The sequence below is a fragment of the Nelumbo lutea genome, chromosome 1, assembly GCF_056320005.1.
Source record: "Nelumbo lutea isolate HS-2025 chromosome 1, American lotus-T2T, whole genome shotgun sequence".
NCBI classification, from domain to species: domain Eukaryota; kingdom Viridiplantae; phylum Streptophyta; class Magnoliopsida; order Proteales; family Nelumbonaceae; genus Nelumbo; species Nelumbo lutea.
Window position 1 is genome coordinate 64,976,972 of NC_142684.1, and position 72,089 is coordinate 65,049,060.

Below are 72,089 nucleotides of genomic sequence, written 5' to 3' on the forward strand. Positions count from 1 at the left end.
GGCTCAACGCACAAGGTAGACGTGCCTTTTGAAAAAAGGTGCAAATTTCTAAAAAATTAAAAAAAAAACTTAAAAACTATAATCTTAAATTTTAAAAGAAATTAAGTGTTAAAATCCCATTGACTCAAATTAAAATAAATAAAAACATATTTAAAGTGGAAATTTGGAAGTGAGAGCAAACATATGTGGATTGTAGAAAAGTGCTTTAAGTACTAAAAAATTCAAGCATGTGAAACTTACAATCTATTTAATTATTTCTTAATTGCATTATTTCAAGTAGATGATTCTTTGAGGCAAGGCCAAACAAGTCCAAGTGGTGGTTCGGGTAGAGCTACAAATTTACATATTTTTGGCTTGTATATATAAAGAAATTGGTTTTATGATTTTAATTTCAGTTCATTCTATTTTAGATTAGGAATCAAATATTAGTTGTATCTTTGTTTCTTCTTAAATAGAAATTTTGCTATTTCAGATCCTACTTTCAAGAACTAAGGTTTCAGGTATTTGGAAAGTTTTTCTTTTGTTTATTTTAAAAGTTAATAGATCATTACTAGTGTATAAACAACAATAAAAGACAACTTAGAAGTTAATATACTATTATAGAGGTGCAAATCCACAAAAAAAATAGAGAGAAAAGACATTTTGAAGAGGTATATCAGTAAGCTGAGGTGCAAGGCACACACACCTTTTGACAGGGGCTGTGATTGGGTTTAGGCAACACACATTCCTTGAAAGGCACCTTGCCTATGTGTAAATGCCTATTTTAAAACACTGGGGCATAGGTGTAGTTGTAGCTCCATTACTTGATATTCTTTTTATTTTTTGATCAATAACAAATACATTCTATTCAATTAATTAAAGAAGATACAAGAGAAAAAGGGAGGGATAAGCTCTTGTAACCCTCCCCACAATGGTTACTCAAACTTACAACAAAACCCAAAACAAGTTACCCCTTCCCATACCTTATTTAACAAGTAATTAGTAAAGGAGTTCTCTTCACCCACTAAAATCTAACTTCCATATTCTGAGTTAGCTATTTAAACCTCCTCCTTTCATTAACATAATTCCATAGCCTAGTTTCCTCTTTTTGTAGCTAATTAATCACCAATTTAGAGTCACATTCAACAATCAATTTTCTAATATTTAGCTCCTTTTTCCTTTTCACGCCTAATACAGCCATAATCCCAGCTCTAGGTGAATCACCTCTACTTATTGGCCCTAAAAATAACAATTTTTTCTTCATCTCTAAAAACACCTACAATATCTGAAAGACTAGGTTTACCTTCACTACTCCCATCGAAATTCAGCTTAATGAAACCACCAGCTAGCGGAACCAAAGAGGCCTAATTGTAGCCTTAGAAGGGGCTGGATCAGCCACTTCCTTCCAATTTCTAAGCAAGGCATTTGGAGAAATATCCTCAAAAATCCCCAAGGATTTTATCCAATGCACCACTTTGATGGTAATGACTCAAATTAGAGATTCTCTGATTCTCTCCTTTTTAGAAAATATCCTTAGATTTCTTTCTTCCTAAACTGTCTAGCAAACCATTGCTCTAGTGCATCTCCATAATATCCAACCCCTTTTCTTTGGTCACCTGATGGAAGAGGAAGCAAACAAGCTTTGTATATTTAGGGCGGATCCACCTTATAGAGAATGCACCAGTGTGGAGGCGATTAGGTCTTTTTCTTTGAAGTAGGTTACATATGTTGAACCATTCTAGGAAGGCTTCCCAACAAAAAGCTACAATCCATGTGGAATAGGTTTACCATAGACTTACCTAATAGGAAAATTCTGCCCAAGAATATTAGAGGATTGAACTAGACTCTTAAAAAAGGAAGCACAAGTAAAGGAGCTAGAAGAAGACAAGGTCCAAAGATGACTATTTAGTTTCGATTGATCCAAGAATACCCCTTCCCAAATTTGGAGTAGGGCTAATACATTATTTATGTCAGAGTGTCTAATTCCCCTCCTAAAACCCAAGTCCCAATCAAAACCAGACATTGGATTAGAAGGAACAAAAAAAAGTTGACATAAGCTCATCTTTAAAATTTGAGATGCAAAACAAGGAAGGAAATTGTTCTTTTAGTGCCGAGTCCCCCACCAAAATATGTTCCCAAAATTTAACAAGATTGCAAGAGCACAATTGTACCTGATAAAAGGCTCTCAAGAGGGGTGGAAGAATGTCATGTATGGGTTTCTAAGGGGAAGCTCTTGTAGCCTGAGCCAATACCTCATGCCCTAACCATTAGCTGCCAGCCCATGTGTGCTCAAAATCACCTTAACCCATAACTTGTCCCTATCTACTAGAAGTCTCCAAAGACACTTTCCCAATAAAGCTACATTTTTTATCTTAATGTTTCCTATCCCTAAGCCACTAAAATTCTTACTTCTACTAACTACCTCCCAACTAACTCTAGGGTTCTTTTTCTCTTCCCTCCCTTGGCTTCCTTTGAAAATCCCTCATTAGATTTTCCAGCCTTCTACTCACCCCTTTTGGGATTTTGAAAATAGATAAAAAATATACAAGCAAATTAGTGAAGACCTTTTTTAAAGTGATCCCACCTCCGAGAGAGAGAGAGAGAGAGAGAGAGAGAGAGGAGAGTTTTTCTTCCATGAAGCTAATCTTTTAGTGAATTTATTAATCACAAGGTTCTAAAAACTACTATACCTTGAGTTATCTCCCAAAGGTAATCCCAAGTAATTTCATTGGCCATTGAGAAATCGTACATCCCAATATCACTACACATTTTGATATCTCCCTCTCATCCATGTTAACCCCCACCACTCAAAGAGTTGAACCGCTAATTTTAGATTCCCAACCCACTTTAAATCATCACCCTCACAAAAAAGGGTAGTGTCATAAACAAATTGTAAATCTGTGATCGACACCCTATCCCTAGAAACTCTTCATCCTCTCACTAAGTTTCTAGAGTCTGCCCTAGAGATTAGTCTTCTAAGACCTTAACAACTAGAGTAAAAAGAAACAGGGAAAGTGGGTCCCCTTGTCTAATTCCTTTAGTAGTAGGGAAGTGATCCACTATAATTCCATTCACAAAAATAGAGTAATGATGAGTCCTTATCCACATACACCACCTATCTCCAAACCCAAACCTTCTCATCACCTCTTCTAAGAATAACCAATTAACCATGTTATAGGCCTTTTCTAGATCAAGCTCGCAAACTAGGTCTTTTTTCCAATTCTTTTTAGTTCCTCAACATTTTTATTAATAATTAAAATTCGATTAATGATATGCCTATTATTCACAAAAGCCCCTTGATTTGATGAATGATGGAAGGAAGCATTGTTTTGATCCTCCAAGAAAGCACCTTAGTGATTATCTTATACAAGCCATTTGCCATGCTAATCGGTTTGAATTCTTTTGGATGGTTTGCCCCATTTTTCTTTCACCAAGGCAATGAAAGTGGAATTCAATCTTAGATTTATCACCCTCTCCCAAAAAACTCATTAGAGACCCTTTGAATATCACTTTTCAGAACATCCCAATAATCCTGATAAAATGCCATTGAGTGAGTGTTATACCATCTATCAGCACCTTATTTTTGCTCGGTCTACTGTCTGAACCTCCAATTTATTCTAAACACCTGATCAGATCCTCTTAATCTCTTCAAAACATCAAAAAACCCAAAAATCCCAACTTTTAGCCGTAAAGCACCTAAATACACAGTTAAATCCATTCGATACAATCTGATGGCCCTGATCAACCCTCGTCTACACTTTTACCCTCAGGTTAGATACCGCCATCAGACTCAAGACCTCTCAAAATAACTACCCATAACGTTTCAACTCAAGATTCCTCCGTTTACCCCTTCATTAAGCGAAGATTCCATTCCGATGCCTCTCATTAGTCTAAATCCTCGAAACCCAGATTCCCTTGATCTTAACACACCCAAACCGATAAAACCACACCATTAAACTCCATATACATCAAAACACTTTTCCATAAAGTTTCAACCCTAGATCCTCTTGTTTCCCTTTCCATCAAACCAAGATTCCATTTTGAATCATCCCATTGACCCAAATTCTTACGATGTTGACCACCCTAGACCAATCAGATATTACCACAAGATCCCAGATACTCTACCTATAAAATTTCAGCCAAAGATACATTTTTTTGCCCTGCCATTGCACCAAGATTCCTTTTCGAGGCTCCAAATTAACCGAATCAAGCCCTTTCTAGATCTGCTCGATCTGCGCCTATTTGGACCAATATGACCCCACAAATCAACCTAGAATGTTCAAAAAAACCCTACATTACCAAATTTCAACAAAAAAATACCCCTATTTGACCATTCATCCAAAAAGATTCTATTTCGGCCAATGTCACTCTACACACGCAAAACCCCCCTCTCTACGGCCGGGACCCCTCTCAACCCTCCAATCATTGACCCAAACCCACCCCCCCCCCCCATCAAGCTCGGTTGACTCCTTGGACTGGGTTTGACCCGAATTCGTGAAATTGCCGAAAACTACACTCGGACTTCCCAAAATTTACGAGATTGCCACCTGCCTGATATAAAACTACACTCGAAAGGGGAGGACTGTTTATCGTCTTCAAGCGGCGAACCAGCGGCAACTACTTCCTGTCCAGCCTCTCTTCTATCCCATTTCTCTTCCATTCTGTCCTCTCCCTCTTTCTCTCTTTCTCCGCCTCTCTCCTCTTTCTATATCTCTCGCCATACATCATCTTCGACCACCCCTGGGTGTCTTCCTCACCATTGCAACCTGTTGCATCAGCGGGTTTGAACACAACCATCAGTAACCAAATCATTTCCCCTTGTTTCCTTTCCGTTCTCATCCTTCTCTCATCGATTTTCCCTTTGCTCGTCACCTCTCCCTCTCTCCTCCTTTCTCATTTTCCTCGAATCATCGAACGACCCCCTGTCTCCATTTTCATCGCCAGCTGAGCAGCGACTCATAGCACTCCATTGCGGCAATCAATATCAGGCCAAAATCCCAATTAGGTACTCTGTCATCGTTTCTCATTTTTTTCTTCTTTTTTCTGGTTTTCCAGTTTTTCCTTTCCTGTATTTTGTCGAGGAATAGCGGCATCCAAGTGGGGTAGTAAGCAGATCCGTTGATGGAGTTTCTGCTGAACTAGTTCCGGCGAAACCTTCTTCGCCAATTCAATCCAGCAACAATTATTGTTCTCGGAAGTTTTAATCATCATGTGGATCTAGCCCGAAATTGCTAGCTATTTAAGGAATCAACCGTATTTTTTTACTTGTTTCTTCTTTGTTTGATCGATTTTTCTTCTCGAGTGATTACCATTGCTGGCTTGCCGTCCAGTTCATTCTGTTAATTTGTTATTTCTTCTGTCAGTCGTGTTTATGGCCAACATCAATATGCCATTTCGTCTGCTTTGTTAATTGCTGTTTACTCTATATGACACTGTCTTCGTTTTTAGTTATCTGAGTGCGAATTAGGTAATTGTTTGCTTCATTTCATTGAATCAGTTAGCTTTCTTAATTTTTAATTTGTTATTTGTTCTGTCAGTTTGAATTAATTCGTTTGACCTATATGCAACAAAAATGTAAAGAAATAAATGTTATATTAGAGACAAGGAGTATATAAAGGGGGAAAGGAATGGTTAATTGATGGAGAAGAGGTAATGGATCTGGGATGTCCCGATTTGCCGATTCTGAGGAGTAAAAACAAATAAAAAGAAGGGCCTGATAGGTAATTTGTACTTGCCGAGTGTCAATTTAGTACCTGCACGATAATTTAATACTTAAATTTTCAATTTGTGACAATTTAATATCTGGTGTTAAATTTTTGTCAATTAGAAAATAAAAAATCTTAAATACCCTCGGTTATTTTGATTACCGATTAAAATTACGAAAATAACCCATCATCTATTTCGACCAATGCAAGTGGAAATCACTGTTCATACTTGCATCTAGAGAGAATCCGAAAACCAACTCCCTCGTGCCAATGGTGTCAAGCGACTGCGCTGCCGAAGAAGATTAGTTGCCGGCGTCGAAGAGACAACCAGTGCCAACTGGGTAAAAAATTAGAAATAAAAGATGGCGACTGTTTCTTCAGCTCCCTCTGTTTCGCTTTTAACAGTAACTGCCGCCGCAACTTCGGGCCCGCCCGCGTTCCCTCTCTTTCTTCTTTTCACTTCTCCTTTCTTCTTCTTCTTCTTGGAAAACCCTCCTGATTCGCCGTTTCTTCCTTGCGAACGAATAGACGCGACGGCGGCGTTTCATCACCGCTGCAACCTGCAACTCGTCACAGCAGTGCGGGGACCTGAAATCGGTTTTGCCTCCAACTGTCGTGGGTCCGATGTGTACGCCGGATCTGTGTGTTCACTCTCCCCTTCTCACAGTGCTCTTCCGTTACTAAATTTTTCGAAGAAAAAAGACGGCCCTGCGATCGTCGATGATTCGACAACAAAAGATCTGAGGCGTCTACTTCGACTTGACTAATTAACTTGTTCTCACAGGATTAAACAGGTATCTAGACCTGGACCTGGATCTAAGTTCGAGATATGGATCAAGATCAAGATGCTCCTCTTTCTCCGTTTCGTCTCGATCTCGTCTCTCACGTTCTTCAGATTTGTGACTTCTCGTGCTTTCTTTTTTAAACGGGACGAGGATTTGAAATGTGAGGGCAAAAGTCAGAGCAAAGCAGAGATGGTATAATCTACTAAGTTACCTTACCATCTATATATAGCTTAATCTCCTTAAGGAGTGAACATGCAACTCATCACTGCCATTATAACCGCCATGCCACTGTTGTGACGAGTTACAGGTTGCAACGGTGATGAAACGCCGCCGTCGCGTTTATTCGTTCGCAGGGAAGAAACGGCAAATCAGGGGGGTTTTCCAAGAAGAAGAAGAAAGAAGGAGAAACGGAAAGAAGAGAGGGAGCGCGGGTGGTGGTGTGCCCGAAGTTGCAGCGGCGATTACTGTTAAAAGCGGAATAGAGGGAGCTTGAGGAAGAGGAAGAAATACAAGATGGCGTAAATTTTTACCAGTTGGCCCTGGTTTCTTCGGCACCGGCAACAAGTCGTCTTCTCCGACAACGGCTGAGTAAACAGTAGGCGCAATAATGTTCCAGCGACGGGCAACAGGAGTCGTCCTCCAACAACGGTATTGGATTCTTCGACTTCAATTTTTCCAGCATCCTGTACGATCGTCAAAATCAACTTTTCCAGCGGCGCAGTCGCTTGACACCACCGGCTGAGGGAGCTGGTTTTTGGATTATGAAACAGTGGTTCCCACTTGCGTTGAAATAGATGATGGGTTATTTTCGTAATTTTAATCGTTAATGGAAATGACTGGGGGTATTTAGGACTTTTTATCTTCTAGTTGACGAAAATTTAACATTTGCTATCAAATTGTCACAAATTGAAAGTTGTATGATACTAAATTGGCACTCAATATAAAGTATAGGTACCTATGGGGAATTTTCCCTAAAAGAAAATAATCATAATGAAATGAATTCCGTTGTAAGCATCCGTTGGATAGAGAATAGGAGGAAAATAGGCTGCTAAAAGGGAAACAATAATAGAAAAAGTGAAAAAAATATGTAAAGAATAAAAAAAAACACAAGAACATAAAATATAATAAAAAGAATTCCGTAAAATAGATAAAATCAAATCCGTTGGAAAAAATTCTTTCTAGGAGGGTCAAAGTAGTTCTCCTTTCTCTCATTAGCCAAGCACAAAGAGCCTTTGTACCGGATAGACAAATCATAGATCAAATCCTCATTGCAAATGAGAGTGTGGAAGAGATGAGGAGATCTGGCAAAAAATGTTTTGTTTGCAAATTGGATTTGGAAAAGACTTATGATTTAGTGGATTGGAATTTCTTGTGGGAGGTGTTAAGAATACGTGGGTTTGGAGACAAATGGTGTAATTGGATAAGAGGATGTTTAAGTTCTTGTCATTATTCAGTCATGGTGAATGGAGTGGTTAAGGATTTCTTTCCAGTCAACAGATGTTTAAGACAATGTGATCCACTTTCTCCATTCCTTTTTACACTCGTTGTTGATGTTCTTAGTAGAATGATCTCCAAAGCAGATGAGGAGGGCCACCTAAACGGATGGAGAATAGGGAGGAGAGGTTGTTCATTAACCCATCTTTAGTTTGCAGATGATATAGTTATTTTCTGTGAAGGGAGTGATTTGAGAAAGGTGGACAACCTTAAGAAGTTAATAAGAACCTTTGAGTTTGCCTCCAATCAGAGGATAAACTTTGACAAAAGTTGTGTGGCCGGAGTAAATATGGAGGATTGGGAGATTGATTTCATTGCTGAGTGCTTAGGCTGCATTACCTCTCTTGGCCTTTGGCCTACTAGGGCTACCCTTAGGAGCAAATCCTAAAAAAATCAGTTTCTGGGCCCCTATTGCGAAAAAAATTGATAAAAAATTGGCACCTTGGAAAAAGAATTACATCTCAATAGGGGGTAGGGTGACCTTGATTAGGGTTATACTTGCCAACCTTCCAACCTACTACCTATCAGTGTTCAGGATTCCACAAAGGGAGGCTAAGAAATTGGAGAAGATAATGAGGGACATTCTATGGGAACTGGGGGAGGTGAAGAAAGATCATCTGGTTAGATGGGAGATAGTTAATAAACCTAAGGAAGAAGGGGGTCTAGGGATTGGGAATATAGTATTGAAGAATGTAGCCCTCCTAGAGAAGTGGTTATGGAGATGGCCACGAGAGAGAGAGAGAGAGAGGTTATGACATGAGGTGGTGTTTAGCATTGACGGCTGCTCGGGAAATGGTTGGGATGCTAGGATATCTCATCGGGCTACCCTTACAACACCTTGGAAAGCTATAAATGGCATTCTTCCTCGCTTCCTCAGTTTTATCAGGTATGATGCTTGTTTTCGATGATGTTATCAGGTTTCGGGAGGATGTTTGGGTGGGTACTCAACTCCTCAAAGATCGATTCCCATCGCTTTATTCCCTATCCCTTTACAAAAATGAGCCAATTGCAAACTTTCTTCCGAACCCGTTAAGTCCCTTGTCTTTAAATTGGGATTTCGGTTTTTGTAGGGGATTGAGGGATGGTGAGTCAATTTGTATCACTAAGCTTCTTCATTTACTAGAGTCTATTTGTTTGGACCCCACTTCTTCAAATCAAAGAGTCTGGACTCCCCTTCCTAAAGGTATTTTCACTTGCTCTTCTTTTCAAAAATCCCTCAGTTCCAACTCCAACTCCTAAGGGTTCCCTTTCAAAGAGTTTTGGGCCCGACTTATCCCTCCAAAGATTGTTGTATTCTATTGGAAAATCTTCTATTGGAAAATCAATACCTTGGAAAACTTGCAGAAAAAGAGACCCTCTCTTTGTCTCTCCCCGAATTGGTGTTTCTTGTGCAAGGCCTAGAATGATGACTGTTTCCATTTGCTGAATTCCTACTCCTTTGCTAGACTTATGGAGTTGGAGCCTTAGTTTATTTGGAGGTAGGTGGCCTCCGCCAACTAATTTTAGTACATTATTTAACCCTTCTTTTTTTGTTTAGCACATTAGAAGAGGCAAATTCATGTGAAAATGTGTTAGGGCAGCAACCATACGGACACTATGGGAGGAAAGGAATGCAAGAGTTTTCTTAGAGAAGGAAAGAATATTAGAAGAAGTGAAGGACTACATTCTAACAAGAGCAATACATTGGTTGAAAACCTTGGAGATATTCGATGATTTCTCTTTTGATGATTTGTGGAGGAGTTGGTTAGTAATGGCTAATACTTCTACAAAGAAGAATAAATGCTTATTATAATGGGATCCACCGTCAGAAGGTATCATCAAGTTAAATTTTGATGGAAGCAGCCAAGGTAACCCTGGGCCGTCAGGTATTGGGTGTGTCTTGAGGAATAAGGATAAGAAAATCATCTCCTTTTTCTCGGGATCGGTGGGAGTGGGGGACTCTACGAGGGCTGAAATACTATTTGCAGTACAATAAATTCATATCACTAACTAGCTTGGGGTCGAGCATCTCTTAGTTAAAGGGGACTCTCAGGTGGTAACAAGGTGGCTGCTTAACCTAGATGCTACCATTTGGGGTTACAAAGAGCTCATCAAAAAGTAAAATGGTTAACTATGAATATGAGATTTGAGGTAAAATGAGTAACTAGGTCATCTAATACTATGGCTGATTCTTTGGCTAAACAGGGGGTATCCAGGGAGGTCCTTTTCTGTGCTACTTTGTAATAATATAGTGGAAGTTGTACTTAACTAACCAAGAAAGGTTGCATCTCGTGCTTCTCCTTGGGACATTGTACTATTCTCCTATGCTGATTAATAAATTTCATTCATTTATAAAAAAACAAATAAATAAATAAATAAATAATAAAATAAAAAGAGATAATAACAAATAAAACAAATGTAATAATGAAAATATAATAAAAAGTAAAAGAAAATAAAAAATAATAAAAATTGATACAGTAGATTCCCTTTTGTGTTGGCTTGTTTTGGTGCTCTGTTCTTATTACCATAATTATTTATTTGTATTTGTTCTTGTTTTGGATGTCACGTGGGCCCCACCTATTAGACCCGGGAGAGGTGTGCCTATCCCCTTCCCTCTCCCACCCGAGTCTTACTCGGACTGGTTTAGCCAGTGCCTCGGGCTATTGCAGTCACTATTAAAACAAAACGGTTTTGAAAGTCATTCTCGGAGGTCCCATCACCTCCATTTCCGTAACTAATGGGTGACAACTCCAAATCAGCCCAAGTGTGCCCCCAAATATCAACAAAACAAATAAGAAGAAGAGAAGGGAGGAAGGAAGAAAAATTAAAAACTAAAGAGTTCGAAGGAGAAATGTGCGCTCCATGAGAAAGCCAATTTGCCCCTTGGTTTGCTTCCTGGTAAACATGGTGAAATGCAAGGCTTTTAGTAAAAGAATTCCTCATCCTAATGTAGCTTTCAATAGTACTTCTCATCTTCCACAAGAACTCCACCTTTTGATTGAGACATGAGATGACCAGCTTTGAATCGCTTCCTTAATGACCATCTTTCTTCCTTATTTCTTTCCTCTAATACTTGATATTCTTTGTGATGTGTTAGTATTAATTCTATTTTTTTTTTATCAGCAACATAGAATTGATTCATTAAATTAAAAGGTCATGTACAACAAGAAGTTGTGAGTAGATGAAGAGTCCACAAGAAACCCAATAATTACAACACAATCCCAAGCATAACTCAACAAACAAAGCCACTAGATACAACAAGCCCCAAAATAGCCCAAAGGAAACCCACTAACTATAACATGGCCCAAAGCATAGATTGTCTTTGAACTCCTTGCTTACCTAGACCATTAGCATTGTCGTTAGCTGATCTTCTAATCTATCTTATTTGAATTTCCATGTCTTTAGAAGCCTGCATAAAATGCCTAAGCTCATTCCTTATTCTTCGTATTGCCCATTCCCCTTTCTTCAACCATTTTACAACAATTTTGGAGTCCCCTTCAATAATCAATTTGTTAATCCCCAACTCTTGAGCTTTCTCAACACCATATACTATTGCCTTCAATTTTGAACTCAACACATCACCATGCTGAATAGAACCTGAGAACATGGCTATTATATTTCCATCCACTTCCCTAATTACCCCACCAATACCCGATGGGCCAGAGTTTCCCAAACAACTTCATCAAAATTTAGTTTCTGGAGGCAATATTTATAATTGTTCTCCGTGATCTAAAGAAGTCTTTTATCTTAAAATCAGAAAAAAAATTTAACATTTTCACTCAATGTGCCACCCTTAAAGTTGTCAGTTCAATCACAATTTTTCTGTTTCTTCCCTCACCATCAAATCCTTAGATTCCTTTCTTCCCAAATTATCCAAGCCACTGCTGCTCTAGTGCATCTTTTTTTTTTTGAGAAAAAGATAATTGTATTAATGAGTATAGCTGTAAACATAGCAGTTGCTGGTCTAGTGCATCTTCCCATGTGCTAGTATTAATTTGTTGATAGGTAACCATATAAAAGGAGATGCATTCATTAAATAATGTTGCAATACAATCTTCTAACCACCTTGTAGATGAGGGCAAAGATATGAGCTCCCTAGGATGGGGGAAAACTAAAACATGAATGACAAAAAAAAAAACAATGTAAAGCTATGAAGGGGAGAGTTTCCCCAATGCAATCGTACATAACGAGCATTAGGTTTACACTGATTGTAGAGGTCCAAAGTAGAATGACCATCAAGATTGATTTGCATGGTTCAATTAGAGGGTGGATGGTAAGTAGAAATGAATTAATCGTAACCCACCTTGAATTTGCTGATGACATAGTCTTGTTCCGTGAATGTAACAAGCCTGACTTTGTAAGAAACTTGAAGGAGTTGATTGAGACCTTTGAGAATGTTTCAAAGTTAAATGTGAGCTGGGGGAAAACTGGACTGGTAGGGATCAATTTCGAAGAAAGGGAAATCCTTAGGCTTGTAGGAATTTTGGGATGTAAGGTTAAGAATTTGTCTATGGATCATTTAAGCCTTCTTTCAGGAAGGAATCCAAGGGTAAACAACTTTTGGAAATTGGTGGTAGAGAGATTTACCCAAAAATTGGCCCTTTGGAAGGGGAATTGTATTTCTATAAGAGGAAGAATAACCTAAAGCTACTTTGGTGAATCTACCCACTTATCTTCTATCTACCTTTTGTATTCCTTCTAGGATAGCTGATTAGTTTAGAGAAATATGTGAGGACTTCTTGTGGGAGTTGGGAGAGAAAAAAATCACCAAATGAAATGGGAATGGGTTTGTAAACCTTAGGAGAAGGAGACCTAAGAATTGACAATCCAATTCATAGGGATACACCTTTGTCAAGTAAGTGGTTGTGGAGATTTCCTCTTGAAAGATAGAGATTATGGCACAAGATTTGCAATCACCCAACAAAAAGCTTTAACCATGGGAGGAAAACCCACCCAAAACGTCTTAAGCAGAAAAAGGCTAAGAAGATGAGTTTGATATATTCATTTTTTTTTGATAAGCCATGGATAACTTTCAAATAAATATGCACAAGAAAAGGAACCATTTGAGTTAGGACAACAAATTCTCTTATTAACCTTAGATGGGGATAGGAAAACACCTTTTATAGCCTCTCAACCTCAAGTTTTAGGATAAAACCCTATTGCCAAATGAGACTAAGTAAGAAATGATTTTGTTTTTATTTTGGAGAAAGCAACGATTCTATAATTCCCTTTGCTCAAAGGTAATCCCATAATAGGATCATGTCTGATATGCCGTGAAAATGTAGTCGCAATTGAGTTGATTCTCTTCTAAGGGCACAACAAGGTGGCACTTTTAGATGATCCCATGTCCTATCCATTCAAATTGATTTCATATTTTCTCCTGATTATTAAATGCCATAGTGAATTGCCTTAAATAGGAAACTTCAACAACATTTCCATAGAAAATCTATATTTTTATGTATTAATCTCCCAACCGTAATCCTCTTTTTCCTCATTCCTACACACTATTTCCTGATTTGTTAGATGTTCTTTTTTCTCATGGCTTGGTTCCATAAGAAGTCCTTGATGAATTTTCCAATTCTCTTTACTACCTTGGTAGTTGCCTAAAAACTAAGAGAGGAAATAGACAGGAAGGTTGAGGAATGTGGATATGATTAATATGATCATCTTCTCTAAAGAAAAGTACAAGCTTTTATGTTAGACATGGTGGTATTTGACATTGTATGTTTTTTCCCCTAGAACTGAGTATATGGTGATATTCTAGTGTTTGCCTTTGATCTAGAAATTGACTTATATTTTGCTTGTATTTTACTAATTTGAATTGAGTCAATAGGTACCTGAATAAGCAAATTGCTGCCAAACAACGGTCAGATAGTTCCAAAGGGGTGTATGTATTTTCTAATATGAACCCTTAGTCGGCCATCCTAATCCATTGAAAGAAGGCTAGGAGCTGTTTTGTAAAGGCCTCTTAAGTGAAGTTGTTCTTGCATTAGAGGTTGAAGTTATAAAGAACCCTAATAATGTGAAAGGCTGGAGGTTACTTGGAATAACACATGCAAAAAATGATGATGGTCAACATGTTATGTGATTTTCTGGACCTTAAGCTATATCCCAAAAAGCACCTATATCACTATAACATCTTTTTGGATTTGTTTCCTTAGACTCATATAATGATTTTTTGGTTCTACTTCTAGCGTGCTACTTTTCTCTCTTTCTGTTTAGAGTTAGTAGAAAAGGAGAAAAAAATAATCTGATTTGATAATTGTGAAAAAGAAGGAAAGAAAGAGTTCCTAGTGAGAAGAAATGAAGAGAAGGAGAAGAAGAGATGGGGAGAAGCCAATAATTATCTGGCCTCCCCACTCATTATCTTATATACTCATAAAAAAGATTGATTACAAAGACTAGTATGCCCTTAATGGGGTAGCTACTATTCATAACATAAAAACAACTCCAAAAAAATAACATAAACTAATGGACCTTAGGTCCATTAACATTAACTAATGATTATAAATAAGAAAATCATAAGAAATTGCTGAATCTTAACACTCCCCCTAAAGTTGGGAGTAGATGTCATATATTCCCAACTTGCATAGATCATGTTCAAGCTTATCTCTTGCAACTCCTTTTCTGTGAACATTAGTTAGATGTAAATCAGATGCAACATATGATAGGCACACTTCTCCAAATGTCATCATTTCTCTTATTAAATATCTATCCACCTCTCTATATGCTTTGTTCTATCATGCTAAACAGGGTTACAAGCAATGTTAGTTGCTGCTTGATTATCATAGTACAACATCATAAGTGTTTCTGCACCAACTCCAATATCTCCTAATAAAGATTGAACCAAGAGAAACTCTGAAACACCATATGCCATAGCTCTATATTCAACTTCTGCACTTGACCTGACTACAATTGATTGCTTCTTACTCTTCCATGAAATCGGATTGCCTCCAACAAGAATGCATACTCTTGATGTAGATCTCCTATCATCAAGGCATCCTGCCCTATCAACATCTCTTTAAGCTAATATTTTTAAATGTCCATGGTTGGCAAACAATATCCCTCCTCTTGGAAGCCTTTTCAGAAAGACAAGAATCCTGTCATTGGCTTCCTAGTGTTGAATTTGTGGAGTATGCATGTACTGGCTAACCACATTAACTACATAAGAAATATCTAGTCTTGTCATGCACAAGTATAACAACCGGTCCACCATTCTTTGATACTTCTCAACATTCTTTACTAGCTCACCATTTGAACCATTAATTCTATGATTTTGTTTAATGGGTGTATCAACTGGTTTAACCCCAAGTTTTAATATCTCCTGAAATATGGTCAACACATATTTCCTTTAGGAAATGAAAATTCTATGTTTGGACCTTGCTACATCAATGCCCAAAAATACTTCAGCTCCCTAAGATCCTTAATCTAAAACTCCTGGTGTAAGTTTTGTTCAATGCATCAATCTCACTTAGGTAATTTCCTGTGATTATAATGTCATCCACATACACTATAAACACTAACACCAATGGTCCCCTTCTTTTCACAAACAAGTATACTTAGATTAGGTTTAAGTATAACTAAACACAATCTATATATCTTTCCTTTGGTCACATCACTATAAAACTAGTTGGAACGTCCATGTACACCTCTTCCTACAAATCTCAATTAAGAAAATAATTATTCACATCAAGTTGGAAGGACCAACCTCTAACCGATAATGCCAAAGCATAATCAACCTCCCTATGCTATCATAGGCGCTATCATTTAAAAAACTAAGAAGCAGAACGTAATGGAATAGGCAAAGTAGGTGGAATAATTGGACTAGGCAATGAAGTAGGTAAAGGAGTTGGAACAGGAAATAGTGTAGGTTGCTCATTTACTTCCCCAAAACACTTTCCCTTGAGAAAAAATCTCCAAAAAGAATAATGTAGACTAAAAATGGTGAAATCCCTGTTAACATACCGACTCCCTAACATCGGATCATAACAACAATGCCTCTTTTAATTTCCTACATACCCGAGGAATACACACTTCTTTGCCTTATGGTCCAACTTCAAGCATTGAGGACCAAGGATATGGATAAAGCATGCACATCCAAACATCCTCAATGGAAAGTGAAACATCTCCCCCTCAAGAAAAAGAAGATTGAATGGAACAATGTATTTAGGAACATGAGAAGGTATCCGATTAATAAAAAAGGTTGTGAGAATTGCATCACCCTCAGTGTATGTTCTTCCATTTTGCTACACCATTCTATTGTGGAGTATGTGTACAACTATTTTGATGGACTTCTCCATGCTCTAATAAATATAGTGTTTAGAAAATTGAATTGGATTAACTGGTTAAATTGTGACCCGAGGTCTTAGCTAGTTTGGTCACACCCCAATAACTGTATTTACTAAAAACCCAATGAAAACCGATTGATCGATTGGTTTAATAGGAAAACTAGTGGTTTCATGAAACCGATCGAGCCATTAAATACTTAAAATTTTAAAATGAACTTGAGAGATTTGAACCCATGATCTCTTATTTTCATATATTGCTTAATTACTACTAGTCCAACTCTTTATTTATGCAATTTAATGACTATTGCATATATTACTTTATTATGCATGTACTTTCAAGAAAATGTAAATTATGAGACTTGAATCTTGGTCATTTGCTTTAAAAATCAAGGAATTTTCCATCCATCCACCATATTTTAGTTTATTAAAAATTGTAAAATATATTATATATAGTATTTATATAACTTGTAGTATATATACATATGCCACATCATCACGATTCGACCCTGGTTGAACCTTTGACCCTTGAACAATGAACCTCTCCCTTCTCCAGTTATATGCCTGATCCAATTCTCTGAATATTGAATAAATATGATGCCCAGTTTTTCTCAAAATATTCCTTAGCCTTATCTGATTTAAACACCTTCAATCATACTTCAAATTGCATCGATACAATCTGGTGGAACTGTTACACCAAGGTACCTCATCATGAGAACTCATCAAGTATACCTAAGTCATCCACAAACAATAGAAAGTAATGGTAGCCAGCCATAGGAGGAACATGATATGGTCCCCAAATATTAGTTTGAACAATATCAAAAACTGAAGAACATCTTTTATTATTTGCCTTAAATGAATGTCTATAATGTTTTTCAACTTGACATCCTTCACACCTCAAATTAGATAACTTAACAGACTCAAATGGCTTTTAAAACAAAAAAAAAAAAAAAAAAACACAAAGAACCAAATGACAAATGTTTTAAAAGATTATGCCAAAGCATAATCTAACCCACTAACTTTGACTCATTACTCTTGTTGACATGATGACTAGGAAGTAGATTAAGAAGGTAGACTCCATTCACCTCACAACCACTCCCAATTGTCCTCTTTTACTCTAGATCTTGTAAAATACAATGACCATGAGGAAAAAATACTGAACATTTCAACTTTTTGTCAAACTGCTCATAGATAAAAGGTTATTAATCAATCTAGGAACATGCAATATAGAAGGCAGGATAATGGTATCAATTATTTTGACAAACCCCTTTACAACAATGGGAACATGGGAGTGATCAGCTATGGACACTCTATCTTTATTAGAGTAGAGGAAGTGGTATGATGAGAAAATGGTGAAAATATTGGTCATATGTTTTGAGGCTCCTAAGTCTATAATCTAGGGAGGTCTCCCCATACCTGTAGTGGAGGCATAATTTGCAATACCATATGAATTACCTATATGTTTGAATGAAGTAGAATGACTAGCTCCTGGGCCACTTGCACCTTGCTATCCACCCAATGAAGAGTTGGAACTAGTTGTATCTCTCTAACTCAAAAACTGCCCATATCTCTCCAACTTGGCCCTAATTGCAACTGACTCCAAAGAAGCTGTGGTAGGTGGTGGTCCATATAAGTCTCCAACCGCTACCATAATCTATGTCTTGATTCTAAGCTGACTTGGTATAAGGTGTGGATGATGCTTCCAATAGGTTGTGGCATAAGGTTATTAAAATCATTCATGGACTGATGTATAACAGCTGGGATGCAAAGGTAGTTCTAACATCAACCTTGAACTCTCCTTGGAAAGCAATTCAAGAGGTATACCCAACCTTTTTCAACTTCAATATATTTGGTGTGGGTTATGGTTCTAGGGTTCTGTTTTGGAAAGTTCTTTGGTTGGGTGATACTCCTTTCCATTCCCTTTACCATGATCTTTACTCGGTTTCTAATTATAAGCAACTACTTGTTTCAAGTTTCATCACATTTTGTCAATCTGGTGTGAGTTCGGACTTTGGTTTTAAGAGAGGTTTGAGGGATAACGAGTATGAAAGCTTTTTACGGTTGTTTGACATTCTCAAATCAGCTTTTCTAGTTCAATCTTTGGAGGACACTAGAGTTTGGTCTACCTCTTCTGATGATTCCTTTTCCTGTGCTTATTTTTTCAACTCCTACCTTCTTGGACTCCTCCCCCAGTTGATTCTTCAAATTAAATTTTGATGGAAGTAGCATTGGCAATCCAAGTCCATCAAGTATTAGGGGTGCTATAAGAACTGAGGAGGGTCAGGTTTTAGCTATGTTCTCGGGGCCAATTGGAGTGGATGATGCTCTGCAGGTTGAGATCTCAGCTGTCTTAGAAGGAATTCGAAGGGCTAATGAGCTAAACATCACTAAACTAGTTATAGATGAGGACTCCAAATTGGTGGTGGGTTAGCTAAAAGATGAAAAATGCCAACTTTTGGAGTTATAGCTATGAGAAGAGGAAATTCAAGTGGCTGACTAAAGATATTGAAGTTAAACTGAAATGAGTGAAAAGAAGTGCTAACTCCTTTGTTGATTGGTTAGCCAAACAAAGGGTGACTAAGGACTCAATGTTTTGGGCTATCTTGAAATCTTGTCTTGTTTTTTGCCTCAAAGTGGAGAAGTAAGAGTTTTTATCTCTCTTTCTCCTATAATTAATTCTCTTTTATTAATGAAAGTTAACTTGTGCTTTTTTGTTGGTTGTAATCTGTATGTAGCACTAACCTGTGCTTTTTTGTTGGTTGTAATCTGTATACAACTTTCTCTTAATTTAATAAAATTAATCCTTCTTTGCTGATAAAATAAATCCAAGTTACCTATCAAAAAAAATACATTTGTTAAATTTTGAAAGGGCCTGTCCCCATTTGAAATATGTTAATCTTTCCAATATCTTATTGTTATGATTGTTTGAACTCTTACTTACATATTTCCCTTTTGTGATAAATAAACTCTTACCTTCTGGGGCATATCATATTGGTATTGATTTATAAGGAGGGATACACTACGAATACAAGCATATCCCGTCAATTGTTCGTATCACCTCACGCACATTTAGATTCGTTGTGTTTCCAAACTAGTAAGCAATGCTACATTTCATGATATAAAGTAAAATAAAATAACTTTTATTAACTTTTTCTGTTCACATGTAATTAAAATAAAAACACATATTTGTATTTAACAACTTTAACTAAAAATTAAAAAAATAATATTTAAAAATAGTATCTTATAAACTAATAAAATAAATAATGTATCAAATCCACATTTATATAAAAAAGGTAATTTTAATATCAAGAAATTTATACAAATAGAATATTAATAATAGACCAGTTCCGTAATTTTTTGCTTGTAATTTTTTTGTTGCCAGAAAGAGTTGTCTATTCGAACCGTCGACCCAAAAATCGATGGCCAAAACGGTTCCGTTTTCAAGTCATATGAGTCACATGCTCGAATGACATAACACGCATGGTACTATTTAATGTACATCACACACTCAATTTTTTGCTTGTAATTTGTGTTGCTAGAATGGGTCGTCCATTCGAACCAGACGATCAAACCATCGACCCAAAAACCGGTGGTTAGAATGATTCCATAATTTTTTTGCTTCTAATTTTTATTGTTAGAACGGGCCATTCGTTCGAACCAGATGGTCGAACTATCGACCCGAAAATCGAACAATCAAAACTTATGTTTCAATGAAGAATCGTATATATATATATTAAAGGGAAATACTGCCATTTGGCGAAATGGAAGACCACCCCTTTCCCTTTAATATATATACTAGTGGAGGGGCCCTTGCGAACATTGCTATTTGTTACATTAAAAAAAGACAATGGTTTTTTAATAAGAAACTTGCAATTATAAATACTCAAGTCTTGAAACTCATATAAAGACGTAAAAGAGATCATCATGTGCTCGTTTTTTAAATATTGCTTCAACAAAGCATCTTATATAAAAAAACATGATCATATAGTGATAGTTCTGAGTTCTACTTCATAGATGTCCTTTGTTTCACACTGAGAACTCCCGGTTGACTCGGACGATAGGACTGTTCGGCCTGGGAACTATCTAGGCAACCGATTCCATTTTACCCTAAACCTGGTCCTTGGCCAAAAACCGTTGAATCGGTCAACGACCCATTGACCTAGGCAATCGAACTGTCGACTCGTTGACCCGTTCAATGGTTTTTGGCCATTTTTTTTTAATTTTTGTTGTTAGAACGGGTCATCCATTCGAACCGGAGGGATGAACTACCATTTTTTTATTTTTTTAATTGAGAACCATCCAGGAATCCTAGTCCCTGGCCAAAAACAGTTGAATCGGTCAATGACCCATTGACCCTAGCGGTCGACCCATTCAATACTTTTGGCATTTTTTTATTTTTTTGGCCATCCGTTCAAATTGGACAGTCGAACCATCGACCCGAAAACCATAGCCCACACATACTCAATTTTTTTCTTGTAATTTTTGTTGTCAGAATGGGTCATCTGTTCGAATCGGATGGTCAATTTGTCAACTTGAAAACTAGTGGCTAGAATGATTCCATAATTTTTTGCCTATAATTTTTGTTGTCAGAACGAGTTGTTCATTCGAATAGGATGGTCAAATCGTCGACCAAAAAACTGGTGGCAGATAAGATATATAAGATTCCTTATGTTTGTTTCTTGTAATTTGAGAATTTTCAATGAAGAATCTTTTATATATGCAAAACAGGAGAAATGGGGGTGATAGGACAGGAAGAGAGGAGGTGATAGGACAGGACGAAATACAGGGTGGGGAGAAGTACGATAGGAAAGAGAAATTGATATATATAATCACTCGTGGAGATGCCATTTACTGAACGTCTAGGCTGCCATGAATCCATGTTTTGTATTAATATATATATAGATGGTAGGGCTGTCAATGGGTCAGGTTGGACCCAACGGACCTAAACCGATTGGGTTAGTTCTGGTTTTAGGAATTGGAACCAAGGGGTTGTTCCGATTTTTGATATATTGTTTCTGTTCTTATCGATTTGGAACAAACTCAACCTACACTACATATATTAAATATATAATATATTAAATAAAATAATATTATATACATAATGTTTTTAGTAGGTTTATTATAATCGGGTCTGATGTAGGCACATTTGGCTGACCCCTACGATGTTGATGCATGTCAAACCAGATAGCGCCAGCCTGAGCGTAACATGGGGACACTCAGGTCTCATGAACAGACCGGATGGACCCAACTACTCCCAGGCTACTCTGGCTATAAATACGAAGCACCCCCACAAGGTAAGGGGCTAGACTTTCTGGACTCGATTTGGAGCTTGAGTAATCTCTAAGCATTACTTCCCTCTGGAGAACTTAAGTGCTATTTAAGTCCTCGTCAGAATCCTTGCCGCGGGTACCCACTTGAGGCCTCTGACACCTCTGTCCTTGCAGGACCTCCTTTAGACCCCTCGCACATTGCACTCGGTACTAGCCTTTGCCTCCTATAGTATTCAAAGAGACATTATGCCTCGGACATAGTCCTCGATCTTGGCTTCCCCTCCTTCGGACATTCGAAGCCCTCAGCCATTTCCACTGAAGCTCGGAAGTGAAATTACCTTGTTGTCCTCAATCGATACGAGCATCAAAAATTGGTGCCATCTATGGGAAATGTTGCTAAGACGATCCCCAGCTTCAAACACCATGGTACGAAGAGCCAGTAACGCTTAGAACCTGGTTAACACAGTGCGTGGAGCAAGTATGCCCCCAGGTAGGAGGTCCCCCCTATGGTGACCGCCTCGCCGGGGTGTCTGAACACTAGGGTTGACACGAGTAGGATGAACTACCAGCCCTCGGCCAAGACAATACTCGACGGGCCAAGCCAATACTCGGCGGTCCGAGCCCTCTGAGTCGGGCAGTAGCTGACCCTTCCACCCACCTTGGAGGAACGAAAGGCTTCCTAGTTGAAGGGAGGAAGAACCAGTGGTGTTCGAAGACAGCCGCTAGCCCTCTGAATAGCACCACCGTCATAGAAGGGACAACATCCGAGAGGAAGGTGGGCGCTTCGGCCCTCACAACGCCCATTCCAGGGCCGAGGGCTGATTCCACGCCTCTCCCCCTCCAATTTATGACCTTTGCGACGTCCTAAACGATCGTCATGCCAGACGGAAGATGCATGGTTCCGCCTCAGAGCACTTTGGAGTCCAAGCGGACCCCCATTGTGCTCGTGAAGACAAAGGGGGGTACAAGATCCCACTGACCCTCGTATCACGGAGCTGCAAGCCGAGCTTGGGGCCATCAGGGATGAGATCCGACAAGTTCGCAAAAGCTGAGCTGATGCCTCGGCTGACCAAGGCAATCAAATGGAGAGGATGAACACCTTCACCCCAGACATCATTTTGGAACCTCTTCCCCAGCACTTCAAGGCTCCCACGTTGGAGACATACGATGGGAGCTCCGACCCAGATGACCACTTGAAAGTTTTCAGAGCTCTCATGATACTCTATGGGTATTCCAACTTCTTGACGTGTTGAGCCTTCCAGGCCACCTTCAGGGGGCAGCTTGGCGTTGGTTCTCCAGCCTCTCACCTTGGTCAAACATCTCATGGGAGTAGTTTACCAGCCTATTCCTTGCCTGCTTCATCAGCATCAAATGATGCCAGAAAAGTGTAGTCTCGTTGATGTCAATTAAACAGAAACAGGGCGATAGTCTGTGGTCTTACATCGATTGCTTCAACAAGGAAGAGCTTGAGGTCCATGACCTCGACCCCATGGTCTCTATGCACACTGCCATTAATGGGCTCCGCATTAGCTTGGCCCTCAAGTCCTCGGTTGACAAGACCCCGCCAAAGATGAAGCTAGAGTTCCTCAAGAAGGCCCAGAAGTATATTGCAACCAAAGAGGCTTCGATCAGGGACCACTAGGAAAGGGAAGTCGAGCACGACAACAGACCCCCTAAAAAGAAGAGGAAGGGCGGAGACAACCACCACCACAACAACAACAGCGGCAAGGACGACAAGAAGCCACTGCCCTCAGCTCTGGCTTACAAGGAATGCATGCCACTAAACTCCACCCATGCACAGATATTGATGCAAATCGGGGAGAAGTACGTAAAGTCACTTGAGAAGATGAATAGGAACCCCAAGAGGGAAAATCCCAAAAAGTACTAGAAGTACCACTGCCACCGAGCATGATATGGAGGACTGCTACAATCTCAAAAATGAGATAGAGTCTCTCATCCGCCGCGGGCACCTTAAGCAATTTGTAGGAGAAGAGGCTAGCGCCTCGTCTTCCCAGTAGTAGCACCAGCAAGTGGCGGGCATCATCGACGTCATTGTTGGGGCATGGCCTTGGGTGGGGACTCAGCCTCGGCTCTCAAAGCCTACGCCAGCCAGTTGAACATCCAGGGGCCGACCCCGAAGAAGCAGAAGTACCCGAACGCTCCGAAGAAACCGAGCTGTCCGAAAGCCCTCATCTTCACCGATGACGACTTGAAGGCGGTCATAGTCCCCCACGATGATGCCCTCATGGTCACAACAATCATCACCAACTACATGGTGAAGAATATCCTAGTGGATAGCGGCTCCTCGACCGACGTCCTCTTCTACAACACCTTCGAAAGGATGAAGCTCGCATTCGAGCGGCTCCAGCCAACTGACGTTCCCCTCGTCGGCTTCTCCGGTAGTGTCATCAGACCGGAGGGAAAGATCAAGATCACCCTGCCCATCACGATAGGGACTGAACCAGACCAAGTGACTTGGATGCATGAGTTCTTGGTAGTGAAGGTTGGATCCCCCTACAATGCAATAATGGGGAAGCCAACCCTTCACGCGCTGAGGGTAGCCATGTCTTCCTACCACCAAGCCCTCAAATTCCCCACCAAGCACGGCATCGAAGTTGTTCATGGGAACCAGCAGATTGCCCGCTAATGCTATGTGGTAGCGCTGAAGGGCAATAACAAGGAGGTCGTATCACTGGAGGGCCTCGACCTCAGGGAGGAACTTGCGAGCCGAGGACCTCATCTCGGTTGCCCTGGATGAGGCAAACCCTAAGAAGATAGTCTGCATCGGGTCCAACCTTCCTCGTGAACGCCTATCCGAACTGGTAAGTTTCCTTAGAACTAATGTCGACGTCTTTTCTTGGTCGCCATTGATAAGCCCAGAATTGACCCCTTGGTCATTACTCACAGGCTGAGCGTGGACCCGACCTCTAGGCCAGTTCAACAAAAGAAGAGGAACTGTGCACCAGAGCGATGGAAGGCTATAGGAAAGGAAGTTAACAAGCTACTCGATGCTGACTTCATCCGTGAGGTACACTACCCTAATTGGTTGTCAAATGTGGTTCTGGAGAAGAAACCTAATAGAAAATGGTGGATCTGTATTAAATTTACAGACCTTAATTGAGTCAGCCCGAATGACAGTTTTCGTTTATCGAGGATAGACTCCCTCGTTGACGCCACTATAGGGAACGATATACTAGGCTTCATGGATGCCTTCTCCAGATACAACCAAATAAAGATGCACCCCGAGGACAAGGAGAGGCCCTCATTCATCATCGAGCACGGTACATACTGCTACAGAGTGATGCCGTTCGGCCTCAAGAATGCAGGGGCCACCTACCAATGCCTTGTCAACAAGGTGTTCAAGAACCAGATGGGGAGGAATGTCAAAGCATATGTAGATGACATGGTAGTGAAGAGCCTGAAAGCTAAATCACACACCTCAGACTTGGTCGAGACCTTTGACACTCTATGTAGTTTCAACATGAAACTTATCCCAAGCAAGTGTGCCTTCGGAGTCACCTCGGGAAAATTCTTGGGCTTCATCGTCACCCAAAGAGGCATTGAAGACAACTCAAACAAGATACATGCCATACTACACATGGCATTCCCTGGTCGGTGAAGGAGACTCAGAGGCTCACCGGTAGAATAGCTGCTCTCAACCGCTTCATGTCGAAGTCGATTGACCACTGCCTTCCCTTCTTCCGCGCCATCAAGATGATGAAAGATTTCTAGTGGATGGAGGAATGCCAACATGCTTTCAATGAACTAAAGCTATACCTTGCCTCACCTCCCCTCCTCGCCTGACTAGCCTCAGGGAAAACTCTATACTTATACTTATCAGCGGGGGACAAGGCCGTCAGCTCGCCTAGCCGGCCTCAGGGAAAACCCTGTACTTATACTTATCAGTGGGGGACAAGGCCATCAGCTCACCTGGTTGGCCTCAGGAAAAACCTTGTACTTATACTTATCAACGGGGGACAAGGCCGTCAGCAAGGTCCTCTATGACACCGAGACCAAGTACCCCAAAGTGGAGAAGTTTGCCTTCACCCTCGTTATCTCGGCCAGAAAGCTTAGGCCATACTTTTAAGCTCACACCATTGTGGTTCGGACCAACCAGTCCGTTAAGGTCATCCTCGCCAAGCCTAAGACCTCGGGATGCTTGCTCAAGTGGGAAGTCAAACTATTTGAGTTCAACATCCAGTACTAGTCGAGGCCGCAATTAAAGCGCAAGCCTTAACTGATTTTGTAACAGAGTGCACCTTTAGTAGACCCCTCGGCCGACACCTTGAAGATGAACCAGAAGAGGTGCATCCGGCTGAGGAAGCCCATCCAGTATGGAGACTCTTTGTTGATGGTTCGTCCAATGCCAAATGAAGCAGAGCGGGCCTCATCCTCCTCACCCCTGACGAGTACGAGGCCCTCCTCGCGAGGTTATAGCTCACTAGGGACCTCGGCTCCAAGCATATCGAAGTCTTCAGCGATTCACAACTGGTGGTGAATCAAGTAAATAATGAGTACTAGGCCAAAGAACAAATAATGGCCAAGTACCTCACCAAAGTTCAAGAGCTAGCCCACCACTTCCAATGCTTCTCCCTACAACAAGTACCACGAGCCAAGAATGCAAGAGCCGACGCCCTCTCTAAGGTGGCAAGTACCTTAAATGCCGCCCTCGACCAAGAAGCAACCTCAATGCCCTCCCTATCTGCATGGAGAAGCTACCTCGGCCCTCTATAGAAGAAGCCCAAGTACTCCCGCTAGACACCGAACTGTCTTGGATGGACCCCATCGTCGACTTCCTACTAACAGGATGACTGCCCAACGGCAGGAATGAAGCTAGATGACTCCAATGTCAGGCAGCACATTACTTCTTGTTGGAGGGAAAGTTGTATAGGAGATCCTTCACCTTGCCTTACCTCCGATGCCTTCGTCAAGAGGGCGAATACATGTTCTAAGAAATTCATGAAGACATTTGCAGAACCACCTCAACGGTCGAGCCCTAGCCGAAAAAACACTAAGGTAGGGATACTTTTGACCAACTCTTCACATGGATACAGCCGAGCTGGTACGAAGGTGCTATCAATGTTAGAGACATGCTAACCTCTACCATGAACCAGCCACAACTCTCTTGGCTCTCAGTAGTTCCTAGCCCTTCGCCAAGTGGGGAATGGACCTCCTCGGCCCCTTCCGTCAAGCAATAAGGGACAGGAAATACCCCGTCGCCACTGTTGACTACTTCACTAAATGGGTAGAGGTCGAACCCTTAGCCACCATTACAACTTGAGCAATCTATAGCTTATTTTGGAAAAACAATATTCGTCGCTTCGAACTCCCCCACATGCTGGTCACCGACAATGGAAAGCAATTCGATGATGCTAAATTTCGAGAATGGTGCGCCTCTCTTGGCATCAAACAGCAGTGCACCTTGGTAGGCTACCCCCAGACAAACGACCTAGTCGAGGTCACGAATAGAACCATTCTGGACGGATTGAAGACTAGGTTGGGCCATGCCAAAGGGTTGTGGGCAAATGAACTACGTAGTGTTCTTTGGTCATACCAAACCACACCTCGGACGGCCACGGGAGAGACCTCGTTTGGCCTAACCTATAGTATGGAAGCAGTAATTCAAGTAGAGATTGGCCAGCCAACACTTCGGATCGAAGCGTACAATGAGGCCGAGAATAGTAAAGCACTTAGAGCAAACTTAAACCTGTTGAAAGAGGCTCGAGAGCAAGCGCAAATTAGGGTGGTCGCCTACCATCAACGAGTGGCCCGCTACTACAACTCCAAGGTGAAAGAAAGGTATTACCAAGAGGGAGACCTCGTCCTCAGGAAGGTCATGGTCCCGAAACCCATAGTAGGAAAGTTGGGCCACAACTGGGAAGGCACCTACAGGACCAAGCAAGCCGTCGGCCCCGACACCTTTCATTTGGAAATTTTAGATGGAAGACCTGTCCCTCAGACGTGGAACTTGGAGAACCTTTGGATGTACTATAGATGAATGTAATTTTTTGATAAGTAATGAATGAACGAAGCAAAGTTCCTCTTTGGATCACTAAGTCTAACTAAGTCTCTAAGACCCCTCGACTTTGCGACTAGCTGAGGCACATAGCCCCTCTCGAGGACCTTATGCTCATGCCGGACCGTCGCCAGGGCATATTGCTAATAGAAAACACCATAATTAAATGCCTAGCTAGAGTATACCAGGACGGTTGAGGCCTCGCACACCTCACCACCCGCCTCGGCAGCAGTTGGCCTCTTGGTCTTCTACACTTAGCACCATTGGCTAAAGACGGCAACCCTGACCAACTCGGCAGTTTGCCTTGGCCCGAGACCCAGACCTCCTCAGAGAGTCACCTTGGCCTCATCGAAGTAACCACTTGGAGAGACGGGAGCCATGCGACCCTCAGCTCTGCCTCGGCCCCTCCCACACAGTTTGGCAGGCCATCTCAGCTTTGCCTAAGAAACCACAGAAGGAAGAGAGCTAGGTAAGCTTCAGCTTCGCCTCGGCTTGTTCCCCACACTTCAATAGGCCACCGCAGCCTTGCCTAAGTGGAAACTTAGAAGGAACTAGGCTAGGTAATCCGCACTTCGGTCGCGTAGATCTACCTCGGCCTCTCCCTCCTAACAGCCTAAGGCATGTGTGTAATGAGCCAATACGAGCTATGTTTTGTGTGTGCACTATGGTCTCGTTGTTGGGAGGGGCAGGGATGCCTCGGCAAGAAAAAATGAAAGAAAGAAAGGGAGAGCACATTGCACAGAACAAAAGAAGCACAGTGTACAAAAGAATGCTTGATTTTGTCATTAAACTTCATCAAATTTTGAGCCTTTACAAAAAAGTTTTGTGGTCTCTTAGGCCGAGCACATTTACCTCAAACAATAAAAAAGAAAAAAGAAAAAGGAAGAAGACCCCACTAGGCCTCACTACCAACCGGGGGAAGGGCAAAGTCCGCACCACCATCGGCAACCTTGGCGACCTCAGCAGCTTCCTCGGGAGAGTCTGGAATCACCTTCAAGCTGTCGACATCGAAGTCCGACAACATCTCCTTGAGGACTTTCTTGGTATCCTTGATCTCGTCTAAGTACATACCAGATGCGTAGTCGGAAAGGTCCTCTGCCTACTTCTTCATCTCCTCGGCTCGCTTCGCCGCTTCAACTGCCTACTTCAATGGCTCAGCAGTCTTCCCTTTATCCTCTACCACCTTCTTGGCCTAGGTTGCCCGCTTCAGCGCCTCAATAGTCTTCCCTTCAACTTCAGCCACCCGCTTCACCACTTCAGACGCCTTTCTCTCCGCCTTGGCCACTCGCTTCTTGGCCTCAGTAGCGCACCGCTCAAAGTGAGCCATCCACCGCTAGGCCTCGGAGATGATGCTCTTGAGGCGAACCCTCTCCTCTTGCTTATTGGAGAGGTCCTTCAGCTTCTCCTCGGCCTTTAGCCGAGGCAACTTCGGCGGTTGCTCTCTTAGGGCCTCTTCCTACCCGCCTCGACCCCTTTGGCAGGCTCCTTCGCAGCCTCGATTGGCTTCTTTGTGACCTCAGCCGGCCCCTTCCCTTTGGTTGGGACCTATGGAGTTGTCCCTTTGGCAGGGACCTGGGTAGATGTCCCCTTGGCAAGGACCTTTGGAGCTGCCCCCTTGGCGAGGACCTGCTGTGAAGCTGCCCCCTTGGTGGGGGCAGGCACCCACTTGTTCCTCGTGGGCATGCCCTCGGCAGGCCTCTGCGGCGTCTATGAGCCTGCCTTTAGGTTCTCTCACTCCTTCTGCTTGGCACGAGCACGTTCTATAAACATTTTCTTGGCGTCCATTGGCACCTCTACAAGCAAAAGAAAACATATCAATATTGCAAGATGAGGACGAGGGGCAATGTGTTAAGGAATTGTAGGACCTTTCCTATTGAGGGGGGTAGGGCTGAGCCCCGCGAACACTAATGGAACCTCCTCCTCCACCAATGGCTTGGCTAGGATTGTCCACATCCCAAGTAGGTGGGCTATATTAGCAGCCTCGTCTCGGAGCAGAGAAGGACCCCTGTCAACTACTACGCTAGCCTCTCCCCACCTCGACCTGAACCTCCAACTTTCGGGGTAAGAGACATAAAAAAACTTGTCCTTCCAGCCATGGACGGGCGAAGGGTTGTAAACAGGTCTTCTCCTCTGAGGATGGAAGTAGTACATGTTGGCCTCGGAAGTGTGCTTCCTCGACACGAACATGGCACGAAACTTCTTTGAAGTCAACTCCACATCCCGAAGTCGAACCAGCCCACACCAGCATGGCTATAATGATCCTAAGGGTGTTGGGGACAAGCTGGCTGATAGTGATCTCATACCACTCCAACAACTCAGAGATTAAAAGAGGAAGGGGAAACCTAAGCCCAGATTCCAAAAAATGTTGGTGTATGCAGATTTCCCCCTCATCGGGGGTCCACGGCCGCTCACCGATGCCAAGAACCCTAAGTGTGTATGACCGAGGTATGTGGAACCTCCTGGCTAAAGACTTGACCTGGTCCACCTCTAAGGAGCTATTGAACTCTGAGCATGGGAGGTCAGTTGTGGCTACCCTTCAGGTAGCGCTTCCAGCCACAGGTCCCAGGACGATCTCCGAGACCAACTGGCCCTCGGCCTGAGGGGACTCCTCAGGCTCCCTTGGCAATATTGATCGACAATCTCATGGGGAAAGCCATTACCTCAATGGCTGCTCTCGGCACCCTCGGAGGTGGACGCGCGAACGAACCAGGTGGACGCACGAACCGATTCACTCGAAGGCAACTGTCCCCCTTACGAAAGGCTCTCCCCATGCTGAACTGATGTCAAGCATGATCTCGTGCAGTGCATGGCCCCAAACCATCACCGGTAGGAAGTACGGGATCGGTTCCGCCGAGCCCCCTTTGCCTCAAGCTACCTAGCTGAAGTCGAGGCATCCACAGCTTCACTTCTCCTTCACGAATTAAAAATTGAACAGATGCAGAAGCGAGATGAAGGCGATGCCACTGTAGGGTACGCTCTACTGAACAAGGCCCAACGACACCTACTGATATTGACACTCCCTTGGGCCGAAGCCAAGGCGTGTCGAACCAGAGGGCACCTCGAGAGTGGGGGCAAGTGATGTGGGCGCATTTGGCTGACTTGTACTGGGCTGACTCGTGTCGAACTAGAGGGTGCCTGCCTGAGCGTACCATGGGGACACTCAGGGCTTAGGCGCAGACCAGATGGGCCCAATCCAATAGCACCACGTGGCTCTGGCAGAGGATCTCACTAGGCCCTTGTATGGCTCGTATCTAGACCATCTAGGCCCAACTACTTCCAGGCGACTCCAGCTATAAGTACGAAGCACCCCCCACAAGGTAAGTGGCTAGACTCCATGGACTAGATTTGGAGCTTGAGTAATCTCTAAGCATTACTTCCCTCTGGAGAACTTAAGTGCTATTTAAGTCTTTGTCTGGACCCTTCGGCTCCAGACATCTGACTCACTTTATGCTCTTACTAACTTGACCATCGGAGTCCTCGCCTCGAGTACCCACCTGAGGCCTCTGACACCTCTGTTCTTGCAGGACCTCCTTTAGACCCTCACACATCACACTCGGTACTAGCCTTCAGCTTCTACAGTAGTCCTTGGCCTTGGCTTTCCCTCCTTCGGACCTTCGAAGCCCTCAACCATTTCCATCGAAGCTCAGGAGCAAAATTACCTTGTCCTCCACCGATCCGAGCATCAACAAGGTCCATCGAGTCAGACCCACTTATCCCAAGAACTAATTGATTAGGTTTTGGGTTTTAAATTATAGACCCTATTGGGTTGAGTTCAGTTTTAGATCTGACAACCCTAAAGAATGGCATCAGGGTAGGGCACCCCCGCCCCATCTCCACTCCACAGGCAAAATCTCCCACCCAGTCCTCACTTTGTCCTTAGTGGCTAGGTGGATTTGGCATGGGGTACCCCACTCAACATGAAATCTCCAAATTCCCCCGGCCTATACGTAATTGCCTAAAACTGCATCAAATTTCAAATATATTTTAGAAATAAAATTGGGGGAATTCAAAGGTATTTTAGAAATGTGATTATTGAATCCTACGTTATTTTAGGAATTTGAGGAAAAATAATGGTATTTTAAAAATTAATGTTAAACCTAAAAATATTTTAATAATTATAACTTCAGTTTAAGAAATTATATACAAACCCTATCCCTACCTCGTCTCCGAGTCGAGGCCAAAAATATTTTCAATCTTTTGCTGTCCCCACCCGTCCATGTTTAAGAACGAGTTCATATCTCCGCCCCACAACATATCCCCATCGTGTATTAGGAACATCTCCCGATAATAGTACCAGCCCTGATGATGCCATCATCGGGAGATGTTCCCAATACATGACAAGGATGTGTTGTGAGGCGGAGATGTGATCTCTTTAAGAATGGAAAAAGCCACGAGACCGGGTCTCCTGTGCCTCACACGCACATCCTATGATTTATTGGAAATATCTCCCATGAATAATACTTATTTAATATTATTCACGGGATATATTCCCAATACACGGTGGATGTGAATGTGAGGCGCCCATTTGTGAGGAGCAGATCCCGTCGCAAAAGCCACTCCACTAACGGGGTGAGTGGGCCCTGAATTTAGGAAAATTTGTCACTCCTAATTTTACACCAATATTTAAATATATTTTTGACGAAGTCAACATTTTACAAAACCAATCATTTCCAAAACAATTTCTCTACCGGGTTGTGGTGCGGACTATCCGACGGCCGGTCCAAGACAGAAGACCCCTAAAAAAAAGAACACGGGTCCTACCAAGTTAGCAGCATGTAGAAGTCGGAATGATGCCCCAACGCCAGGTCAGCTTCTTATCCTCTTTCCTTTTGTAAAAAGCATTAAGCAAAATTTCTTTCTTTCTCTCCCCCTCAAATCTCAATCTCTCTCTCTCTAAATCATTTGTGCCGGATTATTTTCTGACGGGAAGGTGGTACGATCGACCATATGCACCAAAATATATACAATGCCTGCTTCCACCTTACCTTTACTTCTCCCGCACGGCCTACTCACCAAACCATGACATGTTTCCTATACCCCTACTCCCCTATATAAAAATAAAAATAAGTGCTCCATATTTATTAATAAACAAGAAAAAAATCCCTCTACCTTCTTTTCCACCAGATCCTCGTCCCTTTCACTCTGCATCCCCCCTTCTTCCATTTCTACCTGCGCTTCCCACTCCTCTCCTTGCAGAGAATCAGCACCCGTCTCTGCTCTTGAATAGTGTATGATTGGTTATGGATCCTATTGCTATGCACACAACTATTTTTAATTAATCAAATACAAACATGTAGAGTGCTATTGTTTTCTATGTATTTGCACTCTACTGTTCTAAACTGAGCCAGAAGGACAATAAGACATGCAAAAAGATGCTAAATTAGGTGGTGTTTGGGTTAATAATCATATAATACACAAACCCAACTCCAAATCATGCATATATAAACAGTAATAATAAACAATACTGCATACTGGGTTGGTAAGGTTTTCATCCAAATGACATGGCGGGTGGTGATTGGCCAAACCTATGAAACTGGGAATTGAATTCATGTATGTGCTGTGCTGTGGTTTTCAGTTTGACATGAACAAAAGCTCTATCTTTGGTAGTGAACAGTTGATGCTAGTCCTGGGAGGAGGCTAGAGCTAGTCAGTCTCCCTCAATTTTCAATTTGATATAAACACACATGCACCAAAAGGACAATAGAGATGCCTTTGGATGATGTCTGGGTTATTATGTTCTTTCTTCTTCCCAGGCCCAAGGATGTGGTGAGTGGTGTTGGTTGATGCCTTCATCAGTATCAGTTTCAGTTCCAGCCACCTACTCTTCCTGTTCAATCAGTTCAAGTGAAAAACATATTCGTCAATATGGGTAGGTACTCACCACCAGACTTGTGCATTTCAGCGTCTATTTATGCGCTTCTGTTCTAGTCCGGCATGATGGTTCAAATCGGCTTCAAGTTGTTCAAGCTGTGAAAACAGTGCCTGTCGTACTTAGGAAAACTTTTCCCTTTCTCACTCTACCTTGTGTAGAGTGGGGATTTATATCTCTCTCTAGTCTCTACTCTCTAGACTGCTGCTGCTGCATTAAATTGATAAAATTCAGTCCATTCATATTCTGCAAAAATATGGACCAGATCGCAGCAGGATCTTTTAGTAAAATTTCAGTGCGAATATTGAGCTTTGCTTTCTTTTTTTTTTTTATATATATTTTTCTTTTGTAAAAACACAAACAAAGTCAATGCAACTATGTAAATGAACATTGTCCACTTGTCTGTCTCATCCAATACACACCTTTTCACTGAGTTATCTCCCTGAGTGCTGCATTAAGCCCCTCAAGGGCCTCAATCCTCAAGCCCAGTCCTTAATAGTTGCATTGACTTTATTCCCCTTGCCATAACATGAAATATCTCTCTCTCATATGCAAACATAAAAGATTCTAGGCCCCGTGACAGGGGTCTGGAAATGGAATCAGAATAGCTTATTCCTATTTGGTTGGGCAGAATTAAAATCCTATTCCTATTTCTACTGTAATGTAATTCCCCATTTGAGAGAATGATTATTTTCCGCTTTTTCTTTAAAAATGAAATCTCATTTCTGCTGACTTTCATTTCCATTTTCATTTATCTGAATCAAACAGATTATGAGAATGAATCATTCTGATTCCAATTCTAAATAATTTCAATTCTGATTCTGACTGTAAATCAAACAAATTTCTAATTGTTTTATAATTTTTTACACTTGATCATCAGTCATTTTTCTTTTCTTTTTCTGTTTTTTTGGTGGATTCATTGGTTCATCCTAATGTTATGTATTCTTGGAGGCAGCCAAGAAATAGAGTTACTGCATGCATGTAAAGGAAAAAAAGAACTGGGTCATGGGAATCACAAGCAGGGGTACATGCAGAAAAAAAAAAAAAAGCGGGTATACATGATTCATATATATACACGGTGTGGGCCCATGAAAAAAGGCACTAAAAGACAAAGTTGGATATATCCTTTCATGGGTCCCACGTTTGTAGGGCGAAGAAAACCACGAATAGCAATATAACAATAACACATATAACCTCATTTATTTACCCTACCAGAATTTAATTTCTCTCCCAAGTCCCAACCAAAGAACGAACCTAAGAGCAAGAAAACCAGTTTTGAGTTACGTAAGGAACTGAGCAAGAAAAGCAGGTTTTCCCGATTTCCCAAATGATCTCATCTCATGCACTTTGCCCTTTACCGGCGTTCAATGATTAAGGAAGCAACCAGAATCGTTTCGACATATGCAGGGTTTAATAGATTAGATTAGATAGCGTCATCTATCTATCATTGCAATTATTGCAAGTAGGAAGGATAAATAGCTGTCTGAACAACTCACGATATGTTATGGCCAATCAAACCTAGCCACCGAATTAAACAGAAAAGGATATCAGAAGTGCAGAGATTCGTTTGTAGAATCGACTGATTATTTCACTGCATGCGTGCATGCATCATCTAAATCCAAGCCACAGCCACTAGCTAGCTAGGTTTTAAATTTGACCCATGGATGGAATTTGCCCTTTAGCTCTGTTGGCTGTTTTTTTTCCTTCTTTCTTTCTTTTTTTTTTTTCTTCTTTGGGTTTTGTGGGTTTATGTTTTTGTTTTCCATACATGTATATAGTCAGCTTCATTCTGTATTAATGCCTTTGTTTTGTTATAGCAACCAACATTTTTCATATATGTCTCGTTATGGCTTGGACTATATATGCTCTTGGAAGTTGGAATAATTCCTTTTTATCTTTGTAATCTTCAATATGGCAACCATTTTCGTTTTATTAGGTACAAAATTTTCGTTTTTGGTGGTTTCTTATTTGTTTCCACATGCAACAAGTTTACAATATTAGCTTATTAGCTTCTCTGATTTATTAGGGCAAATCACTTGCATAGTTGCATATTGTCAGGTACTACAGTTTGACAAGGAGAGAGAGAAGATGGGTTATAGACTATAGAGCAAGAAAATAAAACAAGACAGTAGAGAAGGGACCATGGGTCCCTCAAAATGCCAGGAGACATGAGAGATCCCAAGCGGGGGATCTCCCGAAAGGAATGATTTCTACAGGAGGCAAGGTGGGCAACAAAACCCTATTTGAGAACTTTCACGGTTTTGTTGAGGGGACAAAAGGCAGAAAATAAGGTAATAGGGGGTACAGTGTCAATTGTCAAAGACAGTCACAGGTATACACGGGCATTTGGTACAGAAAACAAGAACTCTCATGCAACTCTCCTTGGAAGCACAAATAGAAGGAGACAAAGGTTTCTTTTGCAAACAAACCGCTTCTTTTCGCAGAGTTGGACGCCTCTCTCTCTCTCTCTCTCTGTTATGATTGTGCTCCTCTACTATTGCTCTTTTCTTTTCATATCAGCCTTTACAGGACTCATTATTAGTGATGAACTGAAAAATATTATACGATCGGTCATGATTATATTATATATAATCAATCAAATTAAAATACAATTAATACCAGATCTAGAAAAGCAAGAGGGTGAAAGCAACAGAGATACAGAAACAATAGATGAATGAAATGAAATTCATCAAAATAGAATAAATGGCAGCAGGTGAAGGTGAAGGAATCATCATTAACATAAGCAAAAAAGATAGAGATCGAAGCAAGACAAAATATATAACAATAATCCTCTAGAATAATTTATCCATGGAATGTATAGGAATCATACATTTTTCACAAAACAGCTGCTGCCTTTGGATTAAAGAAGAGGATTTGCCTTTTGAATTACAGCTTACAAGAGTTATATATAAATAGAAACGTCAAAGGCCAAAAAGAAAAAGGTACCGAATGATGGAACTCTAAACTAAATGGCCCCCAAAGAAAGGAAAAGAAAATTAGTTCCAGCTCACCCAGGAGGTGATGAGGTATGATGGTGCAAACGACCATATAATATATAGCAGTGGAGATGCTTGTGAGCAAGATGAAGTAATGGTTTGCACTGGAATGGATCGGGATTCTTGTCTGTGGAATAACCAGTTATTCAGAGTTTAACACCAGCATTCATGCATTCAATTCCTAGCTAGCGCACAGCGCAGCGTGAGAGAGAGAGAGAGAGAGAGAGGATGGCCTAGTAAATTAGGGTTAGGATTTTAAGAAACTCAGCAAAATGCCCTTAATTTCCTTGTTGGTTTTTAAATGGGTTCACAGTACTCCACTTAATTAGTTGGAAAATATGAGAACAAGCAAGAAAGAATAAGAAAAAACGTTACGGTTGGGGCGCTATTGACTGATATGAGCCTGGGGTGGTGTTCTAGCTAGCTAGTTCCAGGAAGAGACAGAGAAGAGGGGTTGATTCTGCCAACCTAGAAACAAGGAATCGTTAAGTATCTGAAGCTGATAACCTTCAGAAGGATAATGGAGTCTCAGTAGGAGTTTGGCCTGAGACAAGGCGAAAGGGCTCAAGGGAACGTTGGAAAAACCTGAGCTTCTCAACATCTCCACCCAAGTTTCAAACCTCTCGTGTCGCTGTCTCCGGTCGTCTCCGTCGGCTGACACTATGTCAAGGATCTCCTTTCCAAACCAAACCTGCTCAACGGCCAGCCTTTCCCGGCTGTTGGGCGGCAGCGTCGCTTCAAGGGAATCAAACAGCGCAGTGTAGTGGTCCAGTGCATCCACGAACCTCTGCAGGAAGAAGGGATGGTTATGGTTAGCTTCTCTTTCTGCCACAGTTACCACCTTAGGGTTCATGGCCTTGATCGTGCGGAGGAAGAGCCGGGCGTCTCGGGAGTCGTCCCTGAGGAGCCTGTGCAAGAAGAGTACACAATTGACTGCGAGGATCTCGTCAGGGAGGAGTACAATGGCAGGAGGGAGGTGGAGAGAGATGGAGGAAAGATCGTTTAGGAGGAGTGGGTTGAATTGGAATTTAAGGCCCAGAGAGTGAGCGAATCTCTGAAGGCGGTCGCCGGTCCTCCGAAGGGCGTCCAAGTCCTGGCCTGTTCCGGTGATTCGGATCGTCGGTGGAGGGTTTGATGGGTCTGAGCGCTCGGTGATTGCCTGCATCAGTGGAGGCCATTGCACCCCTTGCATGATATCGAAGTCGAGGATGTGGACGGACTGATGGCCTTCGATGGCTTCTAAGATGGCCTGATTGGCTGTGAGGTGGCTGAACCTTATGAATGGCGTGATTTGGTTAAGGGAGAGATACGAGGACTGAAGAGCCTCGGAGTCGGCTACTGCACCACCACCACCACTACAGCTTCCACCGCATATGATGGGACGAGTAATAGCAGTATTATCAGCAACAGAAAGGGGGGTCATGGCACTGGAACCTGCAGTGACTGTGGCCGTGGCCGTGGCCGTGGCCGTGGCTGCCGACGAGACGAAGCTGTGTAAAGCGTGGCGGTTGAGGCGGTACGAGAGGGCCCTCGTGAATTGGTGCACTAATCTGTCAGTTGAGTCGCCGTAAGGGGAAGAGTTGGTGGAGAGGAAGGAGAGGAGACGGTGAGCTGAGGGGGAATTAGATTGACTGACGAGCTCAGCGCAGTTGATCAATAATTGGCGCATATGAGTTGCTGCAGAAGTGAAGCGCCGTGATGCAAGCGGATTCTGGTTGTGGTAGTGGTGATCTGATGGGTCTTCTTCCTCTTCATGGGAAGTACTGAATGAGCTGAGCATCTCACTCTGTTGTTGCTCTAGATGTTGTTGCTGGAGTACTGATAGTAGTAGTAGTAGTGGTGGTGTAGTAGGAGAAGAATGAAATATGAACACAAGTGGGCTGGTGATGAGAGAGGTGTGGTTGAGAAACCCAAGAGAGACAGAGTGGTGGAGGATGAGGAGGATGAAGAGGAAAGGCTTTTGCACTGATGAGTCTGAGTGGTGAAAAGGGTAGAAGACGAAGAGAGGAGATTGGGAAGTTTGCATTCCTTTGCTTTAATAGGACATCTGAGAATGCAGTTTCCTTGACAGGACATCATCTGCCAAAACAGGGAGGAAGTGATACTTAGTAGTAGCAGTAGGGGAAGGGGGTATGTATGGATGCAACACGATTCACATCTCTCTCTCCCCCCCTCTCTGATGACAGAGTTCCTGAAATGTTTCATACCTTTTTCTGTCTTTTTCTTTTCTTTTCGGAATTTGGATCTTGGTGCCTCTGCATTGGAATCCTGATCGATCTCTTATGTTAGGAATTAGGATATATAATAGAAAAGGCAAGAAAAGCTTAAAAACCATCTAAACTTGTTCTAGGGTTAAGGATTATTTTCTGTATATTGAGATATTGGACTATGGAATGGAGGCCCCCATTAAACTGCTTGCATGTGCACGTGGGGAAAGAGAATACAATTTCATGGAATGGAAGCTAGTAGTCATTAAAAGACACAATGCCCCCGTAATATTTCCTTCATTCCACAATCTAAACTCCCAAAGATCCGATTCTTTCTGTTTCTCCAGTTCTCTATTGCTAATAATAATGACCATAATGATTATCAATCCACTGAGGAGATGGGGTTATTTCATGAGGAGAGAGAGAAGTGAGAATGGCATAAAGCATATAATAATAAATGCTGTATGTCATCTACAAGACTAACAACGTGGGTTTGGAGGATTTTTTTTTTTTTTTTACAGTTTATCTCTCTCACACCGGCTCACACTCCACACTCCACAAATTAAGCCCGCTCACACGCAAGCCTTTAAATGTTGAACAGGGACTACACAACTCTACTCCCTTTCCTAAGTCCTAACAAACAATTATATCCACCTACACATTTCCTCTGTTTGTCTCCTTGTGGGACTTTCATTAATTGTCTTTCAGATGACTTCCTTGCAGGAGGCCTTCTCTTCGCTTGCTTCCAGTACAGAAAGAGACTGTTAGAAGTAAGAACAACAAGCAATCCTAACTTCTGTATCTGTTGTCTATTTGTGCGTCCCAGCGCGTGTGCGTGTGTATGTGTACATGCTACTTTTATTATTATTATTATTATCACCTCTCTATCTCTATCTCTATCTCTCTGCAAATAAATAACAGACCAGGAGAAAAAAAAAAACCAAACAAGAGCCAAGTAGCTCTAGCCACCATGACACAGAGACCCATCTTGATTCCTCTCTCTTCTCGTTCCCTCACATCAATGCAAATAAATTAAAAGCATCTTTGTACACTACAGCCCCATTAGCGAACAAATAGAATATTGCAGGCCAAGGAGAACCCCATTTGCGAGATGATGGAATATTTCAGACCCCATTTGTGGAAATCAGAATGAGATCAATCAGATATCAAAGATCCCTTGCCTGACTGCACAAGAGATGGGATTTCTTTCTCTCTTTTCCTTTTTCTTTTCTAATTTCTAAAGTTAATACACACAAACACAATGATTAAATGATAAATCTCTCTTCCTGTATATACTTCATTAATTCAATAAATGGTCTAAAAAGTTTTGATAATTTCTTTTTTTTCTAGCCTTCTAGGGATCTGGGTTATGGGACTGCTTTAATCGAGGCTCTTCCTTTTTAGCTTTTCTTTCCTTTTATTTAATATCCATGCTGCTAAAAGATAGTGCGAGAGATCCTAGTAACGTGTGGTAATCAAAAACATCTCACAAACTGCAAAGGAATCCCTTCCTCCTTCAATCTTTTTCTGTACAGTATCGGAAAATTTTCCGCACGGTATCGGAAAAAAGAGAAAAGAAGTTAATGGAATCGAGAAGCACCAAACAAAGGACGAGAGCGAGAGCTAGTGAGATGAGGGAAAAAGGAAAAAGGTAAAGCTGGTTCCTTTTGTAATTTTACCCCCCCCCCCCCCTCGCATTAAATCCGTGATTTGACATGCTCAAAGTCCACCCTTTTCGTGGGAATCTTCTGCCATATGTTGGGTTTATCTTTCAAATCCTCAACCCTAAAAATCTTTTTCTCACCCATCCCCTCTCACATCACACGCACGCACTCTCTATTCGTTTTTTTTTCTTTTTTTTCTTGCTTTGTTTCACTTTCAGAGTTGCAGGGTCTTCATTTCAGTTTAGCTTATCAATCCATTTGTCCAACCATAAAATAAAAACTGGGTTGAGTTGAGAATTTGAGATACAAAGTTACAGACAACATCATCTAATAGGTTATGAACAAAAAAAAAAAACAGCAAAAAATACTGGTATAGATGCAAAAATATTACTAATGATGGCTCTTAATCGTCGATTTCGTCTCTGTTCTGCTCTCCAGAATGATCAAGATCACCTGTTCAGCATCAGATCTGATACGTGACTGATGATACTACTGATGATGGCTAAACGAATAGCCGTGATGATGGCACAGCACTTAAATACTACAGCTGAAGCCAGATCAAAGAGAATGCATGAAATAAAAATAATAATATAATAATCGAAGCTAATGGCAGAGCAGAATATGAGGGGTTGGACTATTGGAGGAGTAAAGATGTCAGCAGTTTCGGGTTGGGTTTCCTTCTTTCTGTTTTCCTTCCATGAATGATGAAACCCATTAATTACATGCTCGATCATCAGGTGATGGATGATACAGCCACTCAAACCAGTTCCCAACTCCTCACAAAAGAAAAGAGTGTGATTTGCTACCACTTAACCATCCGCTGATAGATAATTAATTATCTTGCATGTTTAAGCCAAACCCAATCAGTGGAACCATGCATCGATCTGCCTCAAGCTCATTTGATACCACTCCCTCGTACCATCCAATCATATGGATTCTGGACAGAAGACTTCACAGTAGGGTTTGAGGTTTGCAGATATCACGAATGGAAACTGCAGGAGGGATTCAACGGAGATGCCTCGGGATCACAGGAAGACCACCGACGATAATAATATGCCACTTTTTTAGGACAAGATTAATTAGCAGAGGAGAACAAATTTGGATCCATCGGTTGTTTGATATCGATGAATTGATGATTCTCTTGCAGCGGGGAAACAAAAATGATGCTTCACCAGAGTTTGTGAAAATAGAGAAAAAAAAAAAAAGACTAGAAATGCCACTTTTTATTAGCCGAGTTAATAAAAAGTATGGATACCTATGTATTTAATTACATATTTTTAGATAATATAATTTTTTTTTTTAACTTTGAAGGGTGTCTTCTACACCCTTTTCTTGATGCTCGGTTAGGCCGAGGGCAGCAAAGTAAATTTGCTCTAAAGTTTTGAAGGAAGGTCGAAGGCTTTAAAGGTTTAAAGGAGATAAACTAAGGCCGAGGAGTGGGGGTTGAGGCAAACCGTTCCTTCGGATACTGCAGAAGCTTAGGGCTGGTAGTGAGAAGGGTGTCCGAGGAAGGACAAGATGCGGTTCCCAAAATAGTGAATCTACAAGGGAAAGGGTGTCAGAGGCTTTGGGTGATAACCCTGAAAGAATGGTAGGATCAATCTAATGGACGCCATAAAGGGTGCGGAATGGGTGGGCGAATTTCAAAAAAAAATTTATACATCTCCCAATTGTTAATCATATTCCCTAGATTTAGAATACAATATTCAAGGATTATACTTGAACCATAATCAAACCAGATCTGAACGAAAAGGGAACATGAATGATTATACCTAATCCGGAGAAACAATATCTCCCAAAGTTGGTGTTCACACCCAAAGAAGATGCCAAGATCCGCTCCTGTTGAAGATGCCACAGCTGTTGATGGAACGGAACAAACAGGGTTCGTCCTACACACTGGATCCTTCGCAAGAACCCACTGGAAACACTGAACACTGAATCTTTTTCAGTCTTTTTTGCAAGACTGATGTCAAAAACTGATTTCTTGACTTCTTTCTCCCACAAAGATCGAATCTTGCAAGAGGGGTTGGCGGCAGCTGGAGAAAAAAAAAACTCCCGGGACGAAGATGGTTGAACAACTTTTCTTCTCTCTGCAGTTTTGAGATCTGATCTCTGTTGCAGAAGAATTTCTTCTCTCTTGAAAAAAAACTTGGTTCGAATTCTGGTATATTCGAATTAGCTTTCTCCTCCTTTCTTCTTGATTAAGAAATCCTCCCCAATTAGGAGTTATCCCAATCCAAATCAATATTTGGACAGGGGATAATCTTAATCCTATTTGCAGATTAAGTTAGTTTACTCCTGATCTTATCAGGAGGTTACCAGATTCAAATTTGATTTGAATTTGGTTTCCCAGAGTGGATAAGGTCAAAAGCCCAATCCTTTTTATTAACATTAATCTCAGATTCGCCCCATAGATGGGTGATCATATCAGCCCAGCTCGTAATGGGCTTTTGGCCCATTAAGTGTTCAGTGTTTAACTAGTTTCCAATCTGCTGCCTAGTTGGTCTTTTTTGTATGAAGTGGGACCCAAGCATTGATCTACACACCAGCCATATGGGTTCGACCCAGCCTTTATTACAAGGCCTAGCCGAATTTACTGAAAAAAAAAAAAACTTAGTGACCCCCTTGAGCCCATCACAAGGACCCTATGGGCCCAACACTTACATTAAGTGGTCCCTGGGCCAAGCCATCTTATAAAAACCTAGGGACTGTGGGCAGGTGCAAGATTAGCCCATCAGGTATTATCCTAAATGGTCTTACACTTAACCTCTTAGCCCTTAATGATCAAGCACTGCCCGACAAGAGAAGACCTCTCCCTCAACTGCAAGGAACAATGCCGCACTCTCTACTCACATGGATCCCGGGAATTAAAACCTTTTGCAAATCTTTTTGAAACCGTATACATACATTTATATATATATATATATATATATATATATATATATATATATATATATATATATATATATATATATATATATATATATATTAATTTATAAAACAAAATTCCAACGATTGAAATCAACTGCCGGCAGTTAGGTTTCCATCAGAGAGAGTGCATTCCCAATCATTACCATTGTTCGACAAAGGGGCTGATCCTGTCACTATGATCACTCACCCATATGAATTCTCAGACTGCCCCAACATGTCCAGGTTTTGACCCCCACTAAGGATCTCACTAATTGACATATCAAAGATAGCTCGATCCGACACCTAGTGAAGTGTCATAATTGAGTCCAGGGGTCAGGTGTAATTTTTCAGTTTTGCCCATTTGTCTCCAAGGTCTAGGGCAATATTGGAAATCTGGTCCAGTTTAAGGGTTCAAGCAATCCCATACTGCATGTGCCTTGGGTCTTACCCTGATGGTCGAGACAAGCCATCCCAACACTTGGTGGCACATCAGTATCAGCCTTGGCAGGATAAATCTCCCCAGACTTATCCAATGGCTGTGAACATTTAAAACTAACACTAGTCTCTATAGATGTCCAGTTTTAGGGTCTTACACAAAAATATACCAAACAACATGAATCAAACATGTACTTTGTTTATTTACACTAAATGTCAAAAGTACATCAAATTGGATTGAAGCTAAGGGCATAAAAAAATGTCTAACAAACCCGAGGCGAGGACTCTGACAATCAAGTTAGTAAGTGCACAAAGGTAAGAAACGAGTCTAGAGCCGAGGGGTCCAAACGAGGTTTCAGATAGCGCTAGGTCCTTAAAGGAGAGAGCACTAGAGATCACAAAGGTTTTGAATCCCCTATCTTGTGGGGGGTGCCTTGTATTTATAGTTGGAGCTGCCAGGGGGTAGTTGGGTTCAAATGGTCCAGATGCAAGCCGTACGAGGGCCTAGCAAGATGCTCTGGCAGAACCATACGGCGCCCTGTGATTGGGTCCGCTTGGTCCGCGTTAGGTAACCACGAGCATGCTCATGGTGAGCCTATGCCAGCGCCCCCTATTCAACACATATCAGCCTTGTACAGGCTAGCCGAATGTGCCTACATAACTTGCCCCCCACTTCCAAGGCTGAGGTAGGGGTTCAAAAGGGGCCTCGACTTTGGCCAAACGGAGTGTCGATATTGGTAGGTGCCATCGGGCTTGTTCAGTGGAGTGTACCCTGCAATGGCGTCGCCTTCGTCTCGCTTTTGCTCCGATCTGATTTCAATTTGTGGAAGAGAGGTGAAGTTGTGGATGCCTCGGCTTCTTCTAGGGAGCCCAAGGTGGTGGGGGCCCAGCTAAGCCGAGCCTTGCCTTGTAATCACACGGTGATGGTCTGGGGTCGTGTCGAGCCTTGCCTTTTGTGCACTCAGACCGTTGGTTGCAGCAAATGGGCCCATCGGTTCACTCAACATCATTTTGCCTTCCCGAGGCTGGGCACCGGTTCACTAGGCGTTGTTTCATTTCCCCAAGGCTGGGTACCTAGTATCACACCACGGATGGTCAGCGAAGGCGAAGGCCTCATGACCGTTCGATCCAGCAGGATCTGAGTCGTTCATTCTTCTATAAATAGGGGCCTTAGTGGCAATTTTTCTTGGTCATTTGTCTCTAGGCGCCCTTGCTATCAAGTGAACTCTGCTCTCAAACACATCTCATCTTCCTCCTTTTCCTCTCTGTCTCTAGGTAATTCTTCAAACCATGTCTTTCTCTGATTCTGGCCCTAAGTGCTATGAACTTCCGAATGGTTTGGAAGGGAGCTCTCCTCAGACTCTTACCCCCTTTTCTCCCTTAGGTCCACTAGTTGTTGTCCCCCTTCAGCGAAAAGTGATAGTGCTGAGGGAGAGGGTAGCCTCCAGGGCTGCCGAGGGCAGCCGTCGAGACGATGACCCTCCCTGTGAGAGCACTACATCCGTGATGCCAAGGGAGGCAGAGGGTCCCCCCAAGCCGAGGGGGAGCAGATCCTGGAGCCCATCCTAGGGACGATGGTTGAAAGCACTGCCCGAAGAGTGGCCATAGCTGATCTTCCACGTTTGGAGTTTGATAGCACTCTGGACATGGACCAAGTGAAAGCCCTAGCTAGGAGGTTTCACATACCTCAGTCCTACCAGCTTAGGGTTCCTGACTTCGGCGACTAGCCGTGGACCCCTGAAGTGAGGGAAATTTGTATATACCAGCACTTTTTAGAGTTCGACCTTAGGTTCCCTCTTCATCCTTTAATCTTTGAGCTGTTGGAGTGGTATGGCATCACGATCGGTCAGCTCGTCCACAATTCCATTAGGACCCTCGTAGCTATGTGGGTGTTGGCTCGGCTTCGAGATGTAGAGTTAACTCCGAAGATATTCCGTGCCATGTTTATACCGAGGAATCACTCTCTCGAGGCCAGCATGCACTATCTTCAGCCACAGAGGAGGAGACCTGTCGATAACCCCACGTCAATCCACAACTAGAAGGGCAAATTCCTTTTCATCTCTTGCCCTGAAGGTTGGTCATTCAGGTCGAAGTGGGGAGAGGCCTGTACGACAGTCGAGAAGTGTCCCCTTCACTTCGGGACAAGGAGGCTGTTGTCGTGGCTCACCTAATTGTGTTGGGGACGGTCAAAGCCAAGCCTTTGGTGGAGGAGGATCTTCCCTTGGTGTGCTCGGGGCTCAGCCTTGCCCCCTCGGTATGAGAGATTTCATAACTTTTTTACACATTCCCCTCGTCTTTGTTTGGTCGTACTGATTCATTGTCTTCCTTTTGCAAAGGTGCCAATGGAAGCCAAAAAGTTGTTGGAGAGTGTTCCGCCAAGCAGAAGGCCCAGGCGAGCAAGAAAGGAGGAGGGCAGATGCCAAGAAGACCTGCCAAGGTCGTGCCTGCAAGAGAAGAGTGGGCATCAGTCCCCACCAAGGGGACCGCTTAGCAACAAGTCCCCGCCAAGGGGGCCACTCAACAAGTCTCCACAGGCCGAGGGGACAAGGGGAAGAGGCCGATCGAGGGGGCCAAGAAGCCCACCAAGGTGGTTGAGGCGGGTATGAAGAGGCCTGTTGAGGATGCCCTAAGAGAGCAGCCACCGAAGAAGGCGACCCATGGTGAGTGTCCTACTGGGGACGCCGTGACGAAGAAGCCTCCCACCAAGAGGTATACCACGGGGCCTTCATCCATTCCCACGTTAGCATAGGAGCTCATCGGAGGAGCTGAACAGTCCTCCAAAATCTTTCACCCCCGGTGGTCGGTTCGCGAGGGGGACTCCATTACTGAAGAAGGGGTCGGGTAGTCCCTGGTGAGGGGTGATCTTCTTGAGGGATCGCTTCAAGATGATGCAGAGTGAGCCACAATTTGTCCACGACAAGGGGCTTTACCATTTGGTCGAGGTAAGCTTTTGTCCTCATACTTCGTCTTTTGGTTCTATCTTTGTTGTAGTCCTTACTAATGACTTTTGTTGCAGGCCTATCTCCATTTTGTCGGTCTGGGAGACCGGATAAGCCTTACTTTGGGGCACCTGTGCAGGCTCGAGAAGGAGAAGGAGAAGCTTCAGGCAGCTATTGCGACTGCTGAGGAGAAGTGGGACATGTTCAAGAATGCCCACAAGGACGAGCGACTGCTGAGGAGAATCGAGACACGTTCAAGAAGGCCCACAAGGACGAGCAACTGGGACACTGCTCCAAAAAAAGCTGGAGGCCGACCTGAAGGAAACACGGGCCCGTCTCGTGTAGGAGCTAAAGGAGAGGGTTCGCCTTGATAGCATCATCACAGAGGCTGAGTGGCGGGTGACCTAGGCGGTGGAGGCCTTTAAGAAGTCGCTCGAATACCAACAGGCCCTCACGAAGTATGCCTCTACATCGTACCTAGATGGCATCGAGGACACCAAGAAGGCCCTCCTCCAGGTGATGCCCGATTTTGACGTTGAGGGGCTGAAGGTGAATCCTGACTCCCCCGGAGAGACTCAGGCTACTGATGACTCTGCCCTCCCCTTGGCTGGCGGCGAAGCGTAGTGAGGTTCTTATTGTTTTCTTTTTATGATGTAAATGTGCTCGGCTCCGAGGTTGTGAGTTTTTTGTAAATACTCAAACTGAATGGAATGAAAAATACAAGCATTTTTTGTACGATATGTTCTCTCTTTTTGTCTCTTTTATATATATATATATATTTTTTACTGAGAGGTCTCAACCCCTCCCAAAGAAAAGATCACAATTCAAAAAAAAAAAAAGGCTCGTAATGGCTTGCTTTAGATTGTTGAGGGGGTTGAGGCCGAGCCAAAGGTGTGCAACCAAGGTGCAACTTGCCTAGCTTGTTTCTCCCAAGTGTTTACTTAGGCAAGGCCAAGGTGGTCTGCTGAAGCATGGGAGGGAGGTCGAGGCCAAGATGTAGCTCGCCTAGCCAATCTCTTTCCTAAGTGGTTACTTTGACGAGGCTGGGGCGACGCTTCGGGGAGGTCGGGGTCTTGGTCTGAGGTGAACCACCGAGTTGGTCAAGGTTGCTATCTATTTAATCATGCTAAGTTTATATGACTAGGAGGTTGTCCACCGGTAAGGCAAGTAGCGAGGCGTGCAATGCTTCATCCGTCCTGATGTATTTTAGTTTGACGAGGCGTTAAGTTAGGGTGTTCACTGCTGGCTATATGCCTGGCGATGGTCCAGCTTGAGTGCATAGTCCTTGGGAGAGGCTGCGCGCTTCGGCTAGTCGTGAAGCCGAGGGGTCCTATGGACTTAGTGAGAACACACGCTAAACATTGAGCCAAAGAGGAACTTTGCATTTCATTCATCAAATTTTGCATTTACTGGTAATACATCCAAAGGTTCTCCGAGTTCCAAGTCCGAGGGATGGGCCTTCCATCTAACTGTTCGAGACGAAAGGTGTCGGGGTCGATGACTTGCCTGATTCTGTAGGGGCCTTCCTAGTTAGGACCAAGTTTACCCACACCTGGCTCAGGGACCATAACTTTCCTAAGGACGAGGTCTCCCTCTTTGTAATGCCTCTCTTTTACCCTCGAGTTGTAGTAGCGGGCCACCCGTTGTTGATAGGTAGCCACCCTTACTTGTGCTTGCTCTCAGGCTTCTTCCAATAGGTCTAGGTTTTCTCTAAGTGCTTCACTATTCTCAGCTTTGTTGTATGCTTCAATTTAGAGCATCAGTTGGCCGATTTCTGTTGGGGTAATTGCTTCTATACCGTAGGTCAGGCCGAACGGGGTCTCTCCTATGGTTGTCCGAGGTGTGGTTCGGTATGCCAAGAGGACATTGCTTAGCTCATCAGCCCATAGGCCTTTGGTTCGGTCTAATCTGATCTTCAGTCCACCTATGGTTCTATTGGTGACCTCGACTAGGCCATTTGTCTAGGGACAACCTATCGAGGTGTACTACTGCTTGATGCCAAGGGAGGCGCACCATTCCCGAAACCTAGTGTCATCAAATTGCTTTCCGTTGTCAGTAACCAACATGCGGGGGAGGCCGAAGTGGCAAATAGTGTTCTTCCAAAAGAAGCTTTGGATTGCTAAAGTTGTGATTGTAGCCAAGGGTTCGGCTTTTACTAACTTGGTGAAGTAGTCTACAGCGATGATGAGGTATTTCCTGCCCCCTATTGCTTGAGGAAAGGGGCCAAGGAGGTCCATCCCCTATTTGGCGAAGGGCCAGGGGCTGCTGAGAGCCGAGAGGGTTGTGGCCGATTGATGGCATACGTTGGCATGTCTCTGGCATTGGTCACACTTCCATACCAGCTCAGTTGTGTCTTTGTGGAGGGTCGGCCAGAAGTACCCCTACCTTAGTGTTTTTTGGGCTAGGGCTTAGCCGCAAAGGTGGTTACCGCAGATGCCTTCGTGAATTTCTCAGAGCACGTACTCGCCCTCCTCCTGAAGAAGGCATCGGAGGTAAGGTAAGATGAAGGATCTTCTATACAACTTTCCTTCCATCAGTGTGTAGTGGGCTACCTGACGTCGAAGTCTCCTAACTTCATTCCTATTGTCGGGTAGTCATTCTATCAGTAGGAAGTCGATGATGGGGTGCATCCATTATGATTCGACCTCTACTGGAAGTACTTGGGCTTCTTCTATAGAGGGCCAAGGTAGCTTATCCATGCGGACAGTGCGGCCAAGGGCTACATCCGAAGTGCTGGCCAACTTAGAAAGGGCATCGACTCTAGTGTTCTCGGCTCGCAGGACTTGTTGCAAGGAGAAGCACTGGAAGTAGCAGGATAGCTCTTGAACTTTGGTGAGGTACTTGGACATGCTTTGTTCTCTGGTCTTGTACTCACCATTGACTTGGTTCACCACCAGTTGTGAGTCGCTAAAGGCTTCGATGTGTAGGGAGCCAAGCTCCCTAGCAAGCTACAATCTTGCGAGGAGGGCCCCGTACTCGGCTTCATTGTTGTATGCCAGAAAGATGAACCTTAACGCATACTCTATGACTGCATTGTCTGGGGTGATAAGGATGAGACCCGATCCGCTTCCTTTGGCATTGGATGAACTATTAACCAAGAGTTTGGAGTGAGCCTCTTCAGTTGGGCAGTCCCCTTCAGCATCTTCGGGGGCTAAGTGAAGGGCTCAGTTGAAGGTGCATTCCGCTATGAAGTCTGTTAGGGCTTGTGCTTTGATGGCGGGCCTCAACTAGACCTGTTCATGGGTCAGACCAGGCCGGGCTTTCACTCTATATTAATAGATTTTTCTAAGGCCCAAACCTGAGCCCGGCCCTCATAAAAAGCCCGTAGCCCGGGCCTAAGCCCGAACCCAAAATTTAGCCCGTGCTGTTACTACTGCTAAAGTGGTTGAATAGAGAGTGAGAGAGAGAAATTATAAAGAAAAAAATAAAACTGTATATATTAAATTATAAATATATATTTCAATAAATATTATATTATTTATATATTCTATATAATATATATAATACACATTGTGTATTTTACAAAATATATAAAGCTGAATTGGGTCGGGTCGGGGCTCGGGTTGTGCTTTTTTGACAAATCCCGAGCCCGGCCTGAAACACAGTTGGGCTTACTGTGTTAGGCCCGAGGTCAGGCCCGCGGGTCTAATTACATGACCAAGCCCGACCGGGGTACAAGTTGGGCCATCGGGCTTCCCGGCCCATGAACAGGTCTAGCCTCAGCTTGTACTGTATGTCAAATTCAAACAACTCAATGGCCCACTTGGTCAAGTGCCCCGAGGTCTCAGGCTTGGTGAGGACAGCCCGAAGGGCCTAGTTCGTCAAAACCGCTATAGTGTTAGCTTGAAAATACGGCCTGAGCTTTCTAGCCGAGACTACAAGGGCAAAAGCTAGTTTCTCCACCTCGAGATATCTGGTTTCGACGTTGTAGAGGACCTTTCTGATGTAGTATATCAGCTTCTGCGTTTCGTCTTCTTTTATCAAAATTGAGTTGACTGCCTCATCCTCAGTTGATAGGTATAGATATGGGGTTTCTACTGGAGTTGGCTGAGCGAGGAGGGGAGGTGAGGCGAGGTAGACCTTTATCTCGTCAAAGGCGCACTGACATTCCTTTATCCACTAAAAATCCTTCAACTTTTTGCTAACGTGGAAGAAGGGAAGGTAGCGGTCAACCGACTTCGACATAAAGTGGTTGAGAGCAGCTATTCGTCTAGTGAGTCTCTAGGTCTTCTTTACTGTCCAGTATGGCATATATCTTGTCCGATTAGCCTTAATGCCTCTTTTTGTGACGACGAAACCCAAAAATTTACCCGAGGTGACGCCGAAAGCACACTTGTTGGGGTTGAGTTTCATGTTGAACCTACGCAAGATGTCGAAGGTCTGGGCCAGGTCCGAGGTGTGTGGTTTAGCGTTCAATCTCTTCACCACCATATCATTTACATAGGGTTCGACGTTCCTTCCCATCTGATTTTTGAACACCTTGTAGACGAGGCATTGGTAGGTAACCCCTGCATTCTTGAGGCTGAAGGACATCACTTTGTAATAGTAAGTATCGTGAATGGTGATGAACAGGTCTTCTCCCCATCTTCAAGGTGCATCTTGATTTGATTGTATCTGGAGAAGGCATCCATGAAACTAAGTAGTTCGTACCCTGTAGTGGTGTCGACGAGGTGGTATATCCTCGGTAAAGGAAAATTGTCCTTAGGGCATGCTCGATTAAGGTCTGTGAAATCAATACAGATTCACCATTTCCCATTAGCTTTCTTTACCAAAACCACATTCAACAACCAGTTAGGGTAGTATAACTCTCGGATGAAGCCAGCGTCAAGTAACTTGCCAACTTTCTCTCCTATGGCCTTTTAACGCTCTGGTGCAAAGTTCCTCTTTTTTTGCCGAACTTACCTAGAGCTCGGGTCCATACTTAGCCTGTAAGTAATGACCAAAGGGTCAATTCGGGGCATTTCAATGGCGGACCAAGCAAAGACGTCGGCATTAGTTTTGAGGAAACTTACCAGTTCAGGTAAGCTCTCTGGGGGAAGGTTGGACCCGACACGAACTATCTTCTAGGGCTCGGCCTCATCTAGGAGAACTGAAATGAGGTCCTCGGCTGGTTGGTCTTGTCTCGCTAGTTCCTCCCTAAAGTCGAAGCCCTCTAATAGCAATGCTTCCTTGTTCTTGCCCTTTAGTGCTGCTTGCTGCCACATGCATAGAGCTTTGTCAACCTTCATTGTTGACATTAAAAGTGTTAAACAAAAAATAGTGCTCTAATACTAGTATTGTTGCACAAAACCCATAAATGCATATTCAAATGACACCCACAAACAAAAGAAAAACATATATAAAGAGAAATAAGCAGAGAGGACACACAATTTTACATAGTTTGGCTCATAGCCTACGTTCACGGGTGAAGGAGGAGCAGAAATCCACTATGAAATCAGCAATAGAGAAGAATACGGTGTTGTGCTCACACAACCTCACTCATAGAAAATCCTAAACCCCAAATACACCCAAAGTCTCAACTTCTCTCACAAGACAAAGACCAAAATATACAAGAGAGAAAACCCCAAAATACACAACTCTTTGTATTCGATTCAAACCCATAAGGTAAATATGGATACGCTTCCACCACAAACCACTACGAATATTTTGACTTTGGGTTTTTCTCAACTTAATTTAGAGTAGATTCATGAAGTGGGTCGCAACAAAGAATTCAAGGAACAACCATAACTGCCTTACGTATAAGAGGTGGGACTCTTCTGACTTCTTGTTGTTGCCACCACTCTTGCTGTTGTTTTTTATGTTACAAACATTTGTGGTTACTACTTGTCTTGGATTCAACTACCGGAACTTCTTCATATCACTATCTCCACATTGACATTCACTAAAGGATAAACATATACAATTTTGTTTTCTTATGAGCAACTTCATTGAAATATATGCTTTTCTTCTTTTTATTCTCTGATGACCTAATCTCATTTTTCTTTGACAATGTCTCCTTGCTCTTCATTACCATGGCTAGCTTATATTGGTTTTACTTCTGTATCTTATGTTGCTTATTCCTTGGACATAAGGTCTATCAGACTTAATGTAGCAGAGGGAAGTCGATTCACTTGGGAACCAAATCTTACTTGATATGCAACAGCAGCACTTTTATCAATAGCAAAAACATTAAGTTTCATCAACGAGACCATATCTAGTAGGCATACCGCATACCCTTGTGAGCATGCTGAGCAACCACTCAATAAATACTCTGATGACATCTGTTGTAGAAATTTGCTTTGAATCGTTTCAAGGGTAGGCTGGGGATATCCATGAGATAGGTATCTGCCTGATCGGATCAGGCTGATCGGGGCTCTTTATCAATCAAATGAATGTGTATGAGTACAATGACTGCATAGCGTGCCTCTAAATCCCTAAGGTAGAATAAAGAGAGAACATAAACAGATTTTACTGTTAAACTATCTTTCAATTTAGAGAGTTACATTGCATTTGCTCTACCCCCTCTTGTATACACCATTAGAAATCTTTCATGATCGTCACTCCTTGACAAGCTAGATTAGTGAAATTGAACCTTTTTCCCATCAGTGGGTTTCATTTCTTTTTATCATTTCGTTCGGTGACTGGCTAATTTTCTGTCTACAAGCATTTGTATGCAGTGGCCTTTTCATATTCTCCTTATGCCCATGGAGTGCATGAATATCTTTTCTTAAGTGCCAAAAGACCAATATCTGACATATTCTTTTCAATTTATAAGTGTTAACCAAGTGAAATTTGAATTGGAATTTTGTTCTACCATATAATTTATCAAAACCATGCTAAAGCCATGTTTAATAACTTAAAATCAACTTTGTAAGTGGTAATTTTAATTTCCAATTTCAGATTCCCAGGTCAGTGAAAGCTTACCAATCTTGTAAACATGCATTCTGGGATGAATGGATTGGTCCCCCTTGCTATGAATCGATGGCTCAGAATAGCACAGGAGATTATACAGCTGATCAGCAAGATTTTCAACATTTTATTGCAAAATATAAGATTTATTGGAGTTAATCTTCTAATGTATGAGCCATTGAATTGTAGTTTGTAAAGCATCTGCAAAAAAAGAATTGAAAAACTGAACACATAATATTAATACATCAAATTATTTACATTTGACCTATTACAAGGAAATCCATGCATAAAATGCTTCTTTTACAGTAGGTTCATCTAAGGAGAAATATACATCATAACATAATCAAACCCACCTCGACTAAAGAATGCTATAGTGGAAGCAAATCCTGAACAAATAGAATTTTGTTCCGGATGCCTATCTGCAGAGACATAATTATGCAGAACAAACATGAACACTTCATTACTTTTCCTTGAGCAGAATTCTAAGCCCTTCCAGGTGGCAAGAATCTCATCAAAGATCTCAGCAACCAGATCCCTATTGGCACATTGTAAGAAGGCATTAAAATGATCTCGAATATCAAATATCTTACCAAATTCCACAAGATACCTCATGTAACTGCTCTTTAGCCTTGGCAATTGATAAAGATGTGAATTCTGTAATCTCTCAAGCACATTTTTAGTGTCAATATCTTCTAGAAGGCTTTCATGGCATGCCTCTTTCAGGTCAGAGATGTCATACTTGTCAGCTAGTTGAAAAAGTGCAAGCCTGTGAGTCAGAAACTCGTCCCAGTGGATTTTTCCATATACGTAGTTGAGAAATGCCTGACAAGATTCAATTGACATATCTGTGATGTTTATAGTTGATAGATCCTTCTCTTTGAGATCACGTTAGAACATACTCCAAAAGACAGAGGTGATCTTGTTGCCAGCACAGCACGGTGGGCTCCAATGCTCCCATTGGAGGCATTGATTGTAATGTTTGTATGGATACTTTCAGATAACATTCTGCTGAGGCATGAAAGCGCTGTTGAACTAGATTGTCTCTGACTGTACCCTTCAGCCCATATGGAGCAAGGTTCACTAACCTATATATTACATGACAAATTGTTAACTGGGTTTCAAAGAAAGCTGTGAAAGGAATGCAGGGGCAAAGGGCATACTCGAGTAACAAAACATTCATAGGTTAAAAATATCTCATGTTACACTATGATATAGTATTGAAACTCATTAGCTAAAGAAAAATCTCATGGCAATGTAAAAGATGCATAGAGTGCATGATGCCATTAACTGGGTTGAACCAAGACTTTATTAGGTTGTAGTTCATCTAAACTATCAACTTAAATCTAGTAATGCTATAATTTTTTCAGGCTTTCTGCAAGGCTGTGATACATTAAATGGTTATAATCCTCCTTCCATTTTGCAGTCTGTATGACCAAGACATTAAGATTTCCTCCTAAATAGGGTTTTTGAGCACTCTGAAACAGAAATCAATTGGAATAAATGGTACCATGGAAAAAGATAGGAGTGGCGGAATCATACGTTTGGCGACGATATCTTCAAATCTAGGAACTCAACATTGATAATGAACTTCCCAGTTAATGGAGTTTCAATCACCCAAAAGAAATCATCGTTATTCTTTAGTTGCTTGTTTGTTATTCCTGCATCCCAAGGAACATGCAATAAGCAAGAAAAGATTTAAGCTCAAAAAGGAAATTGAGAATTTGAGATACATCTGCGTGAACATTCCAAGTGTAGTTTTTCCTGAATTTATGGACATGTTAAAGCATTTGGAAACCGGGATTGGGTGGTTGAGTAGCTGACTGAAAGTTCAAGTTCTCTCTGAGTTCTGATTAAGTGTTGATCTATTAAATCATGGATCAACCATGTCCAGTCTTCAAAAATTGTTTTGCTTAGGTCAGACGGAAAAAAAAATCATTGCCATTAGCAGTTAGCACCACCCAGATTTACTATGTGGTGAGCCACTATGCAGTATTATGTATCCTTTATACAGGTAGAAAAGTTGGATACTAAGCTTACCTGGGTGAATCAGCGCTTTTCGATCTCCAACAGAACAGAGGACCTGAATAATGAAGGACGCAATTGGGGGGTTATCTCTCGTCAGATTTGATATATATCTCTGGGTATAGCATAATGAACAACACCCGATTCTTCTCCACTGATAAATGCCTTCAAGTCCAGAAAATTAAAAGAAGTATTTAGACTCTAATTCGATCACATTCAACAAAAAGTATGTTTATCCTTAGTACATGATGTAGCGCGATCCGCTCACTCCTATCTCGCGGTGTCTTGACTCCTAACTGGCAGTGGAGTACCTGAGATGGGGAAGACAGTGAAAGATACCCGGAGAGCTCGCCTGGTGGGAACACTTTGACAATCAAGTTAGAACTCAAAGAAAATTGTTGAGAATACAAAGAGAGCTAAGAGTGCAGATAGATCGGGGTCTTTTTATATTGATGCCCTATCAATTCTGGCGTAATCGCCACTGACACTCTGCTGAGGCCACAGTAACTGCCAATGATACTCTGTTGCGGTTGCGACAGGCGGCAGTTACTGTCAGACCAGAGGTAATGGAAGCAAGTAACCGTTGCAGGGTACGGCCCTGCCAGACAAAGGACGCTTGTCAGAGCCTAGCAGGCACGTCACTTTGCTTGGCAGACATGACGCCGCCTAGCCAGAGACGTGGGTGCAGTCTCCAGATCTGGCAGGCATGGTTGTTAGGTGATACATCGAGTTACCTGGTATCGAGCTACTGCTGGCATACCGAGGTGCTTTTGTCCGAAACAAGTCTGAATTGGCAACTTAGGCTTGGGCAGGAGCTTACTGGCAGGCTTACCCAAAGTGTTTTCAGTTCGAGATGTCCCTTGCTTAGGGATCTTAGATCGGGATGCTCCCTTCTTGAGGGGGAGCTCGGGCTCCTCATTGAGGGGGAGCTCGGAGGCTTCTTACTTGGGGGGAGCTCGGGGCTCCTCACTGAGGGGGGAGCTCGGGGTTCCCCTAGTGGGAGAGAGCTCGGGGCAACCTGAATACTACCTTGTAGCGAGTTGTTGCCCGTGCCGAGCTGTTAGGCTTGATTCCTGTGAGCTCAGCATGCCGAGTTGCGGCCAGGCTGTCATGCTGAGTTGCCACTTATGTCGAGTAATGTCCATGTGTCCCCCTATTAAGAGGTCAGGTCAAATCACCCTCCATAAATTGCCCCCCACTCCCCGTGCTAGGGGTCTTGACCCAGCACGGGGAGTTCATGGTACGACGAGTGGATTTGGCCAGGAGTTCAAGCATCCAGCTAGGCAGCTCGTCGATCAACCGGTTCACTGTCCGGCTCGATCAAGGGTGACCCGGGGCGCGTATAGTTTACGCGCAGATGTCATGCGATTAATAGACTCTACGGACGTCAAAAAATGGACTAAACCGATTTCACCTCGGGGGTCGCGTAGTTGGTTTTCCTGAGAGCCGTCAGATCATCTTGATCTTGACCGTTGATGCCCGACCATGGTGACTATAATTAGTGGGGGTCCTGGGTCATTTTTCCCTACCATAAGTCTTTAGCATTCGCCTTGAGGTCGCGCAAAAAAGTCCTCCGCTCGGGTTCTTCAGTTCGTCTGACTTTCCTAGTCCGGTTGCGTTTCCTTGGTGAGTCTTTCTAGCTCCTTCCAGTTCGTTTCCAGTTTTTCAATTTCCTAGTTAGTTTCCTTTAGCCCATTTCTCAGTCCATAGCTATGTCAGACCATATCTTCGACAGCCTCTTAGACAAGCCCGAGGTGGGTTCCCCGGCGCCAACTGACACTCTCCTAGACGAGCCCGAGGTGGATGCCTCGGGTCCAGCTGATAGTCTCTTAGATGAACCCGAGGTGGGTACCTCAGGTCAAGTAGGTGCCTCCGAGGCACATTCCACTTATGAGGTGTGGAGGACCTCAGGTAGCCTGGCATCCACCTCTAATCGAGGTCGAGTACTGGACAAGTTTGGTCCTTCTACGATGACGGTAGACAGTCTTAGGGGCCTGATAGCTCGGTACAACCTCCCTAAGGAGTACACTTACCACCTTCTTGCGGGTGACTTCCCTTCGGAACACGGTCCTGCTGAGATTGTAATTTTCGGGGAACAGCTCGTGGCTGGGCTCCACCTTCCACTACACCCTCTCATTGTTGAAGTGTTGAATCACTTCGATGTAACTATAGATCAGCTCCACCCGAACTCTGTCTAGAACATGGTCGACACAATTTCCCTCTGTTTCTACTACGCCCTTCCTCTTGATCTTGACATTTTGTCTTCTATCTTATCAATAAAGAAGAATGCATCTAGTGTTCTCCCTGAGCACAGGTGGACCTACTACCTGTCCCCCCGCCCAGGCTTCAAATTGTTACACAAACTCTCTAGTAAAGTTCCGGCCTGGAAATGGGACTACTTTGTAGTTCGTAACACTACGGGGTGGCCCTTCCCTACTCACTGGAGGGTGGCCATTCAAGACTCCGGCATTAGGCTGGACAAGAAAACAAGTGAGGTATTTCATTCTTGGGTGGAGCTCGGCTTCGACTACAAGGACTACCTCGCCGAGGACAAGCTCATCAAGGCCGGTCTGAGTCCCGGTAGGTTGTCTTGTCAAGAGTTAGTATTTTTTCCTTCAATAGCCTGTTTCTACTTGGTAGTATACTGACATCGAACTCTGTCGCAGGCCGCATGGAGAAATTCAGTGCAGAAAAGCTCTTCGGCAAGATGAAGGGGAGAAAGAAGCGAGCTGCAAAGAGAGCTCGTATTGAGTCTCCATGGGCTTCTACTCCCGAACCCGAGAGGTCTACTGAGCAACCTGCTGAGCGGCCTTCTGATGTTCCTCCGGTGATTAATTTGGAGGAATCGGAGAACCCCTAACCTCGGGAGCCCGAGGCAATTGTAGAGCCCGTTCCTGAGACCACTACAGAGCCCCGCCCGAGACTGCTGCTACTACTTCCGGAAGTGGAGGATCAGCCCGAGGACCAGCCCAGAGTATTCTAAACCCATAATACAGCCTCCGGAAGAGCAAAGGGGCTGCGTGTGCCAAGGAGGCCATTAGCTGGGCCGAGCTAACGCCCGCCCAGCTCGAAGCTCGAGCAGCTACCCACTACATGGTAGTAAGTCTTGTTGCACTTTCAACTTCGATTCCTACAACTATTAACTTATTGATTGGCAGGTGAACAATGTCGTGCAAGCCCTATCCTACCAATCTGAGCAGCATTTAAAGCGAGCTCTGGCTGCCGAAGACTCAGCCCGTGCAGCCCACTCCGATCTGAAACTAGCTCGCAGCAAAATCCACTAGTTGGAGGGCGACATGCTAGTTCAGAAGGAGCAAGTTACGTCGTTGTCGTCAGAGAAGGAGGAGTGGGAGCGCGAGAAGGAGGAGTTGCTGCGCAAGGTGGAAAACCTCGAATCGGAGAAGGGAACTTTGGAGCGCCAAGTCGAGAACCTCGAAGCTGGCGTTAAGGAGCGAACTGAGATCCTTCTTGGCGCCATGAAGGAGGCCAAAGCCAAAGGCTGTCCAAGACTACATCAAGTCAGAGGAGCTCGACGGGGTAATGGTAGATGCCTACCGCAAGGGCTGCCAGAGATGATGACGAGTAGTCTGTCTTTGTACTGAGCCCAAGAGCTCAGTTTCTTTTTCCTTCTCTTTTTGTACCTAACTCTTTGTAATGAAATACATTTTTTGCTAAGTGTTGTGCAATTTAATTTTTTTTGCCAAAGTAATTATTTTACCCCGAACTGTTGAACTATCAGCTAAGTACCTGAAGTGGAGGTTTCTCGATTATTACCCTGAACTATCTCCCTGTACTTAGTAGGGGTAACTACGATGTACACCGAGGTGAGCAACACAATAGGGTAAATGCCCGAACTGTCTGCACCCGGGCTACTTAAGTTGACATCGGTTGTCCCTAGCAGGTTCAACCTGTTGTACGCTGGGGCGGGCTATGCATCATAGGGTTCACGCCCGAGCTGCCTGCACCTTAGGCATTAAAAGTACTTAACCTATGCCGATGAGGCGACTAAGTCTTATGTGGTGCCAAGGTCTTTTGTTAGCTCGACACTTTAGCCCTTAGGCAAGGGAGAGACTTAAAAGTCCACTCCTCTGGAGTTCGCCCATGCCGAAGAGGCGACTGGGCACCGAGGTCCTTAGCTCGGCATTTTAGCCCTTAGGCTGGGGGAGCGACTTAATAGTCCACTCTGCTTGGTAATTATAGGTAATATCGTCTTAAGTTAACAATATTTCATGCCCGAGGTACTTGTTTCCCATCTAGGGTTTCGACCTCATACGTTCCTTCCCCAAGTACCTGCTTGACTCGGTAGGGTCCTTCCCAATTTGGCCCGAGCTTGCCAACATCAGGCTCAAGTACCATAACTTTGCGAAGAGTCAGGTCTCCAACGCGGAGGTTTCGCTTCCTGGCACTAGCATTATAGTACAGATCTACTCTCTGCTGGTAGGCCGTGGTCCTAATGTATGCGAGGTCCTGTACCTCATCGAGTAGGTCAAGGTTGGTGCATAGCTCGTCTTCATTTACTTTGTCAACGTACACTTCTAGACATAGTGTGGGGACTTCGATCTCAGCTGGGATGACTGCCTCTATGCAATAAGTGAGGTTGAAGGGGGTCTCTCCTGTTGCGGTCTTCACAGTGGTCCGATAAGGCCACAGTACATTAGGTAGCTCGTCTGCCCATAGTCCCTTAGCTCGGTCGAGGCATGCCTTCAGTCCGCAGAGAATGGCTCTGTTCGTGACCTCTGCTTGGTCGTTTGCTTGAGGGTGCACCACCGAGGTGAAGTTTTGTTAGATTCCCATATCTTCGCACCAGTTCTAGAATTTAATATCTTTGAATTGCTTACCATTATCGGAGATCAATACTCGGGGTAGTCCGAAACTGCATACTATACTCTTCTAGAAGAAATTCTGCACATTCCGGGTTGTGATCGTCGTAAGGGGTTCAGCTTCTACGCACTGAGTAAAATAATCAATTGCCACCACTAAGAACCTTCTCTGCCCCGTCACTGGCGGAAATGGTCCGAGTATATCGATCCCCCACTGTGCGAAAGGCCATGGGCTAGTGAGATACTTTACATCGGCAATAGGCTGATGGTGAATGTTGGCATGCTTCTGGCACTTGTCACACATGTTGACGAGCTCGATCGCATTTGCCTTCATCATTGGCCAGTAATATTCCTGTCGTAGCGCTTTTTGGGCAAGAGCCCTGCCCCTCAAGTGTCCACCGCGGTGTCGCAGAGCACAAGCTCAGCTTCGGAAGGTCGCAAGCAGCGTAGGTAGGGGAGCATGTAAGATCTTCAGTACAGTCGTTCGTCTATCATGACGTATTTGTCCGCTTGATGCTCTACCCTTCTAGCGTCATTGCATTCAGCGGGGAGGGTCCCGTGTAGTAGGAAGCTCACGAGCGGATCAATCCAGCTCGACTCTGCTTGAACGATAGGAGCGACCTCCTCTGCCCCCCGCCCCCGAGAATGCTAGGCCAAGGCAAGTTCTCTATGTACATGGTTCTCATGGCATTATCACTGGTGCTGGCTAACCGAGACAAGGCGTCAGCCTCAGCGTTCTCTGATCTTGGGATTTGCTTGATGAAGTGTGACTGGAAGTTGAGCAGAGCCTCTCTGACTTTGGCTAAGTAGGCAATCATGGTTGGCTCACGGGCTTCATATTCACCTGTAACTTGGTTGACCACGAGCTAAGAATCACTGCAGATGATGATGTGTTTGGCTTTCACTTTGTTCGCTAGAGCTAGCCCGGCTAGCAACGCCTCATACTCCACTTCATTGTTGGATTTTGCGAACTCAAAGCGTAGCACATACTCTAGTTTCACCTCGCTTGGCCCATATAGAATGATTCCAGCTTCGCTGCCCTGTTGGTTGGATGAGCCATCTACATGAAGGATCCAGGGCTCCTCATCCCAGTTCGGGTTTGATCTAACTAGGAGAGAAGCCGCACTAGGTACTATCTCACGGTGCTCGAGCTCAATCGGCTTGAGAACCTCGGGCTCATCCGACCTGGGGGCCACAGGCTCGTCCGGCCTGGGGATTTCGGTGCTGAAAGTGCATTCCGCGATAAAGTCGGCTAAGGCTTGGGCCTTGATAGCAGTTCGTGGCTTGTATTGAAGGTCGTACTCACTGAGTTCGATGGCCCACTTCGTCAACCTACCAGAGACCTCGGGCTTGAGTAAGACTTGCCTCAGAGATTTGTTGGTGAGGACGACGATAGCATGAGCTTAGAAATACGGGCGAAGCTTCCGAGCTGTAGTAAGTAGAGCATATGCCAACTTTTTGATCTCTGGGTATCTCGCCTCTGCTCCCTGTAACACTTTGCCAACATAGTAGATAGATCATTGGACTCTATCTACCTCTCTTATTAGTACCGAGTTGACCACCTCGTCACTTGCCGAGAGGTACAGCTCCAAAACATAACCCTCCTCGGGTCGGGTTAAGACTGGGATACTTGTGAGGTGCTTTTTGAGCTCGTCAAACACGAGCTAGCATTCTTCTGTCCACTCAAAGCCCTTACTTTTAATCGCCTTAAAGAAAGATAGGCAGCGATCTGCTAACTTTGACATGAAGCGGCTCAGAGAGGCTATGTGGCCATTCAACCTCTGAACCTCCTTCAATTTTCGGGGTGGTTTCATATCTAAGATGGCCTTAATTTTATCTAGGTTGGCCTCAATGTCGTGTCGGTTAACAATGTACCCTAGGAATTTCCCTGAGGTGACACCGAAAACACAATTGTTCGGGTTTAACTTCATATTGAATTTACGCAAAATTTTGAATACAGAATGCAAGTCTTGTATTAAATCATTTGAAAACTGAGTTTTGACGACCATGTCATCTACATAGCATTCTATTTTCTTGCCAATTAATGGCTCAAACAATTTATTTACAAGTCTTTGAAACGTTGCCCCGACATTTTTTAGTCTGAAGGGCATGACCTTGTAACAGTACAGGCCGAGCTCGGTTATGAAGGTTGTCTTTTCTTCATCAGCAGGGTCCATCCTGATCTGGTTGTACCCTGAATAGGCGTCTAAGAGACTTAGCAACTCATGCTCTGAGGTCGCGTCCACCAGACGATCAATCCTGGGGAGTGAGAAGCAGTCCTTTGGGCAAGTTTAGTTCAAGTCGGTATAATCGACGCACATGCGCCATTTACCGTTGGCCTTTTTTACTAAAACGGGGTTGGCTACCCAGCTCGGGTAATGGACTTCCCTGATAAAGTCGGCTACGAGGAGCTTCCCGACCTCCTCGTCAACAGTTCTCCAGCACTCTGGGGCTAAGTTGCGTTTCTTCTATCTAGCGGGCCTAACTACAGGTTTAGTACTCAGCTTGTGAGTTATGATGTTAGGGTCTATGCCGGGCATCTCTGCAGCGGACCATGCAAAAACATCTAAATTCTCAAGTAAAAAACTTACTAGTTGGGATCGCAAAGGCTCCTCGATTGAGGCGCCGATCTGGAGTGTCCGAACTGGGTCCTCTATCAAAGTCGGGACGAAGATGGTCTCCTCTGTGGGTGTAGCTCGCTCCTCACACTGCTCTGTAGGTCGCTCCAGCTCGAGGTCGTCTGCCACCTTGGCTTTCCCTTTGAGGGCGACGACGTTGCACTTGCGTGACTCAATCTGGTCGCCACGCGCCACCCCAACTTCGAAGTCCGTAGGGAACTTCATCGCCAGATAGTAGGTGGAGACCACCACACGTAGGGCATGGGTGATGGGCCGACCTATTATGGCGTTGTACGGGGAGGGAGTAGTGACCACCAAAAAGTCATGGTTGAGCCTCACTATGCTAGGCCAGGTGCCGACCTCCACAGGTACAGCAATTCTCCCCAAGGGCCAGACTTCCTCTTCGCTGAAGCCCACCAAGAGAGTACTTGCGGGCTTAAGGTCGCTTTCTTGGAGCTGGAGCTTGTCAAATGCCGCTTTGAAGAGAATGTTCGCCGAGTTACTGGAGTCGACGAGGACACGCTTGACTTCAAAGTCGTTGATCCTTATCTTCATGACGGGTGCATCATCGTGGGGGTAGTGGACCCCGTGCGCATCTTCCTCTGTGAAGATCGGTTCTTCCGTTCTTGGCCGCTTCGGGGGGGTTCTAATTTTCCCTTTCAACCTCGTGGGCTGATGTCCGATCTGCAACCAAGGTACAGCCTGTGACGATCGATCCTCTGATGATCACATGGACAGTCCCCCGAACTGGTCTTTCTTCCGGGGGCTGCCTTTGCGACTGCTCTGCTTGCCTGCTAGATTCGGGAGCGTCTCTATTTTGTTCCCCCTGCCAACCTGCTTTATTATTATTACTATTTTGTACAAAATTTCTTAAGTACCCGCGGCAGACGATCTCCTCTATCTCGTCGCGAAGGTTTTTACAACTCTCGATACTATGATCGTGATCTTTATGGAAGCTACAATATAAATTTTTATTCCTTACATTAGGGTCCCCTTTCAGCCGGGGTGGCCACTTCACATACGGGGCATCCTTGATTGCCATAAGGATCTCGGCCCGCTTCGTGCTCAGGGGCGTGTAGTCTGTCTTCTCTGCTGGTGGAGCTCGGAAAGGTTGACCTGGCCTTGCCCCTCGAGCTAGATCTTTCTTCTTCATGTTGTCCTCCTGGGTCGAGGACTCGGCTTCCCTTTTTCTTTTTTTTGGGATTTGCTCACCCTTCTGGTTGATTTCCTCTTCTGTCCCTATAAACTGGTTTGCGAGCTTGAGGAACTCGGTTACCATCTTGGGTCGATTAACAACCACGTGCCACTTGAAGTCTTTGTGTGTGATGCCTCTCTTGGCCGCGGTAAGCCGAACTGCAGGGTCTAGGTCGGGTATCTGTAAACAAGTGTCATTGAACCGTTTGATGTAACTTCGGATAGATTCTCCTTCCCTCTAGACTATACTAAGGAGGCTCTCTTGGGTCCTCGGGCACTGCTTGCTGGTGACGAAGTACGAAGTGAAGACTTGCGCGAATTGTGCCCAACTCCTTATTGACCCAGGCACCAAGTTTTTGTACCATGTGTGGGCCACTCCTTTGAAAGTGGTGGAGAAATCCACGCACATGTAGGACTCGCTGGCCCTTGCCAAGTGCATCTGTGATTGGAACGCATCAATATGGTCATTCGGGTCGAACGACCCGTCATATTTGTCCAGGGGAGGCAGTTTGAAGTCCTTGGGCATTGGAATGGCCAAGAGTTCGGGAGACAGAGGGGATGGAACAGAGAGGAGCGGAGTGGCTTTCACCTCGCCCGAACTTACCTCTTCCTTACCCTTGAGCTCAGACAGGTTGTGTGTTGTAGTTCGGTGAGCTCGACGACGTCTCTGCTACTTCTTTGCGGGCTCCGCATTGGTGCTGCTGGCCTCGGTGTTGTCGGGCACAATTTTTGCCGGGAAGGGGATGGACTGCTGGTGATGGCTGTGGATAGAGGGATCTTGCCTGGTGTCTATAGCCAAGACCTTGAACCGGTTCTCCATAAACGGGGCCATGAACTCGGAAAGCTGTGGCGATGCGGGCTTGGTAGGATGGGACCTTCCCGACCTGACTGCGCGCGGCGAGGCCGAGGTAACTGGTCTTTCCTTCCTCCCGTGGAATGAGACTTGACTCTTGAGAGGATTTTGAGTCTGAGAGGTCTCTCCTCGGCGAGAAGGACGCTCGTTTTGGCGGCGGGGCCGGACCTGTTGCGCGGCCAAATGTCGAGGAGGAAGTGGCTGCTGGGTCTGAGGCAGCGAAGGAAACTGTTGCTGATAGTGATGCTGAGAAACTTGGTGTCGCACTTGCTGCTGATACAGTTGGAATTACTGAAGTTGTTGCATCTGAGCTTGCATGGCTCGCATGCATTGTACCAGGTCTTCAAGCTGGTTTTAGGCGGTCACGGGAGGAACAAGAGAGGGTTCGGTGAAGGTTGTTCCAACTGTGAAAGGGAATGGAGCGTTTACGGGTGTCATTTTCTTAGGCACGTTCAGGATGGGAACTCCATCTGCAGAGAGGGGATGGTGAACTGTCCAATACACACCGTTGGGATCTGGAGTTGGTCCCTGGTAGTGTTCATTTCGGCACTGTGTGCTGTGTTGCTGGAGGAAGCCATGAGAACCGAGGTTTTCAAAGTTTTGGTGGAAGGCTTTTTGAAGTGTTCCCATAGACGACGCCAAATGATGTAGCGCAATCCAGTCACTCCTAGCTGGCAGTGGCTTGGCTCCTAACTGGCAGCAGACTACCTGAGATGGGGAAGATAGTGAAGGATTCCCAGGGAGCTCGCTCGGCGGGAACACTCCGACGATCAAGTTAGAACTCAAAGAAAATTGCAGAGAATACAAGGAGAGCTAAGAGTGCAGATAGCACGGGATCAAGTTACTTTCGTCTCTCGGAGATCGGGGTTTTTTTATATTGATGCCCTGTCAATTCTGGCATAACTGACACTGACACTCTGTTGCGGCCGCAGTAACCGCCACTGATACTCTATTGAGGTTGTGGCAAGCGGCAGTTACTGTCAGACCTGAGGTAGTGGGTGCAGGTAACCGTTGCAGGGTACAGCCCTGCCAGACAGGGGACGCTTGTCAGAGACTGGCAGGCACGTCGCTTCGCTTGGCAGGCATGACGCCGCCTGGCCAGAGACGTGGGTGCAGTCTCCAAATCTGGCAGGCACGGTTGTCAGGTGATACACCGAGTTACCTGGTACCGAGCTACTGTTGGCATACTGAGGTGCTTCTGTCCAAAACAAGTCTGAGTTAGCAACTTAGGCTTGGGCAGGGGCTTATTGGCGGGCTTACCCGAAGTGTCTTCAGTTCGGGATGTCCCTTGCTTAGGGATCTTAGATCGGGATGCTCCCTTCTTGATGGGGAGCTCGGGGGCTCCTTACTTGGGAGGAGCTCGAGGCTCCTCACTGAGGGGGAGCTCGGAGGCTCCTTACTTGGGGGGAGCTCGAGGCTCCTCACTAAGGGGGAGCCCGGGGGCTCCTCACTTGGGAGGAGCTTGGAGGCTCCTTACTTGGGAGGAGCTCGGGACTCCTCACTGAGGGGGGAGCACGGGGTACCTCTAGTGGGAGAGAGCTCGGGGCAACCTAAATACTACCTTGTAGCGAGCTACTGCCCGTGCCAAGTTGTCAAGCTTGGTTCCTGTGAGCTCAATATGCCGAGTTGCGGCTAGGCTGTCATGCTGAGTTGTCACTTATGTCGAGTCATGTCCACGTGTCTCCCTATTATGAGATCAGGTCAAATCACCCTCTATCAGGACACACCGGATACGCAAGGATTTTGAGCTTGCTTTGCGCCATTGAAGGAGAAAGTTGCAGAGACTCGGTAACGGGCAGATAGAGAAGCTCTTTATTTCTTGCAACTATATGGTTTTGGTAGGCTGGTAGCGGAGCATAAAAATAAAAGTGGTTTGCGTGGATTTCCGTTGATTTGTCATTGTTTAACATCGTTTACCTTTCCCATTATGTCCCTCCTTGTGTTTAACGAAGTAAATAATGATACTTTGAAGTAAAGAATGCTTCTTATTAAGTTCCAACCAACGATCCGAAGCTATCCTAAATGGAGTGAGCATGCATCGATACGGTTCGTTCTATCGTAAAACCAGCAACCTATCTTGTAGGGGCAGATTTTAGGTTTTTGGAGCTGTAGATTGGTTTTAGGGTGGATTCTGGTTTTGACGGTTCCGGGGTTGATTTCAGGTCTACTGTCCGATCTGTTATTTTTTTTTGTCCCTGGGAAAATTACGGAAACACACGATGCAGAATTCTGAATTCCAGCCCCCCTTACAACTAGCCCTGTCCCCCTTATAAATCACATCCTGCTCGTGAATTTGGCATTAATTCACTGTAGGATGCATTCCCCCTGTAATTTGGCCTAGTAAATTCTGAGCTGGGCTGATTTGTACTTCTCCCTAAATATAATATAATTTTATTGATTAAATTGAATAATTTAATATATAGACTATCATAATATATTGATATATGATTTAAATCTTATCATTATAATTTAAATTTTCTAAATATTATCTCTTACATTATTTATAATACACATTGAAATTTTAATGAAAACAAATGATCCAATCACTTGAGTAACTCAATGGTCAAGTAAGACCATAGTCAAGTAAGGCCAATCACTTGGATCGAGTAGGGTAAACCCCTAAACGTATAACCATCCTAGATAGAGGTTGGTTCCGGTAATTTAGAACCAAACCCTACCCTATAACAAATTGGGTAGGGTTGGTTCAAAGTGGGTTCCATTTGGTTTCAGGTAGAACCTACCTATTTGCTCACCCCTAATACTAATATTGTACAACAAAAATAAGGATAAATCCATGTATTATTATTTTATCCATCAAAAAATCCATATGTTGTTTTTGCTCGGAAGAGACAAAAGAAGATTCCTTAAATTTTTCATGCACTTTTGAGCATTATTTTAAAAACCAAACTGGACTGGACGATCGAACTGTTTGACTCAGGAAACAGTCATATTTCCATGTCTAATTTTTAAGTGGATTGCTTTTTTGAAAAGAGAGAGAGAGAGAGAGAGAGAGAGAGAGAGAGAGAGAGATCTAGGGTTAGATTTGTTGTCATGTCACCAATTTGTCACTGTTGTTTGTTCTTGTCACTGTCGTTGCCGCTACCGCAGTTGTCATCATCGGGGGTGAACCTAGGGGTGTAAATGGATCGAATTCGTATTGGATTAGGCAATATTTGAATTCAAATCCGATTAGAAAAGCTGATATCCGAATTCAATCGATATCCGACGGATATTGAAAATTAATATCTAAATTCAAATCTGATTAAATATTCAATTTGATTCGATTCAAAATCAATCAGTTAATTATTTTAGATAATTAATAAATATATAAAATAAATATTTTATTGATATAAAGTATATAAATATATAAATTATTTATATAGTTTAATTATTATATATAAACTATATAAAGCATTTTATATTATATATAAGAATTAAATAATCGGTCGAATTCGGATATTTATCGAATCAAATCAGATCATATCCGAATTCGACCGATTAAATATTCGAATTATCCGAATTTGATTCGATTATGTCAAATGTCAAATTTGAAATCAAATTTTCGAATACCATTGACACCCCTTTGTGAACCACCTCCTCCTCCTTTTTCTTCTTCATTCCTTCCTTTCCCTTGTCTTTCTTCTTTCTCTTGTCTTTCCTTTCCCTGCTGACAGCTACTTTTCTCTATTTATATTTCTTCCTAATCTATGACCTAATATACTAATTGAATGGTCAAGATGCAATAAACAACTAAAATTTACTTGACCATTTTGACTCACTCGACCCGGACAGTCGAACCGCTGACCCGGATACCAGTGACCAAAGCAATTCAATCTTGGAATCGATTTTTAAAACCTTGCTTTTGAGGTTCTAAGTTATGAACAAACAAACAGATCCTGTATTTGGAATTTTCACATTAAAATAGACGGCTGTGATAGTTTGTCAAATCATGCTCAAATGCCCTCTTTTTGCTACAGGCTTCAGAGTTTTCTTTCTGTGGGATATCATTGATTGATCAATATTTTCGAAGGGGAGTCCACGATGCCAGGAAGACATGATACCATGGTGGAAGGATTGGAATCTTACGTTCGTTTGCTTTCTACATGTCCTATACCTCACTCTATCCATAATTTAATCTATTTTGTATGCAAATGCTAAGTTAACGAGCGAAGAATCATTCTTAGCACAATACAACCGGAATCCTCAAGTGTTCTCCTTGTTGGAAGCAACTAAATCCAGCAATTGTTTCTCCTTGATCTATAGGATCGACAAATTTCATTATATTTTATGTGGCACAATCTAAAGGTTAAAGAGCTTTCAGGAAAAAAAAAAAAAAAAAAACAAAGAAAAAACAAAAAAAAACAAAACGATAGTTGGTAGTTGGGGTATACAACCCTATAGAGATATATCTATATGCATATTTATTTTGTAGGGGTTTGTAATGTTCAGTCCACCCCAAAAATCTTAGCTCTATCATACAGTTGGGATAGGTGTCAACTCAAAATTGCCAATCACGGGTGAGTATGGGTATTATGAGTGAAGGTGTTTATAATTTTGAATTGTTCTAAGTCTGCAGTTGAATTCAAAATTCTGAGGTGGAGTGCAGTCAATTTATCTCTATTTTGTAATGTCCCTAACTGTAGCTAGAAAGTAAATGAAATTTCAAGAATTTTTTTTTTTTATTTCAAGATGCAAATAGCAATCTTGGGTATTCGGCTGGTTGTTATCTTCATGGTTTTTAAAACCGACCTAGAGACCGAACCGGTTAGGGGTCTGGTTATCGGGTCGAATGGTCTAACCATTCGAACCGAAAACTCGGACCATTCTGACAAAAAAAAAATAAAAAATGGTCAAAACCGTTCTAACTAAACACTTGGACCATTCTGAGAAAAAAAATAAAAAATGGTCAAAACCGTTCGAACGGTTAACCGCCCGATTCAGCGATTCGCTGACCAAAATCAACGGTTTTGGGAGAAAATCCAGTTTTTGGGGAAAACGGAATTGGTCACCTAACCGGTTCCCAGTTTTTTCGGTCCGATTTTGAAAACCATGGTTATCTTAATTGATGCAAAACTTATTTGGATAGAAGTTAGGCTCTGTTTGGAAGGAGTATAAATGCAAATATATACAATGTAAATACATACACAATAATACAAAATATAAGGTTTTACACTCTACATATTTGCATTTGTACTATTTCCAAACTGAGCCTTAAGAATGGCCAGTTTACTACTGCAAGTGGTTATAGATCCCTAAGGAGGCTATAAGCACAACCATCCACAATATGGCCTGCTCTCGGGGACATTTCTTGAAAGGTGTTCTGGCGAATCAAGCACATCCCTTAGAATCCATCTCTTTCTCTCGAGGTGTATTCACATTATGATCCTGGTGCAAGTTGAATTAGAGAAGAGGTCAGTCAAAATTCCAGGCGCTTGCCCTCGTGGTGTGGAGACCCGAAGGAAACAACATGGTTTTCAAAACTGGATCGGATTAGACGGTCGGACTGGAAAAATCGGTCACTTAACCAGTTCTGTTTTATCTTAGAACCATCTTTTGGCCAAAAGCTATTGATTTAGTCAATAAACAGTTGATCTGGGCGGTTGAACCATTTGAACCATCTAACGGTTTTTTATTGTTTTTATTTCTTTTTTAGAACATGCTGTCCATTCGATACGAATGGTCGGACCGTTCAACCTAGGAACCGGACACTGAATGATTTATTGTCTGGTTCAGTTTTAAAAACCTTGGGAAACAATTGATCAAATTTTCATCAACTGTAATGTAATTAGGGATCTGGTTTGGAAGTTCTATGGGAATTCGCATTAACAATCAGCCCCCTAGATCACTTGGTTGGGAGAATGGGAAAACCTCGATGACTTGTTTAATGAACTGAACGTTTCATTGTTTGTCAGGTGTTGCATTATTCTTTGGCATATTCGGAAGGCCCGTTGCAAATTATTCTTGGGAGAATGATGGTTCAGCCCATGGTCAGAATTTTTAGGCTCAAAGTACAGTTGCAGTGTTTGCCAGTTTTATGCTTTCCCTTGGTGGATAAATCACTTATCCATCGAGGAGGGAAATCGGCCAAATTATTGTGGAACAAAAATGCCTTTATTATCACACAAAAGTCTGAGGATATTTTGAAAATTGCCTCATTTATCTAGTTAATAGTTCCTAGAAAAAGAACATAAATAAATGAATTTATTAGGGAAATATTACATGGATAAACAACTTCTTAGCTAACAAACAGGGCTGAAATATAGTAGTATGCACAATATATGTAACATATTGGATTGGATTGGGTAGAAGTGGCTCCATATTTATGTTCACTAAGGCGATGTTTGAAATTGTGGTCATCTCGTGGATGGACCAGTCCATGCCACGGGATAACCATGATGTTCGGTTTGGTGTGGATGGGACTACTACACAATATGTCATGGACTAGCCCCGTCCACGCCTCAAAATCTTCTCAACACAAAAATATCGTGGATATACTCGACGCACACTATTTTTCTAGATATAGTACATCTTCCCTACACTATTTCTCACACTTTTGACCATTAGAAGCTTCCCCACTGCCACTCCTTCAACAACGTCGGTATGTTCATTGCAAGCAAAGCTCTCCTCCACCATTGTGCTCCATCACAATCTCTCCCCCGCCACCGCAAGCAAAGCTCTCCTTGTCATATAATAATTTGTTATTTCATTTGCTTAAATATTAATTTTATGTTTTTATCAATAAAATAAATTTTTTTGTTTTTTAAATTATTTTATTACCATTTTTTGTTAAAATTCATAATTATTGGTTAATATTAAGTTATCGATGATTTTCCAAATTATTTATCATATAAAGTTAAAATTTAAACATTTTATGATCAACTATGTAGGTCACTTCATCAATTGTATATGAGATACATGGAATCAAACAGTGTTCCCCACCACACCTACAGAACACCACTATAGGTGTGGACTAGACTAGTTCACACAGTTTGTTCATAATTCAGAATAGTTGTGGATTGTGGTGTGGTGTGGATTGGTCCCTACCACAGTGGTTTGGTGTAAACCAGTCCACACCCACCAATTTCTCATCCATGTTACAAAACAACCCCTAAAAGTTTTGCATTATCGAATGAGTTCTAGTAATTAGGTGCATCATTTATT

General features: G+C 43.2%; 2 protein-coding genes, 1 long non-coding RNA gene and 1 pseudogene across 4 annotated transcripts; 2 read left to right on the forward strand and 2 right to left on the reverse strand.

Moving 5' to 3' along the window:
* The first annotated feature begins 4,592 nt into the window (after positions 1-4,592).
* On the forward strand, positions 4,593-7,283 carry LOC148874965 (uncharacterized). The gene is made up of 2 exons (XR_016102909.1): positions 4,593-6,661; positions 6,777-7,283. It is a non-coding gene; the product is annotated as an uncharacterized LOC148874965 (long non-coding RNA).
* A 16,276-nt stretch (positions 7,284-23,559) lies between these two features.
* Positions 23,560-24,144, forward strand: LOC148874966 (uncharacterized). Its single transcript, XM_088963126.1, has one exon. It carries the CDS (start codon positions 23,560-23,562, stop codon positions 24,142-24,144), a length of 585 nt encoding a protein of 194 aa, XP_088819252.1.
* A 12,102-nt stretch (positions 24,145-36,246) lies between these two features.
* LAS (GRAS family transcription factor) lies at positions 36,247-38,463 on the reverse strand. The gene has a single exon (XM_088966119.1). It carries the CDS (start codon positions 38,402-38,404, stop codon positions 36,803-36,805), a length of 1,602 nt encoding a protein of 533 aa, XP_088822245.1. The 5' UTR covers positions 38,405-38,463; the 3' UTR covers positions 36,247-36,802.
* A 15,193-nt stretch (positions 38,464-53,656) lies between these two features.
* Positions 53,657-56,588, reverse strand: LOC148874968 (BTB/POZ domain-containing protein At1g55760-like; annotated as a pseudogene). The gene is made up of 4 exons (XR_016104693.1): positions 56,473-56,588; positions 55,459-55,608; positions 54,961-55,079; positions 53,657-54,506 (listed from the first exon to the last, which is right to left on the reverse strand). The product of XR_016104693.1 is annotated as a BTB/POZ domain-containing protein At1g55760-like (transcript).
* Positions 56,589-72,089: the final 15,501 nt, after the last annotated feature.

Excerpts from the sequence above, each read along its gene's own strand:
- LOC148874966 (XM_088963126.1), top strand. The coding sequence starts at position 23,560 with ATGGCCTTGGGTGGGGACTCAGCCTCGGCTCTCAAAGCCTACGCCAGC.
- LAS (XM_088966119.1), bottom strand. The coding sequence starts at position 38,404 with ATGCAAACTTCCCAATCTCCTCTCTTCGTCTTCTACCCTTTTCACCAC.